Source organism: Gracilinanus agilis, chromosome 4 (genome assembly GCF_016433145.1).
Source record: "Gracilinanus agilis isolate LMUSP501 chromosome 4, AgileGrace, whole genome shotgun sequence".
In the NCBI taxonomy this organism is placed as follows: Eukaryota; Metazoa; Chordata; class Mammalia; order Didelphimorphia; family Didelphidae; genus Gracilinanus; species Gracilinanus agilis.
Window position 1 is genome coordinate 227,132,040 of NC_058133.1, and position 71,698 is coordinate 227,203,737.

Sequence of the window (71,698 nt, forward strand, 5' to 3'; positions counted from 1 at the left end):
CACAACTTATTAGCAGAGTATAGAAACATTTTTTTTTCTTTCTCTTTGAATCACTAGTAGCCAATATAGTGCTTAGCACATGGTAGGCACTTAATAAATGCTTGATAGGAACCTGGACTTCACCATCTTATTTAACCTCAGTTTACTCATTTGCAAATCCTTTCTTTACTAACCTCCTAGGTTTAGGAGGAAAGCAGTTGCCAGTGCCTGGGTTCTCACCTAGCTGTACTAGCTATCTGTACAATGCTGGGCAGTTCACTTCGCTCTCTGGGCCTGTTTCATCTGTAGAATGAGCATAGACTAGATGATACCCAAGATTCCGTCCAGTGCCAAATCTATGATCTTTCTCCATTGCCTCATTGTGGCAGTGAGGTGTCAAGAGAGTGGAAGGTTGCTCTGGGCAGGTCCACCCTGGCCAGAAAAACTTCAAATACAGGCCAGTGATGTTCCTGTTCTTGCTAAGTTGGGAAAAGCTTATTACCAGGTGATCAACAGGCTACCAGCTGACAAATTTTGGTCAATTCTTGATAAAGTCCTTTAAGAAGTAGTCAGAATTTGTATAATTAGAGGGAATGAACCATACTAACAAAATGATCAATTCTTGTACTATATTAGTCAGTGATTCTTTCTTATTCCATCAAAGAAAGCCTCATTTGTGCAGTACTTGACTAAAATTCTTTTAGTGATAAGGAATTCCCAGGTAAGGAAACTCTTTACATCCAGGCAAACTAGTGCCTACTTTGCAACAGAGCTTGCCCAGTCACAGACTTTGTGTCGTCACAGCTTATTCTCTATCAGTCATGTCAATCATAAAACTAGTCCATATCAGATCTAGAAGGAACCCTAAGAAATCATCCCACCCTTGTTCTAGAAATGAGAAGACTGAAAACCAGGAAGAAGTGGCTGGTTCTACTTTGTTCTATCCAGCCGATTTATTCAAACACTGAACTAAAAGCTCCACAAACTTTCACATCAACAAAGATAGAGTGAGGAAGTAAAATATACAAAAATCAACTTTTTATTTGGCTAAACCAGCTGCCCAACATCATTGCCCATTTATATCCTGGGAAACTCCTGAGAAAGAAGAGCTCTTCCCATTGCTTTTCTCTAGGATGCCAAATACCCTTTGGTTCCACAATGAAGTCATCAGTTAAAGATTTTAGGAGGCAAAGGACAATATAAGGAATGAACAATAGCTTACCTAGGTGGTATTGATAAATAGGTTTTGTTTCCATGAATGCATAGGAGAACCTGACAAGACTTAGAAAATTAAAAACTGAAAATTTTGAAAAAGACAGAGGGAAAAAAAATGCCTAGATAAAATCATTAAACCAGATAACTTCAATGAACAAATGTGTATAGATTATAAAAAACAATCACAGAATAGATGTCTAGGAGAAAGTAACAAGGATATGAGTTGGAAACAATTCTTATAGTATGTGTGTATATATATGTGTAAACTTATACACATCCTATATACAGTACACCATACCACATACATACTCTATATACACACACACCGTATTAGCCCGAATATAATGACCCCCCCCCAAGTATTTTAAAGGGTAACTCAGAAAGAGAAAACTCATTTTATTTTCTCCTTTTAATTACAACTTTCTCTTTTGCTGTGGTCAAATAACTAGGTAGATCCCCCTATGCGCATTTCAGCAATTTTCTTCACATTTTCAGTCATATGATCCTTGAACAAGCTGAGTATGAGCATTCTGCACCTGGACACCTACCCCAGACCAATCATCCATCTCCTTTCTTGCACACAAAAGAGCACTCCTGATGGTGACTTTTTCTTGGGTAATGTTTTATGCCTTAAAATTAGGTAAGGAGTCAGTTTTCACCTGTCAGCTGTGACTGCAAGCATCATGGTCATTCTAGTTTTCTCATTTATTTCCAGTAGTTTTAATCAACACAGATTTGGTGCCTTTAATATTAATAGTGTTGTCTGACGAAATATCAAAATAAACAGACATTTGTCCAGTATTTCCATCTGCCCCAGGAGATAGCCATGCTTTTTATGGATGCTGAGGTGCACAATACACAACTTATGGTTTCAAAGCTGGAAGTGCTCAAATATAATGCGAATGCCACTTTCAAAGGTGCATATTGGGGGAAAAAAGGTCACACTTTTTCAGGCTAATATGGTATACACATAACCTCTGTGTACTCATACTAGCATTGAAGTATCTGCACACCTATTGCCAATATGAAGAGTATAAATGATTAAGTTCAGAGAGAAGATAGGCATGATCCCATGATCAGACACTTTCAAAATGTCTCAAGGAGGATGGAGGCTCTCAAAAAATAATGAAACTTCAGTAATCACAAATCGGGGTAAGATCTAGGTAAAGGTAAGATTTAAGAACATCTAGTAAAGTCAAAGAGACTATTTCTAAGAACAAACATAGAAGCCTGGCATTGTAAAAATAATGTCAATAAGGCTAAGGCTCAGAATAAACTGAAGCTTACCTAAAAAATGACTGTCAGAAATATGAAGTAGGCACTATTTTAAATAGATGTTTCAAATAAGTGTTTCAGGACCCTATCCTTAGTCTTGTCTTGTTCAATACTTTCCTCACCATTATCATGTAAGTAAAGTAGATGGGGTTAATATTATGGTCTCTCTCAACTTTGTAGAAGGGAATAATTGAGGCTCAGAGGAATTAACTGACACTGACGTCACATATCTAGCTTGGAGTCAGCAAATGAAGCCAAAGTCTCTTAACTCTAACCAATTCCAGATCTTTCCACTGTATCAAGCTTCTTGACATAGTAGGAATGCTTTCTCAGATCTACAAATGAAAAGTGTTGAGAATACCAGTTAATGGAACCAGAAACTAGGACTCAGATTCATTAAGAAATTTCAGTAGGTCTTGAAGTTCAGGGAAAAGAGGAAGTACATGCCTGCTACTCAGTTAGATGTGACCTTAACAGATGGAAAAATGAAAGCAGTTCAATTCACATTTAGGATATTTTCTCTACTAAGTATGTAATGAAAATGAAAAAAATATATATAGAATTCATACCTAAAATGAGTTTAGAGACATAATAAGTGTGCCAGTGGACTGGAGGTCAAATGCCTCGATTAAAAAAAAAAAAAAAAGGCCTGGAATTGAGTCAGTAAAGATATAGGTCAGTGAGCTTGACTTTGATTCCTGTTAAAAATATAGAATATATTTTATAAGGATGGTTAGTGAACACTTAAAAGAGAAGGAAGGCATGAATTAAAGGCTATTCTAGCATGGCATCATCCAAAGCAGGTTTCACCAGACCAGCCTTGTTTCCCTTTTTCAAAATACAGAACAAGGGAATACAATGTGGTTTACTTACATTCTAACAAAGCATTTGACAAACACAATCGCAATCCTTGGAGAAATGATGAATACATGAGATAGGTGATTAAAAAAAACTGGATTAAGAAGTTGAATAACTGGATCCAGAAAGTTCTCATTAATAGTTTGATGTAAACTTGGAAGGTGTCTGAGATCCCTTTGAGATCTATGGCCTTGTGTGATTTAACTTCTATAAAGGCATTTATGCCACACTTATCAAATCTGAAGAGGCCATAACTAGATAAGTCAGGATCCAAGATCTTCAAAGTCTAGAATGTTGAGCCAAATCTAGTAAAAAGAAATTTAATAGGAATAAAATTCACAAGTACAAAGTGGGAAGTCTAGATGGAAAAGATACAAAGGTTTGAATGAAGGGCAATCTCCCTAAATATTGCATGACAGCCAAAAAAGCTAATGTTGTTTCCTACTACATGAAAAGAGCTATCATTGGATGTGGGATGCTTTACTCCCACTCAGGCTGCCTCTGTGGTATTATGTTTAGTCATGGGCACATTTTACGAAGACCGTTAACAAACAAGACAGTCTAGAGGTGGCATATGAGGATCAGCTGCAGGAACTGAGCTGATGTTTAACTTAAATACTAGAAAACATCAAGAGAGATGGATCAGTGGGTAGTGAGTGGGTACAAGAAAACTGATGTTCAAACATCTGAAGGTCTGTCATTTGAAAGAGAAATTAGATTTACTTTGCCTGACCTGAGGGGGAAACTAGAAGTAGAAGGGTTATTAAAGCTGTTAAGATTTAGGTATGATTTAAGGAAAAATCTCGACTATTACATTAACCAAAAGAATGGGTTCCTGTCCAGCATTTAAACAAAAGCTAACCAACCACTTCTTAATATATGGAAGATGGGATTCCTGTTCAGGTTAGAAGTGCCTTTTTAAAACTTAGATTATACATTCACCTGCTTCCAGGGCTAAAAGTAAAAATGGCAAAAGGCAAGTGTCTCATTACTCCATTGCTGGGAACTGAGTTTGGGAAAGGTTGGGATCAGAGCATACAGAGTAGCTTGAGATTTCCATTCAAGTATTGATTTTTATGCTTCTATCTCTGTTCCTAAGGATAAACAGCCCAGGGAATAGGTACCATAGAATAGCTAGCTTCACCACTGTGCTGGGAAGTCATCTTGTAAGGGCACACCTCAGAAAGCAAACAAGAAGACTCTGGGTGTGGTCAGAAAACCCCAGCCTAGCTAGGCAAATCATTAACTCTTCAGTAACTACAGAGATGGAATCAGGAGGAAAAGACTGGGCAAGGCCCCAGATATAAGGCCCTGAGAATGGAAGGTATAGATGATATGCATTCTCTCTTCTGAAGACTCCACTCCAGGTGATTTCCTAATTCCTGCAGTACTTGTCGGCTGCACTTCCCAGACTGTCTTGCAAGGTGTATGCCCCAGTTTTTAAAGCCAGGCAGCAGTGGCCTATTCTGGATTAAAATTACTATGGCACAAACAGATCCTAGTCCCTTCTGAGCTTACAGAATCCCTATATAGGAGCTTATCTCTAGTTAAGTAGTTATAAAACTTTGCTTAGTTTCCAAGGGCAAGACTAACTTTATTAGCTTCCAAATGTCACATCTACTTCCATTCCCTCAAATTGTGTCATTTGTGGGCGAATTAAAAGCCCAAACTCCTTAGCCTGGAATTCAAGGCCTGCCCAGCCAATCTAATCTACTTACTTTTTCCTAAACAGATCTAGAGCACTTTTGCACCTATGCTTACTCTTTCCACTTGAAATATCTTTCCTTCCTCCATTTATTTAAGTTCAACCCTTCCTTCAGGGCCTTTTTTTAAAACTTATTTTCTATCTTAGAATACATACTGTATATAAGTTCTAAGGCAGAAGAGCAAGAGCAATAAGGGATAGGCAACTGCTGTTAAGTGACTTGCCCAGGGTCTCATAGCTAGGAAGTGTCTGAGGCCAGATTTGAACCCATGACCTCCCATCTTTGGGCCTGGCTCTCTATTCTCTGAGCTACCTATTCTGCCTTCAGGGTCTTTCTTGAACCATGTCTTTCCCACACAGCCTTCCTAAAGTCTTATAGCATTGTCTGTCCCATTTCCTGTGATACCTTATACTGCTATATATCTATGTGTATGTACTGTTTCTCCAACCAAAATACTAGCTTGCTTGAGAGGATGGACAGTATAATATAACCTATTATAAAGTAAGGTACTGTACTACAGACAACACAGAGAGATGGTGAAAATAACAATGAAGGAAATACCTTTCCTTAAGGCCTTGAGAAATACAGTGTAAAACTGGCATCACAATGAAGAGGACAGGCAAGCAGACTTAGGGCCCAGGCCACCCTAAAGGCCTCCCCCAACATCCACCTTTGATAATTTAAAAAACTACTATGCCAATTCTTGGCTGCTTATCTCTGGTCTTCAGCACACAACTCTAAACAACACTGGAAGCCTGGGCAATGATATATTTTCCTTTTAGACTACTGTTTGAACAAATTTGCTCCCCACTCATGTTTCACAGAGTCCTTTTTCACAGCAGCCTTTTAAAAAAGGGCCTGGGACAGATGGGCCTTCCCTTCCCTCCCAGAATAGAGTCTCCTGAAAAGCTGAGAATGTTCTCACTCATCTACCCACACCGTTTTAAGCACATCTGTTCAGGTCCACAGGCAGCATTCCACATGGGGCCTGAATGGTCAGACTGGACTGGAGTAAGCCCCACTTTGCACAAGTCCTTTAGAACCCCAAACTCCTATTCCAAAATCACAGTGCCTCCGGCTGCTTCCAAAGCCACTTTAATCTTCTCTGCTTCTGATTTGGCAACATTGGCTTTGATTTCCTGAGGCAGGGACTCTACCAGCTTCTTTGCCTGAAATGAAGAAAAGGGGAGGATTAGAACCCTATGAGTCATTAAATTAAGCCTGGTTACTGCCTAAAGGATCAAGTCTGGAGCATCATGGCTCTAGGAGAAAGATGGAGGTGGGTGGAGGAAACAGAGGACAGAGAATCTCTCAACTTGGAAACCATTAAGCAGAAAGAAAGCTGTGTCTTTAGGACAAGAAAGAACTCTGTACCTGGACAAGATTTATGCCCTGGATGTAATTCTTTACTTCCTTGATTAGTTTCACTTTATCCACAGGCTTAGCTTCTGTCAGCCGAACAGTGAAATGTGTTCGTTCCTTCTGCTTGGGTATCTCTTCCTCTTCTGGTGCCTAGAATGAAAAGAGGAAGAGGAAAGATGAAGACAAGACATACCTACCCATTGCCTGATCCCCCTGCCTACTGTCTAACTTTAAATACCAAATTATACTATTATGTATATTATAATATGCAGGAATAAAAAACTCGAAGATTTAGCTATTTTACTTTTCCAATAAGATCAGATGTAAAGCAAAGCTGTCCATTGTCACTACCATTTGAAATAGTTTTAGACATGCTACCTTTGCAATAAGGTAATAAAAAAGAAATTGCATGAATAAGCACAGGAAAAGAAACAATTATCACTATCTGTTTAATAACATAGTTTAGAGAATGTTATAAATTCAAGTAAAATTAAATGAAACAACTTCAACAGAGTAGCAGAATATAAAATAACCAGCCACTGTACTAGCAAAACTCAGAAGAGAAAGAGAAATCCATAATGACAAAATATGAAAATATGCAAATTCACAGGTCTTAAATGAATACAATTTAAATAATTGAACAAATATTAACTATTCATGATTGGTTTGTCATAATATAAACAAATTAAACATTTACAAACAAATGTTTTATAGTAACATGCTATCTAAACAAATTTACAAACCTATGTACAAACTATCAAAGGATTACTTAAATAGGATTATTCTGATTACATTAAATTAAAAAGGTTTGCACAAACAACCAACACTGCCAAGATTAGAAGGAAAACAAGAAAATGGGAAACGATTTTTACTGTAAGTTTTTCTGATAAAAGCCTATTTCTCAAATATATAGGGAACTGAGTCAAATTTATATGAATAAAAATCATTCTCCAATCGAAAAATTGCCAAAGGGCTATGAATAGGCAGTTTTTAGAAGAAGAAATCAAAGCTGTCCAGTCGCATGAAAAAAGCTTTAAATTACTAGTGATTAGAGAAGTACAAATTAAAACACCTATCAGATTGGTTAATATATGACAGAAAAGGAAATCTGGGAGGGGATGTGGGAAAAATAAGGACTATAATGTAGTGTGGGTGAAATTGTGAACCGATCCAACCATTCTGGAGAGTGTAAGAATTAAAATTTAGTTATTATAGCTATATATTAAAATTATGTGGCCGCCAGGAATCAACAATTCAGGTTGATTCCGTAATTAAATCAGACCCAAGTCAGCATGGGGTTGAAGAGTTTATTTACAATCAGGAAGGTAAGTAGGGATAAAGAGAAGAGGGAGGTTAGAAGACTAAATAAATGAAGCTGTAAGCCGCAAGGCCCAACAGCCGGATAGGCAGAGTTTAGAATTGGCCCAGCTAGGCCAAGGAAGCCAGCCTAACTTACCCACGTGACAATACAGAGTATAAGCTGTCTGTGGTCTCAGGAGATGCTTCTTCCTCTAGTTCCAGACGGCAACTGCCCCCACAGGAAGTTCCCTAACTTAATTAAAGGGATAGTGTCTTTCATCACTTCCTGTGGTCCACCTCTAATTCAAATGGACAAATGGCAGTTTCTACATTGATTTGGACTGCCCAAAGGGCAGTCCCTTATTCTTGATTTGTTACTTATTGTCACGTGTGGATAACTCGTCTCCCCTCCCCACTAAGGGAGGTGGGAGTGACATCATTAGCATGCCTGGGTTGAGTAGATTTTTTTGACTATTAAAGGGATCTGGCTAATTCTATTTACACAAGAGCAATTTGGTACTATGCTCAAAAGGCAATAAAACTGCCCAACAATACCACTACTAGGTTTATACCTCCAAAGAAAAAAAAAAAAAGACCTATTTGTACAAAAGTATTTATAGCAATTCTTTTTGTGGTGACAAAGAATTGGAAATTGAGGGGATGCCCATTAATTAGGGAACAGCTGAACAAGTTATGCGTCGAAATGATTGTGATGGAATACTATTGTGCTATAAGAACTGATGAAGATAGTTTCAGAAAAACCTGGAAAGACTTACATAAACTGATGCAAAGTAAAGTGAGCAAAAGCAGAAGAGCAATACTGTATGATTAACTATGAATGACTTAGCTACTCTCAGCAATATAATGATCCAACTCAATTTCTAATAACTTATAATGAACATATATCCACCTCCAGAGAAAGAAATTGAAGCATACTTTTTAAAAATCTATTTTCCTTTTTACAATATGGCCAATCTATATCAAACTGCTTGCCTTTTCAAGGAGAGAAGAGAATTTGGAACTCAAAATTTCAAAAGATGAATGTTAAAATTTTTTCTTTTACATGTAATTAAGAATAAAATAAGAGGGAAACTGCAAAAAAAAAGAAAAGAAAAGAAAAGAAACACAACTTCAGAGCTATGACCAATGTTTGGCAGAAAGGTCTTTCATGTAATTGAGAAAAAAAAACAAAAGGAGAGAAACAAAGGACTTCAGAGCTAAGATCCACATAATGTTGTTGTTTTTTTAATCCTTAACCTTCCACCTTAGAATCAATACTGTGTATTGGTTCCAAGGCAGAAGAGTGGTAAGGGTGGGCAATGGGGGCTAAGTAACTTGCCCAGGGTCACACAGCTAGGAAGTGTCTAGGCCTGGCTCTCAATCCACTGAGCTACCCAGCTGCCCCCAAACATAATGACTTTAATTGCTTGGCATAAAAGTAATGGACTAAAGGTAAAGAATGAAAAATTTTTAGGCATAGCAAAAGTGTTGTCTTGCTCAACTATACTTACTGGTTACAAAGCAGGGCCTCTTATGGAAAGAATAGTAATGTAAAAAAAAGAAGAAAATCAGTATGGCACATATAATCCCCTTTTCTTTGTGTATTGATTCATGTTTTTTAACTGACAACACAAATAAAATTTTAAAAGAGAGGGACAAAATGGATTAATAGGATGCCTAAACTGGAGCCAAAGATCTAGGTTCAGATCCTTCTTCAGACATATAGTATCTATATGACTAGACTATAAGCAAGACCTTTGACCTTGCTGGGTTGCATTTTCTTTTTATCAAATTGTGAAAGCAATTGATTAGTGTAGCTCAAATGAAATCATACATATAAAGTGCCTTATAAACTTTAGTGTATATTAATGTCATTCTTTTTATTTGCACATAGGCCATATTCTCCCTAATGGAATCAGAGTTTAATTTGTAAGAGACCTAACAGTTATCTAGTTCAGAGGTATCAGTCACACAGCCTTCTGGCCCCCTGAAGCCCACACCATTCCCCAGTTCAGCTAGTACCCATATTAAAATGTTATTGGGAAGAGGCAGGTAGGTGACTCAGTGAATTAAAAGCCAGGCCTAGAGACAGAGGGTCCTGGGTTCAAATGTGACTTCTTAGCTGTGTGACCTTGGTCAAGTCATTTAACTACCATTAAGTATCCCTTACCTCTCACTCTTCTTCTGCCTTAGAACCAATACACAGTATTGATTCTAAGATGGAATGTAGGGTATTTTAAAAATTAAAAAATAAAATATACCTATGTGTAAAAATGGGAATTACTAAACAAAATAAAATTAATAGAGATCATATGTTTTAAAACTAAGTTAATAAGCAGTCAGCAGTGATCCTGAAGTATGGCTTAGTGACCCCCATTTCTATTTGAGTTGGATATCATTGGACTAGTTCAACCAACTCATTTTACAGAGTGTTCAGAGAAGACATGGTTGAGAGAGGAAGGGACCACAATAGCCACCAACTCCAACTAATATCCTAAAGGAATCCGCACTAGAACACAACCAATAAGTAGTAGTTATAGGTAATATTTATATATCACGTACTATGTGCCAGGTACTATATGAAGCACATTACAAATTTTCATTTGGTCCTTATAATAAGCCTGTGAGGCACTATTATTATCCCCTTTTATAGATAGAGGTTGTTTTGGTTTTTTTTTTTTTTTACAAGGCAGATTGTAGTTAAGTGATTTGCCCAGGGTCACACAGTACTAAGTGCTTGAGGTTGGATTTTAAACCCAGGTCTTCCTGAATCCTGATCATCCAGCCTTTTCTTGACCTCTAAGGTAGGGACACACTAACACTTCTCAAAGCCCAATCTGCTTGGGGGATGGGGAGGATTGGAAGGAATCTGACTGTTGGGATGTAAAATCTAATATCAAACCTAAATTGGCCTCTTGGCAATGTCTATCTACTACTCCTGGTTCTGTTCTGTCCTTTGGAACAAAACAGAACAATCTATTCAGTCTAAAAATACCCAGTTCCTTCAACCAGTAGTGGTACTACAAGATTAGAGAAAGGTATAGCTAGTGATACTAGCTTGCCATATAGTGTATACTGGATGACAAGATCCAAAAAAATATGGAGACCATAATGGCAAAATTTAAGAGATAATTTTTTTAAATTTAAGGATAATTGGGGCTATTGGAGGAGATGTGTACTGATCCAACCATTCAGGAAAGCAATATGCCCAAAGGCTATAAAATCATGCATATCCTTTGATCCAGCAAGATCACTACTAGGTCTGTTATCTCCAAAAGATCAAAGGAAAAGGACCTATTTGTACCAAAATACTTATAGCAGCTCTTTTTGTAGTGGCAAAGAATTGGAAACTGCAGAATAGCCGAACAATTTATGGTATATGATGTCTAGATGTGTGGGCCAGGTAATCAGGGTAAAAACCCACCATCACAGTCAAAGAGAGTCAGCTTGATTAGGAAGCCAACTTCTCATAGAGAAAGTGAAAGAGAGAGAAAATAGAGATAGAAAGAGCAAATACCTGAATGGCTGGAGAGACCTGATGGGGCAAAACACACAGTACAATGATTTGTAGCTAGGTCTTCCATTTCTTATGACAAAGAGCAAGATTTTTATAGAATATTGAGTTTTAAGTATTACATGATTTAACAGGCATAACTTTCCCACAGAATATTGTTTATGAAAAGACTATCCCCAAAATATTTCTAAGGTTATTCTATAAACCCAAACAATTGAGGAATATTGATGGTAACTTGGGGGTTTACAGGAATCAGGGGAAAAGAGAATCTGGGTCATTTAGTCATGACATTACAAAAGTTTCTTTTGTCATCAAAATAATGAATAACGAGGATTATTATGAAGGAAGCTTTTTAGGAGATGTCTTTATTTGTATTACAGTGAGACAATATTTTTGAGCTGCTATTTTGAGATTCTAGCCATGCCATGAAATTCCAGGCAAGCTCATAAGCATGTCTTTTTATTGCTGCTTTTCCTCAGTGGACCTAATTTGTCTTAGGTTCCTCCATAATGGAATACTATTGTAGTATAAAATAATGATGAGCAGGATGGTTTTAGAAAGACTTGGGAAGACTTATGTGAACTGATACAAAATGAAATGAGCAGAACTGGAAGAACTTCATACACAGTAACTAATATTTTAAAGATGATTAATTGTGAATGACTTAGCTACTCTCAGCAATATAATATAAGACAATTCTGAAGGACTTATGACAAAAAATGCTATACACTTCCAATGAAAGAACTTAGGGAGTCTGAAAGCAGGTCAAAGCAAACTTTTTAATAACCAATATTTCATAATTGCACAAAAGATAAAAACAAAGTGCTAAGTGAGGTCAGACAGGAGAGGAAGAAAGGAAAAGGTTGCTAGTTTGGGAGAGATTAAGAAAAGGTAAAATCATATAGGAGGTAGCCCTTAAGTGGAGCTTTAAAAGATGTTAATTCAACAGGCATATATAGACTTTCTAGGCAAAAGGAAAACAAATGTTTGCAACTATCTTAGGTTCTGTTTTTTTTTTTTTTTCATTTGTCCCACAACCTGAAAATCAATTGGTTCAATATCCCACTCTGCCAATAAGGAAACCAAGGTGACCAAATATCACATAAAATGTTTCTGTGTTGACAGTTTACATGATCTTCCATAGCATTCTATCATTTTAAAAAAAAAAAAAAGCCCTACTGGTTGAGCATTTCATTTGCTTCCCTTTTCAATTACTCTATTACTTTTCTTTCCTTGGGAGTTATGAAATCTTAAAATATATTCTGAAAGGTGGCATTAGCAACCCAAAGGGCATAAAGCTTTGCAGCTTATTAAAGCATTACCATATTTTTCTCTCTCTCTAGAAAAAGTTAAATAATATCTATTGTAATTTCAAAGTTGTAACACTCTCAAATTTTTTTTTTGCTAGTTTATAAAGTGCATAATGGTACCTAACATTGTTTTAATTTTCAATTAAGTACTTAGGAAGGCTATGCCCTTTCCCATGGGATTCTGTTATTTTCCTATTTATCAATCAACTAATATTTATTAAGTTATCTACCACATGCTAGGCACTGTTATTAAGGACACAAAGAATCAGAAAAGACAATCCTTGATCTCAAGCAGCTCAGTCTAATGGGGGAAATAACATGAAAACCACCACGTACAAAAAAGATAGGATAATCTTAAGGATAACATTAAGGAGTAGGAAAAGTTTCTTGCAGGAGGTAAGAGTTTGAGACTTCAAGAAGCTACACACACCAGAGGAAAACTTTTTCTAAAATCTCTATTACAATGGCCATCATCCGTTTTTTACCCAATTTTATAGCATTTTGAAAACTGTCATTTTGAAAAAGACTTTAAAATCTGATAGAATGAACTCGTAATCATTACTTCTAATAAAAAGAAAATTTGGAGGTATTCTTTTCCACTTAGAATTCTTTCATATGGATTCCAGTACAAATCTGCCAAATCCTACAAAACATACCCTGTGAAATTTAATTGCAACAAATCTTTATATTTAGTGAGCATAATAACTTATTACGCTTAAGTCTTCCAGATAGGAAGAAGATAATCCTGCTATCATATTATTTCTATCACAGTACCGAATAGTTCTTTAAAAAATTTCTCATGCCCAAAGGGCTATAAAACTTTGCAAATCCTTTGATCCTATTATACCACTACTGAGTCTCTATACCAAAGAAATCATAAAAAAGGAAAAAGGATCTGCTTGTACAAAAATATTTAGCGGCTCTTTTTGTGGTGGCAAAGAATTAGAAATTGAGGGGATGCTATCATTTGGGAAATGGATAAACAAGCTATAGTATATGTTGGTGATGGAATACTATTGTGCTATAAGAAACAATGAACAGGAAAGATTTCAGAAAAAGTTAGAAAGATCTACATGACCTGATACAGAGTGAAATAATGGGAGAAACTCTGTACAAAGTAACAGCTTTATTATACTGTGATCAACTGTGAAAGATTTAGCTACATTCAGCAAGACAATGATCCAGGACAGTACTGAAGGACTTATGACAAAGAATGCTGTCTACCTACAGAAAAAGAACCATTGGAGTCAGATGTAGACCAAAACATACTATTTTTCACATTAGTTTATTTATGGTTCTATTTTGAGGTTTTGGCTTTATATGCGTATTCTCTTACAGCAATCACCAAAATGGAAGTATATTTTGCATGACAATGCATGTATAGACCAGATCAAATTGCTTATTATCTCCAAGAGGCAGGAGGGAAGGGGAAGAGGAAGACAATTTAGATCTTACGATTCAGAAAACATATGTTGAAAAGTGTTAATACATATAATTGGAAAAAAAATCTTTGAATAAGAATACTGATTGGAATAAATTTCTCACATCCCAAATTCAATTACTACCTAAACACATAATGGTTTGTGGTCACTGTAAATGGGATTTTAAAATTATATTTTCTACTGTCATTAGTATGTACATTAACTTTTGTGAATTTAGATTCTGTTCTTGCAACCTGTTGAACTCATTATGCCATTAATTTTTTAAATTTCTCTTGATCTTTTCAAATATACTATGTCTTTTGCAAAAAGCAACATTTTCCTTCTTCCCCTCTTATACCCCACCAATTCTTATACCCAGAGAATTCTAGGATTTCTAGTATGAAAGATGAATTACTCTTCTGCTTCTCCATTAAGTGTACTATGGATTTTGGAACAGATAGTTATAATTTTAAGTCTTTGGAATAGTAAAAATACTTGAAAAAAATTTTTATTTTACCAGTCACGGTAAAAACAAATCTCCACGTTTTTTGAAGTTATATGACTCAAATTGTCTCCGTTCTGCTCCCGCCCCTTTTAAAGAAAAAAGTCCTAGATTTCTTCCTCCATAGCAGCCTACTATTCTAAGGGAATAGAGGAACCAGTAGGTGTGTTTTGGGCAACTGTCAATCATTAAACCAGCCCTTAAGGAAGAGGAATGACTTAGGAAGTGAGTAAAACCAGATAACACTAAAAGGAAGGAATGACATTTGGGAGTTACTAGTCAGATCAAGCTATGGTAACAAGGCTTGAGTCTTGTCCTGTCAGTTCTTTTGGGGTTTTAAGGAAAGCACAGGAAGATAAGAAAACACAGTTTAATAAGGATAAATTAAGGGAAGGAGATAAGGGGAAAAGCTGTTACTCTTAATAGCCATGGGATAAACCAAAAGGACAGAAGGTCTGGGATCACTACACTAATGCTACAAGGCAAGTCTGGCTGGACTCAAGGAAAAAGGGTTTCTCACAAAGATATCCTTGGTCTGTTGATCAGATAAATCAGATTGTCCCAGGAACACAGGTAAACAGCCAAGTAAATCCAATGGTACAGTCAGGGAGAATTAGATGCCTTATATGTCCACCATACAAGACAGCCTTCTAATCTCAACCTGAACTCTTTGAACTTGCTAGATGATGATCTTGATACTTCCCAAGGCACAGAGATAACCCAAAATCCACAGGCTCTTAAGTCAGTGGCTATATCTCCAACCCCTCCAAAGCCAACTGCCATATAGAGAGTCCACTGAGAGAAGTCCCTTACTGCATTCCAAGTTTGGAATATTCAGCCCTATCAGCCCTTGCCTGCTTTTCTGCTTTCTACCCTTAAAATGCTATTTTCCTATTACACTATATAAACATGAGGGGATAATGCTATAATTTCCAAATCCTTGTTTTCACAGAAAACCAGACCCTAAATCTCACTCTAAGTTCTACCATACAATGTAGTAAGAAATAATGACAACAAAACCCTCTGCAAATATGCAGTGCTCTAGGAAAACTCGGGCAATCTCTGTAACTTTGCTAAATATCCTAAACTACTGTTTTAAGACAGCAATGCTCCCTAGAAGCCTAAGGTCTACTGGGTTTTACTTTAGGATCTCCAGACCAGAAGATGCTAGAAGCTAAGAAATAAAGACTGAAGTAATATTTATGTTGAGGGAAAAACAAAACAAGTTAAGTTTGAAGGTACTAGGGAGAAAGTAGAACTACTGCAAAGACTTATTACCAATACCCACAAGACAAGGATTTTGTACAGTGCTACTAGGCCACAGGACATAATGGGAGGGGAAACATAAAAATGATGGGTAGGGCAGCTGGGTAGCTCAGTGGATTGAGAGCCAGGCCTAGAGACAGGAGGTCCTGGGTTCAAGTCCGGCCTCAGACACTTCCCAGCTGTGTGACCCTGGGCAAGTCACTTGACCCCCATTGCCTACCCTTACCAATCTTCCACCTATAAGTCAATGCACAGAAGTTAAGGGTTTAAAAAAATTAAAAAAAACAAACAAAAAAAGAATGATATGTAAAATATGGTACATGACGATTCAGAAGGGGGAGGGAGAGAGAGAAACAATCTTTTTTAAAGCATCAGAACATACCTCAGGGGCTACCTTTGCAGCACTTGGCACCATACCACCCATGGGCACCAACCCAACATCCTGGATCTTCAGTGTTTTCTGTAGGAACATAAAAAACAATAAAGTTTTAACAACTGGCATTTCATCCTCTAAGTTAATTAACTTATGGGGAAAACTTCCCCAAAACCCAGCATTCTCCCACTCATGTCTTGAGACAGATACTATCTTAACATTTTTTCAACACCCAACTCAACCAACATATGGCTCACTTCATTCTCAAAGCAGAACAGTTAGGTGGCATAGTGAACAGAGTATTGGATTTGAAGTCAGAAAGACCTCTAAATTCAGATCTTGCCTTCAGATCCTCACTAGCTGTGCAGTCCTGAGAAAGTCACATAACTTTTCTTAACCTCAGTTTCTTCATCTGTAAAAAGAGGGTAACCTACCTCACAGGACTACCTCACATTGTAAAATGAAGTAAGATAAGGAAAATGTTTAGCAAACTTTTAAAGCATTATAAAATGATGGCTTTTATTATTACCTTCAGTAATTCGTTGAGATCAGAGATTTCCAGTAGTGTAAGGCCAGCAATGTCCTGTACTAACTGCTGGATCTTTGGAGGGTACTGCTTGGGGGCATTGTCCAGAGTGGCTCCAGCCAAGGTCTCACTTCTTCGATGACAGCTGCTTCTCATTAGCCTTTGAGCTAAAACACCTGAAAATGGCAGCCTACACCCAACCACATTCAAACAAGAGACTGTCATTACCCAGCAAGTGAGCAAGGGGAAGTTGTACACAGGGCTTGAACCTAATAGTTTGCTACAAACATATCTTAAAAGTTGGGAGTCCAAAAGCTTTTTGTGTCATGGATCCTTCTACTAGTCTAGTGAATCCTAAAGTCTCTTTCAGAATGTTTTGAATTCCATATTCAAGGTGGTGCTGGACCTGAGGTGGGGTTCAAATCCAGCTTCAGATACTTCCTAGATGTGTGATCCTGAGAAGTCATTAATCGCTCTCTGCCTCAGTTTCCTCAACTGTAAAAATGGGAATTTTTCTACTTCCAAGAGTTATTTTATGAAGATAAAATGAGATACTTGTAAAGTTCTTTGAAAACCTCAAATTTGTTTTGTAAATGCAAAGTAAAATATAAACATATAAGTAAAAATGCCCCGTAAATAATAGCTTGCTATTATAATTATTACTAAGGCATATAGGATTTCAAAGGAAACCAATTTATGTTGTAATAAAGATGCGATTTCTGCCCTTCCCATCTAAGACTCAAGACCTTCTGAAGTCTTAACTTTCACCCCGATAGTCCAATCTCCTGTAAGCCAGGAGAGAGAAAAATGAGGCACAGAAAATTACAGTAAGTATCAGCATAATACCTTTCACAGAACAGATGCTAAAGTGGTGAAATGGGTAGAGCCTTGAGCCAGGAGTAGTCAAAACCTGAATTCAAATCTAGCCCCAGACATTTTACTGGCAGTCTCTCTGAGCATTAAACCAATGTCTGCCTCAGTATCCTCAACTGTAAAACGAGAATAACAAAACCTACCTCACAGGGTTGTTTTGTAAGGAAGAAAGAGAAAAATTTTCCCTTCAATCTCCCCCCACTCCCTTTAAGGATTGGAGAATAACTGAGGGACCCAAGGTCACATTGGCAAAGACTAGAACCCTGGTCTCCTGTGCAGAAGCCCCTGGGAGGTAATAAGACCCAAGAAGGGGTGGTTATGGGTCAGAGGGTTAAAGGGTCACACACACCCTCCTTTTCCCAAGTGTAGGGAAGAATTGCCCCTCCCTCAATCACCTCCTGGTGCGGGCGGGGCACGAATCCCATAATGGGGAGGGCGTCTAAACTGAGATGGAAGTCCACGGGCGAGGGCAAGAGAAGCCTCCCCCTCCCCGGCAAGGGAAAGAACAGCCCCAGGCCTCGGCTCCTACTTCACCCCGAGTCCTGGGGGCCCAACCCCACCCGGCCGTGCCTTCGGTTCGGGTACCTGGTCTGGAGTACGGCCACTGCCCGGAACCTCAGACAGGAGCCCCGCAGGGGGCAAGCAGCCGCGGATAGCATCCCCGTGGACGCAAGAAGGTCACTCACGCGGATGCACGGGCGGAAGGAGACACTCTAGCCCGCCAAACGGAGGATCTCGCTCTCCCGGAAGCGTCAGGGCGGGGGGGGGGGAGGGGACGCTCTACCACAGGTCAGCCTTCGTCTCGTTGGTTTGGGAGGATTACCCACAATGCCCCTGCCATCAGGGGCGATTCCGAGAAAGTAGATGATTGGGTGCAATATCCTTTGCACGCTACGGTTTTGGGGGTTCTGATTCTCGGGGAGGCCTCGCGGTATCCTTGCTGCTCACCCAAGGGGTCTTGTACTTCTAAATGCTATGTTGAAGGTAAAATGTATGAATAGTTTTGCTCATTATATTTTTTATTTAGCCAACATAATAAAGTAAATGTAGTCAGTGATACTTTGGATCAATATAAAAGCACCTATGTGCTGCACTTTGCTAAGTGCTGAGAACATGGCTCCATACCCTGGCCAAAAACTAGGCCTTGCTCTCACAGAACTCACAGTCTAAAGAGTTAATAACTCATTAGAGAATAACCTCTAATAACATACTTATATATACATCCTATTCCCCCATCAAACTGTAAGATAACATTAAAACTAGTGGAAGTCAGGTCAAAAAGCATTTATTCAGCAAGAACCTGCTAGGTGCTAAGCCTAATGCTAAAAGCTAGGGACACAAAGAAAGCCTTCAAAACAAAACAAAAAAAAACATGGTGTCAGCCCCCAAGGAGCAAGCCTTCTCTTACAGTGACCACCTTCTCCATGAAGTCTTCCTTGATCTATTCAACTAAAAATGATCTCCCTTTCATTTCTTAAAGCTTTTTGTCCAGACCTCTCCTTTGTAGTACATACTTAGGTATACATCCTATTCCCCCATCAAACTAAACTCCTCAAAGGCAGGAACTTCACCTTTGTCATTTTTCATCTTTGTCTCTCTGATGCTTAGCATAATGCCTTTTACACAGCAAACATTAATCAAAGCTGATATGCTTTTAAGTTTGCAAAGTACTTTCTGTCCATTATTTCATCTGATCTTCACAATACTGTGTAATATGGGCTATTATTACCTCCACTTTTACAGATAAGGACACAGACTTAGAAAGAATAACCAATTTACCAAAAGTCAACATAGCTGGGAAACCTCACAGATAGAGAAGGAAGATGTTCCTGACACCAAGTCTAGGGCTCTATTTAATATATACTTCATTCCCTCAGCAAATGTTGTTTTGTTCTTTCTGTAACTTTCTGCAACTCCTATTTCTGCCACAGGATTTATTAAGGAGAAATGGTCTTATAAAACTTCTCCTGGTCTTTGTGTTTATTAAACCTCCAGTCAACATTTCTTTACTGTGTGCTGAATCCGAGGCTGGTAGCTAGTTGAAGTTCTTCATTATAGCTACATGGCTATGGGCCAGAACTCAGCAGAAAAAGCAAATAAAATGTTTGGGGCCAAATTGGCTCAAAGAAATGAACTACTGTTCCCCTTGGAATGTGGAACCATGGACTATGGAAGTCAGTGTCCAGGATCCTAAAGTCCAGCTTGCCTTGAATCTTACCATCTTCTGGTCTATCTTTTTACATTCATGGCAGGGACCAGTAACTAGCACTCCAGTTCTATCTACTCAGGAATAATCACTTCAAAAGAAATAGCAAGAACAAAGTGTAGACATTTTCTTCTCAGTGTCTCAGGGGCATATTCTCCCTCTGCCTCTGGGGAATTAGGCTCAAAATTAGCTGGTTCCTATAGCACTGGTCCCACCAGGTCCAAAGGTGGAATCTCTGCCAGATGAGTCTTTGTATTATTAGCACTGGACTGAGGTCCCAAAGGTCACTTTTTGGGAAATTGATGTTAATACTATATATTTACATAGTGTGCCAGACCCCATGCTAAGTGCTTTACAAATAAGACATTTGATCCTCACAATCACCCTGGGAGGTAGGCACTGTTACCATACCCATTTTACAGTTGGGGAACCTGAAGCAAAATTGTATAAAGTTGGATTTGAACTCAGGTGTTTCTGACTCCAGATCTGGTGCTGTATCTGCTGTATCACCAAGCTGCCCTGCCCTATTACTGGAACCTAGACTCTAGAACAGAGAAACCCTGGTGAGCCCCTATGACCCTTTGAATTCATGAGGTTCATGGATCCAGTCTCCTAAAAGGGAAAATAGCAAAGCCCAAGGACTGAGGTCCTTTCATGAGGCCATGAGAAAGTGGTTGCCCCAGACATTTCTGAATGCCTTTATAGCTAATCAAAGAACCTCCTTGCCCTCACATGAAACCCAAATTTTGAGTCCTGTATTCTCTTTCCCTCTAGTCCCTCCTCAACCCATTGAGAAGGCAAGTAATATTATCAATTATACATGCAAAGTCACACAAAACATGTTTCCATATTAGCCATGTTGCAAAAAAAAAAAAAAAAAGCTGAGAAAGTATGCTTCAATTTGCATTCAGAGTTCATCTGCTCTCTTTCTTGAGGTGGATAGTATGTATCTTCATCATGAGACCTTTGGAATTATCTTGGATTATTGTATTGATTAGAGTAGCTAAGTTTTCCCAGTTGGTCATTGTTATATTGCTATTAACTGTGTATAATGGTCTCCTGGTGCTGCTTACTTCACTTATAGTTCATATAAGTTCATGTTTATCTGAAACCTCCTTGCTTATTTTTTTAAACCTTTACCTTCTGTCTTGGATCAGTTCCATAGCAGAAAAGCAGTAAGGGCTAGACGTTTGGGGTTAAATGACTTGCACAAGATCACACAGAATAGTATCGGAAATCAAATTTGAACCCAGGACCTCCCATCTCCAGGCCTCCACTGAGTCACTTACCTAGCTGCCTTTTGTTCATTATTTTTTATAACACAATGGTACTCCATCACAATCATATACCACAGCTTGTTCTACCATTCCCCAATTGAGGATTTTTTTTAAAACCCTTAACTTCTGTGTATTGGCTCCTAGGTTGAAGAGTGGTAAGGGTGAGCAATGAGGGTGACTTGCCCAGGGTCACACAGCTGTGAAGTATCTGAGGCCAGATTTGAACCTAGGACCTCCCGTCTCTAGGCCTCTCAATCCACTGAGCTACCCAGCTGTCCCCCAATTGATGATTTATTCATAAACCATATACTCTGCCTTAGTTCTCTCCAATTCACACACCATCAGGAAGCCCTCTCTTTACCCCTCAGACAATATCTATGGGTGCTTTAGGGATAGCTAAAGGAAAGTACTGATGCTAAGACTGATACTCTAACTCTTCAGTTAGAGATATGGTCAGGACTGAAATTAGACTGATAAACTCAAATCAAGGGAGTACTTGCCTCTGACCCAGAACTATTATCACCCTGTAGACAAGAGTTGGCAAACCTTTACAAGTTCGAGTGCCCAGAGGGCAAATTCAAGCTGACTGTGAGCTGTTCCCCTGCCTCCCCATTACCAGAGAGAGCAAAAGGGAAGTGCTTGCTTTGGGCAGCTGGATAGAGGGGTAGGGGGTGCAAAAAATGTCCTTGGGCACTTGGAAGAGGGGAAACAGAGCAGCTCCCCCCCACCCCTCCCCAGTGCCAGCTCTGTATGTATGCCATTTCTTCCCCAATGCTGCTCTGGACCAGTGATGGGGAACCTTTTGGAACTTTCTAGGGACCCCTTGCCAGGTTCCCCAACCTTGTGTGCCATGCCCCACCCCGACTGCATGCAGTAGTGTGGCCCCATGTTACTTTAGGATATTAGTATGTACAATTAGAGGAATACATCTTCATTCCTTTCCTGGAGGTGACAGGGTTCCCAGTACAATTTCTACACAGGGAAGGAGTCTTAAAAAGTAAGGGTCAGTGACACAACCCTTAGCAAAGCACTTCTATGGGAAGGGGTCTTGATTAACCCATCCATCCTGAATGAGCATCATCCCTATGTGCCGAGCGTGGGGGTATTCAGTAAAATGGCTGCCCGTAAGAAAGCAGGGGGCCTTCTCTAAGGTATCCCACAGAGGGGTAGCTAGAACCAGAATGGATGGAATTTCCTGGAAGTCTCAGGCATTTGGTAGGCTTTTGAGGCACCTAGAGGCTCCCAGGATTTTCTTTGCTTTGTGGGTGTTTCTTACATACTTAACAGTCTGAGGGACCCGCTTTGGCTACTGCTTCCCCCAAATGAATTAGGGAATTATCTGCCCAGGTAGCTGTGCACATAGCCAAAATAAGCCAGGAGAAGACCTGTTTCTGAGGGGGGATCCATGTATTCTGCCCTTCCAGTTTTATAGGTTGTGGTGGATAGGGTTGACCCCATTGAGGTGTTAGCTGAGATTCCTTTGAAGGATTAGGGAGGATCTGATTAGCATATTCCCTTAAGGCTTGGTGAATGGGGCTCAGTTCCTAGATTTTCTCAGGGGGTTATTTTAATTATGGTCATAGCCATCTGGAGGGCCTGGACCCAATCAATCCTTTGCTTACAAAAGCAGGACTGTTACCTGTTCTATTCACCCAGTAAGGGTCCACAAAGACTAAAAGGACTCTGTACCTTTTGCAGGGTGATAGGTGGGTAGACTCTATTGCCAGTCTGAGGGAAGAGGCCACCACCATTGCTGCTCAGCCCTGGGGAGCCTGGGGAGGGGGTGGAGGGGCAGAGAGCAGCCATACACGAGCCCCTACAACAGTGGAGAGAGGCTAGAATGCCCCACCCCCTGTATTTAGGAGGGCTCTACATGCCATCTTTGGCACACGTGCCATAGGTTTGCCATTAAAGCTCTAGACTGTCAATTTGTGATTCAGAGTTCACAGAGTTCACTGTGTGTCTATTACATAGTGCTTAGTATGTAAGGAAGTGTTGTCAAAAGAACTGGAAGATAGTCCCTCAGTCCTTTAGTAACTTGCCATCTCATGGGAAACCAGCTTATAATCCTGCATTTCATTTTACCCATTTACTCTAGAGCTGACAAAATCTGCAGTTACTCTCTAAAGGATAATAATAGTCCCTGTGTTTGCAAAGTGACCCGAAGAGTTTAGGTAAACTTTGAGAACCTTAGTTCTCTGGCTCTTTGTTCCCATCCGAATGCAATGTGAGAACTTTAGAGTCTGACACTTTCTTGAGGGTAGCCACTATTTCTGGTGCTTAAAAAATGTTTATTGAATGAAATGAAATGAAATGAAAGCCCACCTTCATTTTACTGAGTGAAAAGATGTAAAGTAACTTGCTAAAGGTCACATTTTTAACTTTCTTAAGTTAAGTAGCAGTCAGCTTTGAAACATGGCTGACTTCAAATTCAGTGTTCCTGGTGCTCTGAAACACTGCTTTACTAGTTATGAGTTCATATACTGGCACTGCTGTCTCACTATCTATTATAGCCAAATCTATAAATTAATAGAATAGCTAATGCTGGGATGAACTTATCCTAAAAGGGCAAAAGGTTGAATAAGTTCTAAGTCCTTTGATGAGAGGAACATGTTATTAGATTTAATTAACTTTTGTAAGTTTATTGGCAAGTAAGGTCAAATTGCGTGTTTCCTGGAAACCACTGACCTGAAAACCAGGAACTACTTATGCTCATTTGCTTCTGGTCCTAAGCAGAAGTATGTCATACCAGGAGTCCATCCCACCTGTACTCCAAGAAAAATCCCATAGATAATTCTTTTTTTTTTTTTTTTTGGCATAAAGCAAAATACATTTTAATGCCCTATCACTTTTTTTTTTTTACTTTTTTTGTTTTCAAATTTTTTCCATGGTTACTTGATTCATGTTTTCTCCCTCTCTTCATCCCTCCCCTCTCCCAGAGTTGACAAGCAATTCCACTGAGTTATATGTATAAATATATTATCACTCGAACCCATTCCCACATTATTTGTTTTTGTAAAAGAGCAATCCTTTAAAACCAAAACCCCAAATCACATACCCATATAAACAAGTGATAAATCATATGTTTTCTTCTAGAAATCCCATAGATAATTCAGGCAGCAAGCACAGCCATGGAAGAAGCTACCATTGCTACTTTAGGACACAGTCCAACAATGACACGCACGAAGACTTGAAAAATATATATTCAGATTAAATGGTTCAAATGTCAGAGATGTGGATTTAAAATGCAAATAAGTATACATTTTGCACTCCCTTCTCCGTGCATCTTTGTACTATGCACCTGTCACCTAAAACATGTACCTACAATTTGCCTCCAAATCCAAGGTAGCTCTGGATATGCTGTGGCTGTTTTGAAACCAATCATGACAGCCAAAATTCAATCTTCACAGCCTCTGAGCACAACAGAGACCCAAGCTGAAGATGGAGTGGGCTGGGGATAAGTAAGATGTCTGAAATGCATCCAAGAAGGGCATGTTAAGAGAACCCTCCACAAGTTACCCAGAGTACACCATATTGCTGAGGGCAAACATATCTCTGGGATTGACTATTTATAACCTTAGAAATCAACCCTTTTATACCAGAATGTGATATTGCACTCTCATTGGATTACAGTCACCCTTTAAGAAATAAGGTAAGCCTAGGAAAGTCATTACACCAAAAAGGTGAGGGTGGGGAGGAGGAGAGGATCATTAGATAGCTGGGCTTCCCCTAAGAGGCTTTAACAGTGTACTTGCATAGCAATGAAATGCACATGCCAAGGAATGAATCATGCCAAGTCAGTGACTTTCTATGTACCCTGAAATGGCAAAGTCAAAGGTATCCAGGGACCAGTCTTTTTGATGGAATCTTTGGCAGATTTAGGTTCAAAGGCTTTGCTGGATCCCACTTCTGCTGGCCCAACTCACTCCACTGGAATTCCAAAGCGGAATCGAAGTTGCTCCAAGAAGACAAAGGTTAAAATGGTTTGTGGTATCAGGCGGAGAGCAGCAGGGAACAAACCCTGAAATGAGAGGGGAAAAAGATGAGATGGAGGCAGGAGTGGGTTCAGATATGTGATAGAATCTTGATGCTAATCTAGGGAACCTAGACCCTTCAGCAGCACAAAACAACAAAGCTGATAATAAAAAGACATATACACAGGCATAAATAACAGTATGAGGTGTTATATAATTTAAAAACCTACTAGTTCAGCTTGAAGAGGTGGCAGGGAGTAACATGAACAGCAGTGTTTCAGGAACATTTAATGGATGACATGTCCCTGACTAGGCTTTTTAGGTTGTGCTAGAATTTGGATAGAGGTTAGAGTGGTTGTTGCTTGGTCACTTCAGTTATGTCCAACTCTTTATAACCCCATTGGGGTTTTCTTGGCAACGATACTGGAATGGTTTGCCATTTCCTTCTCCAGATCATTTTATACATGAGAAACTGAGGGTAAGTCTTACTTACCCACTGGGTAAGACTTACCCACTGGGTAAGTCACTTCACTCTCCCTCAGTTTTGCTAGTAAGTGTGTGACTGGTTTTGAACTCAGGAAAAAGAGTCTTCCTGACTCCAGGACAGCATTCTATTCACTACACCACACCACCTATTTGCCCTGTTGGTCATCATAGCAATAGCTTAGTTTCCTGAGAGTGCCTCAGATGGAACAGAATGAAATTAGCAGGCATATAGGAAAAGCATTCATTTTTGACAGATACTTAACGAATGCGTGTGTGTGTGTGTGTGTGTGTGTGTGTGTGTGTGTGTGTGTGTGTGTAACACTATACTCAACTGTACAATCAGTCCACAGCTAGATACAACTAGGAGGTTGAATATGTGCACTATATATATATATATATCTGTGTGTGTATTGGATATATATAGTTCTATATATCTATAGCTGTTGGTAGCTGGGCACATACCTGTGGTTTGGTGCCAATCTGTTCCTTAGCTTCTCCTTGTTCAGTTTAAGAGATTCTTTTGAGTGAATGCTCTTGGCAAACCCAAATCTACTCTACTGGCTAGGCTGGCCTCACATACTCCAGTTTTATCTTCTCCAACAGAACTACCATGCCTGCCTAAGGCTCTTTCTTTCCAGTCTCCTCTGTGACCTCTGACCTTATGCAGAAACCACATCTAAGGTTTCTGGAAGACAGAGTAGCTATTATTTGGAAGATCTGGGTTTGAGCCAGTTCTGCTGTCACTTTTTTCTCTATGCTTACTTTTGTATCTGTAAAAATGGGGTTCCATGCTACGTGCTCAAGAGGCTTTTTGTGAGGGTTAAATGAATTAATATATGGAATGTATCTAACTACTGAATGTCTGTGAAACCTGGACTGTATAGCAACACCATACCAGGAAATTGATTCTCTTCCATTTGAATTGTCTTAGGAAGATTCTAAAGATCACCTGGCAAGATAGGTATTGAATACTGAGGTCCTTTCTCAAGCCAAAATGCCAAGTATTCAGACTCTATTGCAGAGAGCACAACTTCAATGGGCTGGTCACATTGTTCAAATGCCAAACTTGCATTTGCCTAAGAGACTATACAAGAGGGTTCAAAGAAGGAATACAAGAATACTTCCAGGGTCTCTCTGAAGAACTTTAGTATCTACTGGGAGACATGGGAGACAAGGTGTGGACATGCCGTTCAGTTCAAAATAATCCTGTTCCAAAGAAGGTACTGTGCTTTATAAGCAAAGCAGTAGTTCAAAAGAAATATGAAATGTGCAAATTTAGAGACATCTCCATCCCAAATGTTATACAGGTTATTTGTGCCCAACTTATGGTAGAACCTTCTGAGCTCATATTGGTCTGATCAGCCACAGTCACTGTACATTGACCCTATTATGTACTTTTGGTTCTCTCCCAACAACCAACATTGCTATAAAACACTGAGGGGATAGTGTAAAGGAGATTCCTATTCAATTCTGAATTGGGCTGAGATGCTCTGAGATCTTAAATTCTATTATCATCATCAATTTGCTATGTAAGTGTGAGCCATGATTAAATTAAAGTCTGCTCTTTGTTTTAAAGTGAACTATGTAGCAGAGATCTAAGGAGAAAGTTCCTTTGGCTGAAGAAATTAGCCAGAGTAAAACGGGCCTTAAGGTCATTCAGAGGGTTGGGAAATCTGAAAGCATAAATACATGGACCCTAGTATTTTTACTTTCCACAGGATCCCTGGTTTTTTAAATCTCTTCTAGGATGTGGACCTTACCTAACAAAATCTCCAAAGCCTGTGCTTAGTTTACCCAGACTTGTGGACCTCTGATCTTTCTGGGGTGTTTCCCTTTCATTCACTGGTTCATTCAATCAATCATTCAGCATTTTTTTAGGCATCTACTGTGTGCTAGGCACACTAAGGATCAATAAAATAATAGCATAATATAATAATATAATAATCTCAGCTTCCAAGGATCCCATATTCTCTTAAAGGAAATGACAAATCCACCTAGAAGTAAACAAAGTCAACACAGAGTCAGTTGTGGGGTGGACTCTAGTCATGGATAGGGGAATCAAGAAAAGTCTTGTGGAGGAGGTGGCTGAATTTTGAAGGAAAAGCTGGACTCTCAGTGGGGGAGGGGAGTGTTGAGGGGAAGTACATATGCTAAGCAGAGATAGGAGATGGGACTCAAGGGTCAGACCTGAACTTCTGGGCCTCTCTAGTCCAATAAATATTTATTAAGGATCTACTATATGCAAAAGCATTGTATCTCAGCTAGGTGCTGAGATATAAAAATCAAAACTCAAACAGTTCCTACTGTTAAGAAATCTTCATTCTAATGAACTGGAAGAATTCCATGTGAATTAGAACAACCACCAGGAATTGATGCAGAGTGAAAGGAGCAGAACCAGGAAAACATTGTACACAGAGACTGATACACTGTGGCATAATTGAATGTAATGAACTTCTCTACTAGCAGCAATGCTAGACAGCAAATCCAAGACATTTCTGAGGGACCTATGAGAAAGAACACTATCCACATCCAGAGAAAGAACTGTGGGAACAGAAACACAGAAGAAAAACAACTGCTTGATCACATGGGTCGATGGGGATATGATTAGGGATATAGACTCTAAAATGATCACCCCAATGTAAATATTAATAATATGGAAATAGGTCTTGATCAATGACACATGTAAAATCCAGTGGAATTGTGCGTTGGCTATGGGAAAGTGGTGGGAGGAGGGGAGGGAAAGAACATGAATCATGTAACCATGGAAAAATTTTCTTAATCAATTTTTTAAAAAAAGAAATTTTCATTCTACCTGCATGGTGGTGGGGTACAACACATATACAAAACAAAAAATCTGGGTAGAATGAAAATGCCTTAAAACTGCACTAAGATTTTTGGGATGTCCTATACAAGGTAATTTGGGGAGTGTAAAACTACTGACCACTGAGAAACAAGATTTCAATTTGTGGAATGGAGGGATATGATTGCTCCTGGCCCTGAAGGTAAAAGCTATTAATTCATTTTTTTAAATTGATATCTTTTGTTTTTACATCTCCTAAATCACCATTAATTTAAATTCTTCTTAGCAATAAACTTTAATTCAATAAACATTTATTAAATACTAGATATGTCATTTTGCTAAACACTAGGAACATTAAGATAAAAACAAAATCATCTCTGCTCTTTTTCTAAAGTCTACTTGGGGCTAAGAAGATGGTGTGACCATAACTGACAAGTATGGATTGGACAGCTTTTAAAACTTCACAAGCTTTTGAGAGTTTGTATGAAATTGGTAGGGTATTAAGATTTCTTTGTAAAAACACATTTTTTTAAGTGATTCATCAACTCTTCTCTGTCTTTTTCTCAGATTAGGGCCCCTTTCCCTAAAATTCTATTGATGACAAGTCCTTAAGCCTCTTAAAAGAATAAGTAGAGAGTCAGGCCTAGAGATGGGAGGTCCTAGGTTCAAATCCAGCCTCAGACACTTCCCAGCTGTGTGACCCTGGGCAAGTCACTTGACCCCCATTGCCCACCTTTACCACTCTTCCACCAAAGAGCCAATACACAGAAGTTACGGGTTTAAAAAAATAATAATAATAGGTACCTTGTAAAAAGCCAGTGGTCCCAATCTGGCTGTGTCTGTTACACAATAAAAGATACTCTGAAAAACACAATTTCCCAAAGATTCATCAGTATAGTTGTATGTTAGTTATAGTACTCTTCCCTCAACTTTATGATCTATGTTGCAGACAAATCAAGGCAAGTTCTCTCCTTTATTTAAAGAGAAAGTTGAAGGACAGCTGAGTGGTGCAATTGATAGAATGCCAGGTCTGAAATCAGGAAAATTCATCTTTCTGAATTCAGATCTGGTCTCAGACATTTACTAGCAATGGACCCCAAGCAAGTTGCTTAACCTCATTTGCCTCAGTTTCCTCATCTGTAAAATGAAATGGAGAAGGAAATGGCAAACCACTCCAAGATCTTTTCGAGAGAAAACCCCAAATGGAGTTATGAAGAGTCAGATACAAATGAACAACAAAGTTTTAAAAATTAAGTTAAAAAGAGCTCAAAAATGCCCTATGCTAAGTATTTGGGTTCATAATAGCAACGACATTTGGGAGGAAGGCTCTTTGAGAGAAGTGAAATAACTATAAACTTACATAATAATCCTGGCTATTCATCATTCGAGTCTTGAGCACATCCAAGGGCTGGCATAGGAAGGTGGCACATAAACCCTGGGGAGATGGAGAACTATTAAGATTACAGGGGGTTAAAAGAACTCTCCTGCTATCTTCCATGGGTCATTTCTTCTTAGAATTTTCTAGGCATTTTACTCATGAAAGTTTCTCAATGATTTGACAACAAATTGCCTGAGAAATCAACTGGTTTCCCAATAAATGGATATGACTTACAAACTTTCTACCACCATGGTTTCAGAAATTGGTATCATGGTTATTCACCTAAGCTATCAGATTCTTAAATAAAAGCTTCAGGAGAGAGACTGCTTCTGTCCAGGAGCAGGTCTGCCCTTAAAAAATTTGTTTCCTTCCCAATCATTGAATTAAGACTTTTTGGGGGGATTGTAGGGGGTGGGGAGGAGATGCATTATTGTTGATCTGATCTCTTTATTCATAACAGCTCTAAGCCTTAGCTTACTCTTCTTATTCAAGGTATATGGGAATAGGCATCTGGAATGGTAAGTGGGCTGATCCCTACACAATAATGCAGTTGTACCTAACATAAGAAACTATTGTATAGACCTCAAAAACAAAACATTTGATTGGAGTTGGTATTGATAATAGGAGCTAAGAGGGGCAGCCAGGTGGCACAGTGGATAGAGCTCAAAGCTTGGAGTTGAGAGGGCCTGAGCTCAAATGTAGCCTCAGACACTTCCTAGTTTCTGGGTAAGTCATTTAACCCTAATTGCCTAGCCCTGTGGTGATGAACCTATAGAACACATGCTAGAGAGGGCACACAGAACCCTCTCTATAAGCAAGCACACCATCACTGGCCAGAGTTTGTTACTAGAAAGCAAAAAATTTGTTATTCTGGGTGAGCTGCTCCCCTCCTTCTCTCCACCATGCCTGAGGATATGCCTCACTTCACCTGCTCCTCTGACTGGGAGCCCAATAGGAGTGCTTCTTCCCTTTCCTGTCTGGGGTGGGGGTGGGGGGCAGCACTTGGTCTCTAAAAGGTTCACCAGCACTGGCCTAGCCCTTGCCTCTCTTCTGTATTAGCATTGATACTAAGATAGAAAGTAAAGATTTTTTTTTAAAGAAGGTAAGAATACAAGAGAAATTGATACATCATACATGATAAAGAATAAAAAAATCTTGACCTTGTGAAACATATTAAGTGATAAAAGAGTAAAAGCTATAAGTTATAAGAAAATTAGAAGTAGTAACATGAGTTCAGTGGGCATCATACAGCCTAAATGTGCATAAATAAGTCTGTGATTTAAGAATGAGATAGCTATCATGTCATTGGATTGTCGAAATGGAATCTAGAAACCCCCAAACTTGTAGCCTAGTGAGATCTGATGACCCCCTAGTCTAGTTAGCTTGAAAGTGAAAAATTCAGGTTTGACCTTGTCACATGAGAATTTCTCCCTGAGGGAAAGTTCAATTTCACCTGTCTCAGAGTAACAATAGACTTTAAAGTAGTTTAAGTAGAGATGGCTAATCCTATTAGGTGTTAAGTATCTCTTTTTGTCAAAATGGTTTCTCCCCTTACACCAAAGTCCTTAACCCAGGTAGCCTAGCCCTTTAGCTGGATCTTTCCCTTTTGTGTCCACTATAAAGCAGTCAGCCTCTCGTTGTTATTCCAGTCTAGGATTCCTCATTTTCTTCATTACCATTGTAAAGTCAATCAACAATACTTTCCTAGTATAAAGGCTTCCCAATTGTAATAGCTCTTCATGGTGGCCCTCCCAGGAGTTCAGTGACCAGAGTTGGATTTGTATCTCAGCTCTGAGAAGAGGCCTAATTTAGAGCTGAACTCCTCTCCATAATTAAAGAGTGGTTTTCCTGACTTTAATAGTTATGTGGTTTTTTTCAGCTTAACAGTATATAAAGAAATTTTCCAAGTTCGGGTAAGGTACCAGATCAAACTTATTCAAGGTCACATAAAATTCTTAGGAGAGAGAACCTAGAAAAAAGGAGACAGTGCAAAGGAGGAAAAAGGCAGTTGTCAAAAAATACAGATATGATGAAAGGGAACACAAAGGGAGGGAGAGAGGGATAGGAAAGAGATAGGAGAAAAAGATATAATATAGCCCAAACCCAGAATTCTAGATAGTAGATTGCTTTTGATCAACAGAAACAAGAATGTTCCATCTCTGTGGGCCTAGCTCTGCTTCACTGTTGCTTTGCCAGGATAAATGCAAAAGAGCCAAAGACCAAGGTTAAAAACACAGGGTTGGGAAAATTATGCATGTGTTCATACAACACCAGATGAATTCGGCTACTAGATGAATTCGAAGTTATGGCCACATTAAACTACCTTCTTAGAGTAACTCTTACTTTTTACTTTAGTTAATATATAGACTTGATTTTCCAGAGAAATTAAAGAGGATCCAGATTTTCTGGTTACTGGTAGATATTCATAATAAAAGAAGGAATGTAATTCAGGTTCTTCCCCTGGGGCTTTTGTCCTTGCCCTAACTTCATTTGAATGCAAATCAAAGAAGACCTTGGGAGTAACCTTGGGTTTCATTGTCCTAACTTCCATATGTTTCCAGTAGAATTTTTGGAGGGTAGAAGTCTCCAAAATAGGTTTCGAGTATATAGGCTCACAGTCAGAATGGAATACAAGTGATTTCCTAACCCTGAGTCATTTGTTTGGGAATATGAATTTTCAAATAGGCCCGAACACAGTTAAATTAAAAAAAAAAAAACAACCCATACCTGCATTCTGCCAGCTTTTGTTGACCTGGTGAAGTGTGGAGATTCATAACAGTAAACTCTTCATTAAAAGAGCTGTAGCTCTCCCTGGCAAGACTTCCTAGTCAACTCACCCTCCAGACAGTAATAGAGAACATCTCGCTGACCAGGAAATCAGAGGAGATGCACATAGAGCACAGAAGCATGACGCCCAGCAGAAATGACATCAGAGAATAGTGCAATGACATCATGAGATGAGATAGGCAGCTCTGAAGAATCTGAGGGGTGAACTGCCCTAGCCACACATACCCTATTCTCTATGTGGATTCCTGGTCTGTGCCTCTTTATCTACATTCCCTAGTGATGTGTATTCTTTGCAATGTGTACTTTATCCCATTGTTCATATAGTAACCTATAGGAGAATTTACCTCATACATGTTTGGGAAGAGGAGGAAGTGGCAAAATCTTTTTGTCACTTTATTTGCTATGCTATTAATCAAATACCTTTTGTTCTGAACTGAGTTATTTGGCTGACTGATAAAAATAAATAAAAATACACACACTAAGGGCAAAAGGGCAAGCTATGTAGCTCAGTAGATAGAGAACCAGTCCTGGAGACAGGAGGTCCTGGGTTCAGACACTTCCTGGCTGTGTGCCCTTGGTGAGAGTCACTTAACAACCCCCCCTCACCACCACCCACTGCAATGCCTTACCACTCTTCTACTTTGGAACCAATACTTCTAAGACAGAAGGCAAAGGTTTTTAAAAAATACACATATTGGTAGGGGTTTGTAGATTACAGTCTTGAATGAATGTTGACTCAAAAGAGTACCTTGAAATGGATAAATTTTCTGTGGATCTCAAAGCAATAGGAGTGCCAGTGATGCTTACATTAATATTCTGGTAAGATTCCCCATCATGTGCTAAATGCTCTAGAAGTTTCTATTCTAAGACAGCATAATGCCATATTCTACTACCCAGTCAAGGTCATGGAGCTGCACGATTGTCAGTTGGAGCTTTTAAAAGGAACCTACGGCCATGAAACTGACTGTGATGTGGGTGAAGAGACTGTCAGAGAAGAGATTGGAGGTGATCCCAATTTCCTTGGCTTGGTCGTAGCAGGATGCCTACAGAATGAGATTGAAATCGAGAGGAACTATGTCAACCCTTAACTGCAGGAACCTTTAATGCCCATTCCTCTCTATCATCTATCCAGCAGGGACTTTGCATAGAAGCTTAGTATGAACCCAGTAATAATTATATACTCTGGCATAATGGACAGAAATTTGGCCTTGTAGTCAGGAGAGCCAATTTTAGTTCTACCCCTAACATTTGTTGGCTATGTGACTATGGACAAATTGCTTGATTTGAGATTCAGTTTCTTGATCTGAAAAATAAAAATAATATTTCTATTTTTTATGTTGCAGGGTTGTTTTGAAGAGAGTTCTTTATCAATCTTAAAGCACTCTGTAAATGTAAACTGGTTATTATCTCACCAAACCCTTTTCTCTGAATACTTTTTTTTCAAATCTGTGACTATAAGGTATGTGAATAGGATTCAACAGTATTTTTATGACTAGGTGAGGCTTACATTGAAACAGCCTAAAAATCCATGACAATATCATTTCTCATCTTCTGTCCTTCTATGACACTCTCACACCCAATAGATGGGATTAATGTAGATGGCTAGGATCTGGGAGAAGGAACATGTCCTACCTGTCCCACTGTCATCAAAGCCCCTCGACTTGATGCCAGGGAAGCACCAGAGAATAATGTCTTAAACCTCTCTGGAGAAAAGAAGAAGGGTGGGGAAACAGAATGAAATGAAGCAAGTTTGGACTACCTTCCCAAGGGTCTATAGGTCCAATCCCAATGTAGACAAATACCATGAAACCCTGCAAAGTTAATTCACCACTATAACTAATTCTACAAACCTCATTTAATAGTGCATGCAATATTTAAGGGTCCCAAGGTAGGTGCTGGTAACCAGAGAAGAAAAGTGACCCTAGCACTCCATCTTTGAGAATCTTGAGGTTCATTCCATTCAATTTAATTCCAATAACCATTTATTAAGCTCCTTCTAGGTATTGAGCATTATGCTATGCACTGGGCATATAAATATGAACAGTCCCTTACTTTCAAGAGCTTACATTCCCCTTTGTGGGAAGGAGTATACACATTGAAATATAAATACAAGATCTATATATTATATCAGATTGCTTACCATCTCAGTGAGAGGGGTTGGAGAGGAAAAGAATTCAGGCCTCGTGTGACCCTGGGCAAGTCACTTAACTCCCATTGCCACTTTTCTGCCTTGGAACCAATATGCAGTATTGAGTCTAAGGCAGAAGGCAAGGTCTTTAAAAATAAATAAATAAATAAATAGATTAAAAAAAAAAGAATTCAGGCCTCAAAAATTTTTTTAAATGTTAAAAATTGTTTTCATGTGTTATTGGGGAAAATATTTTTAAAAATCAAAATATATATATACAGAAAGCCATGGTACATAGGCCATCCCCTGCAAAAAGCCTTTTCTGATCATCATCATTTATCCTCTTCCCTTCTTCAAATTGTAATATATGTACTTACCTGTTTACATGTTGCAACCCCTCAAAGGAATGTAGGCTATTTGGGAATAGAGATCATTTCATCTTTGTATCCCTGACATGGTTACTTGCCTATTTTATTTTTGGAGTCTAGATCTATAATTACATTGGTATAAATAACGCTGCCTCTAGCAACACAGAACAGCTGCACGCCCCCTCACCACCACCACACCCCCAACTCAGTCTTGGAGAATTGCTTGGAGGCTCTGAGGGTTAAGGTGATTTGTCCAAAATCACAGAGTTAACATGTATGAGAGGCAGATTCTGGGCCCAGATCATCTTGACTTCCAAAACAGCCCTCAATGTTTACTCTCAACCTGAACATAAAAGGTACTTAATAATTACTTGTTAAATCATATGAAACTCTGAACTATGTGCCCTTTATTTAAGAGGTTTAATTTTGATGAGTATCTGGGGCTCACATTGTTCTAATAAATGTGATTCAAAAAATAACAATGGGGCAGCTGGGTAGCTCAGTGGATTGAGAGTCAGGCCTAGAGGAGGGAGGTCCTAGGTTCAAATCCGGCCTCAGACACTTCCCAGCTGTGTGACCCTGGGCAAGTCGCTTGACCCCCATTGCCCACCCTTACCACTCTTCCACCTATGAGACAATACACAGAAGTTAAAGGTTAAAAAACAAATAACAACAGCAAAACAACAATAAACCAGCTTTCTCTGCTTTTATTTTTTTTGGGAAAGCCTACCTTCTCGTATAATACGAATCATCCCATCCAACGCATGGGAATAGCTATAGGACAGAAAATGTTATAGGGATTATAGTTATGTCTCGGTATTTAAGGACTAGTTTAGTTTGTAGATTTTCCATTTTCTGCTTCTCTTTTTCCTTTTTGCAACCAGTGGGGATGGGGGGGGGGGGATTGTTGGGGGAGACTAATGTGGATTTCAGAGATCATCTATGGAATTCATTTATCCAGGCTATTTATATTTCCCTGTAACCTCAAATTATTTCTTCCTAACATTCCTAATCAAAAGCAGCACGTTTCTATAGGGAACCACTTGCTATCTAGTAACAGCAAGACCTACTGCTATTCATTTCAGGGGAATTGTGGAACTTTTTTGCACTTTGTTCCCAGGGGGTGAGATTTTTTTTCTTATATCAATCTGTAAAAGTTTGTGTATTCCTCTAGGCACTTTGCCACAGGGCTCAGTGTCCCTGGGGCTTTAGTGAAATCTAGGAGGAAATAACAAGAAAGTATAATCCTAAAATTGGAACATAGGTCTGTTAGCTCCATCTCTACTCCCAGTCCCACCCCCAAACACAAAGGAATAGCTAGCTCTCTCTGAGTTTCAATGATCTCCTGTTAATTTCAGTTGACCTCTGGCCTTCAGTTTGGTTGATGTTAAGATAAAAAATGATAAAGACTGATATAATAAGAGAAATTAGTAGTTTAATTAAAGCCATGGTCACTTGGTAAAATATATATGACCGCTTCTGGCTAACTTTTAAATTTACCACTGGAGCCCATCTTGTCCCTCCCGTAGGCCAGCCAGCCACCCAGCAAAACCAAGAGCCCTCCTCTAGGCCCTCCTCTGAATTTAAGCTGCCCCCTGTGTGGGGACCTTTGACGTCCCCACGCCCAAAGACCGGAAACCCATTGGAATCATGGGTAATGTAGTCTCAAAGCCCCCACATGTCCATAGGGAGTCTGCTAGACACTTCCAAATAGCACTTCCCTGAATTCAAAACAAACACTGAGGTGATCTCTAAGGTCCCTTCCAGGTAAGAGCTTCAATGAATTATGAACTCAGTCTTCTTTGCAACTTACTTCCTCCTCATGTGCAGTGGCATCTTCACATCATTCTGCATCCTGCTTCCAAATGAGATCCAATGATTAAAAGGGCTGATCACCCTTGTAGGACACAGAGACATGAGAAAGTGCAGAAGAATAGACATGCCAAGGGGTATGTGGTAAAAGGAAGGTTTCCCCAGGTGAAAAGCAGGAAAAAAGAGGAGGGCAACAGGGGATGTGACTGACCTAATATTCACAATGTCTGCTGGGGTTCCTGCAAACCCACCGGCGAAACCTAAAATCAAGAGAAAGGGGCACAAGATTTACAATCTTGCTTCAAACTCCATGAAACTTTAGGAACTGTCTGTTCTCTCAGCAACCAAAGTTTCTTAGTTACAACAGACCTCCCAGGGAAATGACACCCACCCTTTGTTGACTGCAACAACAATCCTTTGGTTCTCAAGCAGTCTGGGCCCTCCTTATCAACCCCAACCTCAACCCCTCTTTACTTACCTCCCATAGCCCCTATAATCACCTTCTGATGGAAGGGTAGGTACTTCTTCCTGCTTTCTGACAAAATTTCCTTCAGAAAGTCATAGATAGAGAAGCGAATCATAGAATAGGTCAGCTAATAAAGAGACAGAAAGTTTCAAAGAGAAGGAAAGGGTGAATAGGAGAAATCTTTAGTAGCAATCCCTAGATCCCATTGCCCAGGGGTGTTAAAAAAACAAACAACCCTCAGAGCTATAACATTAAGTACCTACTATGTGCCAGGCCCTAAGACCTGGGGATACAAAGACAAAAAAGAGCTGTCAAAGAGCTTATATTTTATTGGATGGGAAAAGGTTTGGAGAAATTAATCAACAAATATTTGTTAAATACCTATTATGTGCTATGAAGTGCTAGAGATAAAATGACAAAAAAAATTCATGCCCTCCAAAAGCTTACATTATACAAACACAGATGTTTTTTGTTCTTTCCTCTCCCCCTCCAAGAGGACTAATGATATCATGGGGTGATGTCTTGGCTCACATGCAAATTGGATTTAAGGGAGACAGAGTCGTGCACAAATACATAAATACAGATATATATATGTACGTATATATACACATACATATATACATACATACAATTATCCCTTCCACATCATGACTTTCCCCATTGTGTTTTCAATGTTGGCATAAGAAATTAAAATGGGAAGTTTTGCAGAAGTCATAGCCACAGATTGCACAGAAAAAGTTTAGAAACTCAGAAATGCATAAAATATATGTATAGTATGGTATAATATCAACATGTTATCTTTTGATACCATAAATATACACAATTTTTTAAGGTTACAGTATTACACAGATTAAAATTTTATTTAGATTTTCCAGATTGTGAGAGGTGCTGCATACCTAATCCCTGCAATGTAGAAGGGATACCTCCAAATGTCCTCATTTTTCAAGTTGCCTGACAGTTATACAAGACACTTTAAGGAAAATCTAAATATTTTCCTCTTTACTTAGATGTTATTGAAATAGTATTTGATTCTGATGAGTATATATGTATATATATACAGATATATTTTATATATGTATATATTTGTAATTTTTGTACAATTGTTTTAAAATAAAAGAAAGATATTAGTAAAATACCAAAGTTTTACTGACTCGAAAAAATATAAAAATAAAATACAAGATAATTTCAGCAGGAGGTTTAGCAGTTGGATGAGTCAAGAGGGATCAGGAAAGGCCTAGTGTTTGATTTGAGATTCTAAAAGCCCATGTTAAGGAAGAGTATATTCTGAGTAGGGAGGTGGACTGAGCAAAACCACAGAGGTTTTTATGGGAGCAACAGAAAAAAAGCCAATTTGGCTGGAACAAAAGGAGAGTGGAAAGGCAGGCTGTAGGATTGCAATAAGGTTTATAGAGGAGGGGAGCAACACCTTCAAAGCTGGGCTTTAGAAGAATGGAACTGTGATGCTTTTTAGAGAAAGGAGGAGCTACTACAAACAGTTTAGACCTGTGTTGGCATACATGCGGGAGGGGGCTATTCCTCTCCCTCTCTCCACTGCCCCTGAGGACATTTCTCCCATCACCCACCCCTCTGCCTAGCAGCCCAATGGGAGCGCTTTCTTCCTCCTGTCTGGGGTAAGGGAGCAGCTCACATGGGGTACGAGGTTGCCATTTGGGCACTCGGTCTCTAAAAGGTTCGCCATCACTAGTCTAGATGAAAGGAAAGGAGACCATGAGAGAGAGAGGAGAGGAGAGGGAAGAGACTGCAGAGGTAATGGCTGACAAGCACCAGCAGCTGACTGAACACATGAGATAATGGAGAATGAGCAGTTAAGGATAATGGCCAAGTCTACAGATGTCATCCTAGATTTAGTCAAAAACCCTGTAGTACTGACAGTCAGGATGCCAACTAGGTTGATTGTTTTCTGAACCCAGGAGGGGTGATATCTTGGATCTGAGGGCAAGAGTACTCACCATGGGCCACCTACCTGTCTACAGACTGAGGCAGAGAGCCCATTGTAGAAGGAACTAAAGCCATTGATGGTAATCACTCTCACTGTCATGCCAGCAACACCAAAATTTCTTCCATGCTCTGTCTGAAGAAGGACCTACACCAGGGAGACAAGGATGACCATGTTGGTGCTGATGATGCCATGCACTGCTACATTACGGGTAACTGACAATGTGGAGAGGAGCTGAGCACAAGTTTGAGTGGGTTCTATCCATGTTGGAAAAGCTTTAAGGGCAGATCCAGAAAAGAGGGCCTATCATCTGAGAATTAGTCCAGCTAAGTTTGGAGAGGCACATCACTAAGTTGGCTGGGGTAAATGGGATGAGTATGACCAGCTGTCCATAGGAACTCTGGAAGGCTGCGTCCCAACTTGTAGCAGACTGTAACTTGAGATGGCAGAGGGAGTACCTGGACTGAAACAAATTGTAATAAGCTTGGGCAGCTAGGTGGCACAATGGATAGATCACCAGGTCTGGAGTCTAGAAGACATGGGTTCAAATCTTGCCTCAGATACCTCCTAGCTGTGTGACCTTGGGTGAGTCATTTAGCCCTTCTTGCCTCACTTTCCTCATCTATAAAATGAGCTGGAGAAGAAAATGGCAAACCACTCCAGTGACTTAGCCAAGAAAACCCCAAATGGTGCAAGATACAATTATCCCTTCTTGATTAATTAAACCTTACTGCTCACTGCTTAGAGATACAGCTATAATAGCCCCAAGGAAGTTACACCTCTTTTGTGTGTTTGTGGGAAAGGGAAGAATACAACCTCTTCATTTGATGGATATTATTTGATGGTTTCCATTTATGTCTCAGGGAATAGCTAAAGAGATCATTTTTGTAAAAATGTAGCAGGGCAATTTTAGGAAACACCTGAGCTGATGAGGTCATCATTTAACAGTGTGGGAAGTAGGGGTAGTGTAGGTGAACAAAAAACTTTAAAAATTCAGTTATCCTCATAAGTAAATACCAAGGCAGAAGAAAAAGAATATGGAAATCTGACAGAAGAGTATCTATTTTAGAAGAGGAGAGTCAGACACAATGAAACAATAAAAAGAGCACAAGGTTATTACCATCTTAGAGAAAAAGCAAGTAAAAAAAGAATTCAGAGGGACTTTGGGAAATGTTGATAGCTGGTACACTAAGCTTAATAAATGTGGCCAATAGCTACTGAGCAAATTTTAGTGGCTGCATTGATGTCCAGGTTTTTTGGTCTGGATCTTTTTTTTTTTTTTTTTTTTTAATAAAAACCTTACCTTTTATTGGAATCAATACTGTGTATTGGTTCCAAGGCAGAAGAGTGGTAAGGGCTAGGCAATGGGGGTCAAGTGACTTGCCCAGGGTCACACAGCTAGGAAATATCTGAGGTCCACATTTGAACCCAGAACCTCCTGTCTCTAGGCCTGGTTCTAAACCCATAAGCCACCTAGCTGCCCCCTGGTCTGGATCTTTGATGTCATGAGGGTGGAGCATTCCCTGTGAGGAGGCTGACCAATGCACCTGGTCTGCAAATTCTAGTTTTCTGGCAGCAGTGAGAAGTTCAAGTTATTTGCCCAGTGTCACACAGCAGATATGTGTCAGAGGCAGACTTCCCAAATCCAAGGGCAGCTTCCTATCTGGGAATTGCCTTAAACTGAATAAAACATTTAATTTTCCTTTTTTTTTAATCTAGAAATTTTTTTTTAATTAATTAATTTAGAATATTTTTGCATGGTCACAAGATTCATGTTCTTTCCCTCCTCTTCCACCTCCCCCTCCCATAGTTGACACGCAAGTCCACTAGGTTTTACATATGTCATAGATCAAGACCTATTTCCATATTATTGATATTTGCACTAGGGTGATGGTTTAGAGTCTACATCCCCAAACATATCACCATCAACCCATGTGATCAAGCAGTTGTAAAACATTTAATTTTGATTTTTTGTTTTATTTTAAAGAAGATCTAGAAGAAACAGCATGAGATGAGAGAGGGGAAGAAATGAGGGCTGTTAAGAAACTTTGGTTAAAGAGATGGGGATCTCTTTGTTTATGAGGACGTGGTCAAGAACTTTTCACTTGACATTTTTCTTTTTTTTTTAATTCCTTAGTTTTCCTTAGGCAATGCTTTTTAAAACTCTAGCTATCTTCTTATGTGAATTCAGTGGGAGAAAAGAGCAAATTCCTGGGAGAGTGGTCTTCCAGGAGCAGCTCAGGAAGGGGAAGAGCACACATTCTCTCTAGAGACAATGCTAGAACATGAAGCATGAAGTAAGATCCTGATGTGACTATTGATAATTACGCCCCTTGGCTTTTTCTCTGTAGAGAGAAGAGTTCTTAATCTGGACTCTATGAACTTGAAATTTTTCATATTCTGTTAACTATACTTCAAAATAATTCATTTGTCAACCTTAAGAATTTTATGTGCTTCACAACATTATTCTAAAAAGGGGTCCATTGGCTTCACCAGATTCAGTCAGATCCATTACAAAAAGGTTAAGAATCTCTGCTTTAATCTAATCATCAATGACAATATCTACTCTTGGCATCAAACCATTCTCAGGAGCAGCTCTTTTTGTGGTGGCAAAGATTGTGGAAACCAAGGGCATGCCCCTCAATTATGAAATGGCTGAATGATAATTATGATATACTAATGGGAATACTACTGTATTCTAAGAAATGATAAAACAGCCATCCCTAGAGAAACCTGGGAAGGCTTATATGAATGAAGGCAGTGAAGTGAGAAGAACTGAAGGAACAATTTATATAATAACAATACTGTAAAGAAAAACAACTTTGAAAGGTTTGAGAATTCTAATCAACACAATGAGCAGCCTTAATCTCAGGGGGCCAAAGATGTGAATGAAACATGCTACTCGCCTCCCTGCAGAAAGGTAACTGATTCAAGGTACAGATTGAAACATACCTTTTAGGCATGACCAATGTGAGGATTTCTTTTGCTTAACTAAGAATATTGGCTACAAGGATTTGACTTGTTTTTGTCCTTTAATTGGAAGAGGGTAGCAGAGAGAGAATATGTTCTTCATTGAAAAGATTTAAACAACAAAAAGAGACTGAATGAACCTGGGTGATGGACTACATGTCTGTTGTCTGAGAAACAGCCTAATTAATTTCATAGAGCACCATCATCACTAGGTTGGGGCAGGGTGATGAAACTTCTAGCCATAGCAACCATTATGTAATTAATTAATATATTAGATTGCTATATGTTATATAATTATTATAGTAATATAATATTATGTTTTATTATTTTTATCATATTATATTATTTATGGATTGTGATCTAAATTAGTGAATGAAATACCTCCTCCTAACAAAATTATAGACCCTCAAAGCACAAGGTGTAGACTAATTTACAACTTGGTCACAACTTCTACCTGTGGAGAAGTACCAACACAATCAAACTGCAGTTCCTTTAAGTATATCTTATCTACTACAAGACTATAAATTCTCTCCTAGCATATAACGTAGTATATTGTCTGTTTTTGTTTTCTTCTAGACATGTGAATTTATTGTAGGAGACCAGGTACATATTAATTTTGCTATTATTTTAGGAGCACTCAAAAAGCTGACTCTTAAGACTGGTTTTTGTAACCTTGAATTAAATTGAACCACAACCTTGTCAAATTCCTAGAGATTACACTTGGAAAACTTTAGGCCATATGGATTCCTAATCTAGGCATTAGCTACATCCATTGTTTTATATCTTGAGATGTTTGTATTTCGTGATGATTACCTCATAATGTTAATGTATCACACCACTTGTCTAATTATTATTTTCCCTTCCCCCCTATACAGTTGTAACCCCAATAAAAATAGCAGTATGTCAGCTAAGGGTTAAACTCTTATCCATCAGGGCTTTCTCGCTGTCTGACTACCTTATGTTGGAACTTTCTTTGTCTTTGTGTCTTTATTCTTGCCTTATGCTCTCCTTTCCTTAGACTTTTAACTCGTAACCCATTTTTCTCTCAGTCCCTCATTCCCCTTTCTGAGTGTTTTACCCACTAGGAACTTTTGTGCAGCTGCTGGTCCACTGCATTTATTGTCTTTAGGAAGTCTTTCTCCACCAATGAAGAGGTCAAAAGCTCATCTGAAACTTTAAAAGTCTTAGAGTTGCCCAAGGGGCCCTGAAATAGTTGAATGAATTGCTTGTGGCCACACGTCTAGTAAGTGTCTGAGGCAGTTTTCTTGTTGCTTTATCTTTTATTTTATTAATAACAAATTTCCACATAAGTTTTCCAAAGTTATACAATTCATGTTGTCTCCCTCCCCTCTTCCCTTCCCCCTCCTGGAGCTGACAAGCAATTCAATCTGGTTTTTACATGTATTATCACACAAAATCTGTTTCCATATTATTCATTTTTGTAAGTGAATAAGCTTAAAAAAACAAAACCCAAAATCATATAAACAAATAAACAAGTGATAAATCACATATTTTCACTTGCATTTCTACTCCAACAGTTCTTTCTCTGGAGGGTGATAGCATTATTTGTCATAAGTCTGAGGCAGGACTTTGAACCAATGTCTTTCTGACTTCAAGAAATTTTATCTATGACAGACTACCCTACCTTTCTATGGCTGGCATTCATAAATGATTACTTTAGGAATGCGTACTTAAACCCTTAAGAAAAGACATAATTTTTCACTTATTTTTTGGAATGGAGAGGATGGTACCCACCTTGAGCAGATCCAGTGGGTGAGTCACACAGGCAGCTCCAACAGAAGCCAGGCCTCCAAAGTACCACCGAGACACTGATTTCTGGTGCATGAAGCCGCTTTGAGAGTTTCCCAGTTACAGGGAACTTGCCAGGGGCTCAGTAAAAGTCTTGGTTATCAATATGATTACAGGCCAAGAAAAAATGATCAGAGGTTGCAGCTGCCCCACACTTTTGTTCTCACAGTAGTTGGAAGAGGATGCACCAAATTGTTCAGGGAGTCTGTGTTAACTGATCCATCTGGAAAGGCTACACATCAGGCAATGTCCACAGGGCATTTGCCAGGTCTTGGTTGTTCCATGAGCTCATTTAACTTAAAGAAGACTCTAAGAACCTGAAGGATTCAAAGGTGTAAAAAATTAACAATAGCACATGCTCTTTTCTTTTGGGGGATCCTAACATTAATTGTGGATTTTAAAAAGGGTGAATTTTGATATTAAGTTTGAAGTCACCCTCTGATTGAATCTTAATTCAGATTGCTCCTACCTTCTGATTGAATTAAGGTAGTGGGGGAAGAGAGGAGCAGACATGCATTGTCTAAAGATCCTGATTCCTGGGATTCTGGAGACCCCTGTCTCTTATCCCTTATGACTCCCTGACATCCAGAAGATCTGCCTCTTGCCCAGAGTGAGCTTGGAGTCCTCCAATCGCAGGGATTTGGAAATAAGTATAAATCTGAGGCAAGAAAGAAAGGGAGGACTTTTTTTTTTCTGGGGAATCCAGAGGGAAAAGGTGTGTCTAAGCCCTGTTCTGGGCTCTTGGAGGCAGCTTGTTAATGGAACAGCCAGCCACATGTGGCTAGAGGCCTTTTCTTTCTGTGGCCCACTTCTTATTATTTAAAAAATACTTATAAATTAAGATAGAACACCTAGAGTCTTTTATTCTTAATAAAGGGCATTTTGAGTCAGACAGAGCAAGACTGGGTGCAGGGGAAGGAAAGACAGAAATAGCAGAAACATGTTCTGCTCATCATTTCTTAAAGCACAGTAGTTTTCCAACACCAACATATACCACAGTTTATTCAGCCATTCCCTAATTAATGGACATCCCCTCAATTTCCAGTTCCTTGCCACCTCAAAAAGAGCTGCTATAGATTGGCCAATATGACAGTAAAGGGAAATAATAAATGTTGGAGGGGATGTAGCAAAATTCGGACACTAATGCATTGCTGGTGGAGTTGTGAACTGATCCAACCATTCTGGAAGGCAATTTGGAATTATGCCCAAAGGGCTTTAAAAGAATGCATTTGGGGGGCAGTTGGGTAGCTCTGTGGGTTGAGAACCAGACCTAGAGACAGGAGGTCCTAGGTTCAAATATGGGCAAGTCACTTAACCCCCATTGCCTACACAATACACAGTACTGACTCCAAGACCGAAGGTAAGGGCTTAAAAACAAATAAACAAACAAACAAACAAGCAAACAAATAAATAAAAGAATGCATGTCCTTTGATCTAGCCATACCATTACTGGGTTTGTACCCTCCCAAAGAGACAATAGGGAAAAACATTTGTACAAAAATATTTATACCTGTGCTCTTTGTAGTGGCAAAAAACTGGAAAATGGGGAGGGGGGTGTCCATTGATTGGGGAATGGCTGAACAAATTGTGGTATCTGTTGGTGATGGAATACTATTGTGCTGAAAGGAATAATGAACTGGAGGAATTCCATGTGAACTGGAATGACCTCCAGGAATTGATGCAGAGTGAAAGGAGTAGAACCAGGAGAACATTGTACATAGAGACTATTTGATACAATGTGGCACAATCAATATTAGTAATAGACTTCTCTATCAGCAGCAATGTAATGACCCAGGACAATCCTGAGGGACTTATGAGAAAGAACATTATCCACATCCAGAGAAAGAACTGTGGGAGTAGAAATACAGAAGAAAAACATATGATTGATCACATGACTTGATGGGGATATGATTGACTTTAAGTGATCACTCTGTTGCAAATATGAATAATATGGGAATAGATTTTGAACAATGATACATGTAAAACCCAGCGGAATTGCTCATCAGCTCAAGGAGGGGGAGGGAGGAAGGGAGGAAAAGAACACAAAATCATGTAACCATGTAAAAATATTCTAAATTATTTAATCTAAAAAAAGTTTCAAAAAGAGCAGCTATAATTATTTTTGTACAAATAGGACCTTTCCCCTTTTTTATGATCTCTTTGGTATACAAAAACCCAGTATCAGTATTATTAGACACAGTTTTATGTCCCTTTGGGCATAGTTTCAAATTGCTAAGCAAGTCTTTTAACCATGATTGCCTCAGTTTCCTCATCTGTCAAATGAATGGGAGAAGGAAATGGCAAACCACCCCCAAACTGGAACACTTCCCCAGCTGTTCTAGACTGAGCTCCTAGAGAACAAGGATCATCTTTAGCCTTTTTTTGTACTCTAATTGCTTAGCACAGTGTCTGGTAAATAACAGTCCCTCAATAAATGCTTAGTGGCTAACTGACATTAGAAAGGCATACATAGGGGGCAGCTGGGTAGCTTAGTGGATTGAAAGCTAGGCCTAAAGATGGGGGGTCCTGGGTTCAAATCTGACCTCAGACACTTCCCAGCTGTGTGACCCTGGGCAAGTCACTTGCCCCCATTGCCTAGCCCTTACCACTCTTCTGTCTTGGAGCCAATACACAATATTGGCTCCAAGACAGAAGGTAAGGGTTTAAAAAAAAAAAAAAGGAAGACATATCATACCATTTTGTGAAAGCAGAGGTGATATTCCCCCCATGGGAAATCCTGGGCCTTGAAAGAGAACTGGAGGTTCCCCAGAGATGTCCCACTTAAACTGCCTAATGTTATCTTCTATGTCTTGACTTTGCATGAACTGGACTTAAGTAGTTAAGGCAGTTTCATAAAGTCATCAGCTTTACTCTCTCTTCCAGAGTCATCCAAGTCCAATGAAAAGGCAAAAGTCTGGACAACCATCAATGGTCCATGATGCAGTGGATGATCTTCCACAAAATAGAGATAAGAATGCCTTTAATACCTACCTCAATTGGTTGATATGAGCCTCAAGCAGCTATGTGTGGGTGTGTGTATATATACATAACATATTAACTTGTAATAGGATTATATGGAGTATTCTGGGAAGACTAGCACCTTTCAGGGTTGCTTTCTTCTTTTGGTGTCCACCTGACAATCCCAGCTATCATCTGTGGCTCCAAAAAGCTATAGCTTGCCCAGTGGCCAGACACCAGTAAAACTGTCTGGGCAGAAGGGCTAAACCAGGCTGAAGGTAACCAACAAACCTCAAACCCATTGTGAGTTAGAGGGATGTAGATTCCAAGCAGGTGAAGACTTCCCTGTGGAACAGGTGGAGGAAACCAATTTGTTCCAGTGCTGTGCAACACTCAGAGCTTAGTCAGACATCAAAGATACAAAAATCATCCACCACGTCCTGGGTCACCACCAGTTGTCCTGACCCTTCCCTTGCCATTGGACTGGATGACTCTGGAAGAGAGAGTGAGGCTGTGTGTGACTTTGCCTCACTTAAATCCACTTTATGTACGATTCAAAAGACATCACCAGAGATGTCATTTTGGTCTTCTTCAAGTATAAAGGACAAGAACCACCACCAACCACCTAACCTGTTCCTCTTTTGATATCTCAAGCAGGGCATCTTAACCTTTTTTTTTGTTGTTGTTATTAAATTTTGTTTATTTTTGCCACTAATTACATTTTTTTCTTTTCTCTTTTTAATTCATTTTGAAAAATATTTTTCCATGTTTACATTATTCATTTTCTTTCCCTCCCCTCTTCCCTCCTTCCTTTCAGAGCCAACAAGCAATTCCACTGGGTTATACAAATGTTATCACTTGATGCCTATTTCCATATTATTCATTTTTTGCAGTAGAGCAATCTTCTAAAACCAAAATCCCAAATCAAATGCCCATGTAAACAAGTGATAAATTGTATGTTTTTCTTCTGCATTTCTACTCCCAGTTCTTTCTCTCGATGTAGATAGCATTCTTTCTCATTAGTCCGTTGGGATTGTCCTGGATCATTGCACTGCTACAGGTAGTAAAGTCCATTATGTTGGATCATTCCACAATGTTTCACTTTCTGTGTATAGTGTTCTCTTGGTTCTGTTCATTGCACTCTACATCAGTTCATGGAGGTTCTTCCAGTTCATGTAGAAATTCTTCAGTTCATCATTCCTTAGAGTACAATAGTATTCCAGCACCATCAGATACCACAATTTGTTTAACCATTACCGAATCCCCCTAATTTTCCAATTATTTGCCACCAAAAGAATGCGGCTATGAATATTTTTGCACAACCCTTTTTTATTATCTCTCCGAGGTACAAACCTAGTAGTGGTATTGCTGGACCAAAAGGCAGGTATTCTTTTAAAGCCCTTTGGGCATAATTCCAAATTGCCTTCCAGAATGGTTGGATCAATTCACAACTCTATCAGCAATGTATTAGTGTCCCAATTTTGTCACATCCTCTCCTTCCAATTACATTTTTCAAAGATATTCTCCAATTCTTTTCATCCTCCCCCTAATCTCTCAACCCCCTTGAGATGTTAAACAATCTCATATAGATGTTACATGTGCAATCATGTAAAACATTTTTCATATTAATCCTTTTGTGGAAGAAAATTCAAATAGAAAAAAATTTAAAAGTGAAAAATGTTTACTTTGGTCTGAATTCAGATTTGGTTTTTTTCCTCTGGAAGTAGATGGCATTTTTTATCATGAGTCCTTTGGAACAGTTTTGGATCACTGAGAACTGCTGAGAACAGTTGTTCACAGTTGTTCATTTTAAAGTACAATATTCTCCTGGTTCTGCTCTGGTTCACTCCTGGTTCACTCTGTTTCAGTTCATGTAAATCTTTCCAAGTTTTCCTGAACACCTTCTGCTTGTCATTTCTTACAACACAATATTATTCCATTATAATCATATACAAAAACTAACTTAGCCATTTCCCAATTGATGAGTATCCGCTCACTTTTCAAATTTTTGCTCCCCTAAAAAGAGCTTCTTTAAATATTTTTGTACATACATGTCCTTCCCCCCCCCTTTTTTTAAATCTCTTTGGGAGATAAACCTAATAATGATATTACTAGTAATAGTATTACTGGGTCAAAGGGTATGTACTATTTTATAGACAGAGGTCCAAAATTGTTCTCCTGAATGACTGAATCAATTTACAACTCTAACAATGCATTCATGTCCCAGCTTTCCCATATATCCTCCAAGTTTTGTAATTTTGTTTTTCTGTCATAGTAGCCAATCTGATAGGTGTTACATTTCTCCAAACAGTGATTTAGAACATTTTTCTATGACTATAGAGAACTTTAATTACTTTGTCTGAGAACTACCTATTCTTCTTCTTTGACAATTTATGAATTAGGGAATGACTTGTATTCTTATACATTCAACTCATTTCTCTCTTTTTTTAAAAAAATTTTTTAAACTCATAACTTTTGTGTATTGGCTCCTAGGTGGAAGAGTGGTAAGGGTGGGAAATGGGGGTCAAGTGACTTGCCGAGGGTCACACAGCTGGGAAGTGTCTGAGGCTGGCTTTGAACCTAGGACCTCCTGTCTCTAGGCCTGACTCTCAATCCACTGAGCTACCCAGCTGCCCCTTCAACTCATTTCTCTAGGAGAAATGAGGCCTTTATTAGAGACTTGTAAAAAATTTTTGTACCATTATGATTACTGTGTATTACTTTCCATTCTATTTATCTTTTTTAATTTATGACTTCCATCTCCCCAATTTGCCGTTTTTTCTATCAACCCCACCCCACCTTCTTTTCTCCTTCCCCTCCTAATTTCCTGTAGGGTAAGATAGCATTCTATACCCAATTGATTGTTTTTTTTTTTGTTTTTAATTTTAAACCCTTAACTTCTGTGTATTGATTTATAGGTGGAAGATTGGTAAGGGTAGGCAATGGGGGTCAAGTGACTTGCCCAGGGTCACACAGCTGGGAAGTGTCTGAGGCCAGATTTGAACCTAGGACCTCCTGTTATACCCAATTGATTATGTATGTTTTTCCTTCATTTAGCCAGTTCTGATGAGATTGAGGTTCACATTTCTCCTCCCCACCTCTGCTATCTTCCTCTCCACTGTGAACACTCATGCCTCTTTTATGCGCAAATAATTTACCCCATTCTGTTTTTCCCTTCTCCCTCCTCCCAATATATTCCTCTTTCCCAGGCCTTAATTTTATTTTTTCTATCATCAATATGTATATTCCTTCTAACAGCACTAATAAGGCCCAAAATAATGACAATAATGTAACCTTGGCATTATAAGAATTACTCCCCATGTAGGAATTACACAGTTCAACCTTATTTTGATTTTTCTTTCCTGTTTGCCTTTTTATGCTTCTCTTGAGTCTTTTATTTGAGAGTCAGATTTTCCATTCAGCTCTGGTCTTTTCATCAGTAATGTTTGAAAATTCTCTATTTTGTTGAATATCCATTTTTTTCCCCTGATGATCTATGCTCAGTTTTGCTGGGTAAGTGATTCTTGGTTGAAGTCCTAGCTCTTTTGCCTCTGGAATATCATTCAAGGCTCTCTGATCCTTTAATGTAAAAGCTGCCAAGTCTTGTGTTATCCTGACTGTGGTTCCACGATAGTTGAATTGTTTCTTTCTGGCTGCTTACAATATTTTCTCCTTTAGTTGGGAGTTTTGGAATTTGGCTATAATATTCCTGAGAGTTATCCATTTTGGTTCTCTTTCAAGAGGTAATTGGTAGATTCTTTCAATTTCTTTTTTGCCCTCTGGTTCTAAAGTATCAGAGAAGTTTTACTTGATTTCTTGAAAGATGATATCTTATTTTCACTAAATTTATTTTCCTGGTCAATTGTTTTTTCAATGAAATATTCAACATTTTATTTATTTTTTTTCTGTTTGACTTTGATTGTTTCTGGATGTCTCACGGAGTCATTAGCTTCTACATGCTCAATTCTAAAATTTTAAGACATGATTTTCTTGAGTAAAATTTTGTACCTCTTTTTTCATTTGGCCAATTCTACTTTGTAAAAGAGGTCTTTTCCTCAGTGAATTTGTGTACTGCTTCTTTCATAAGGCCAATTCTGTATTTTGAGAAGTTCTTTTCTTCAGTGAATTTTTGTATATCTTTTCCCATTTGGCCAATTCTGCTTTTAAGAAGTTCTCTTTGGATTTTTGTGTCTCTTTTCCCAGCTGATCTGTTATTTAAGATATTCATTTCTTCAGTATTTTTTGTATTGCCTTTACCAAGCTATTGACTCTTTTCATGATTTTCCTATATCACTCTCATTCCTTTTCCCAATTTTTCTTCTACCTCCCTTATTTGGTTTTTTAAATCCTTTTTGAGATTCCCCATAATTCTTTTTGGGCTTGATTGCAATTCATATTTTTCTTGGAGGCTTGGAGCAGAATTGATTTTGTTGCCTTTTTCTGAATTTGCCTCTACTCTGTCACCAAAATACCTCTCTATGTTGAGTATCTTTTTTGTTGTTTGCTCATTTTACTGCTTTTTTTCTTTTCTTTTAGTTTGGGATTGATAACTGTGGTGAAGGAAACACTGTTCCAAGCTACAAGATCTTTGTGCAGTTTCCTTCAGAGCTGGCACTGGAGATCTATCTGCTTTCAGTTCTTTCAACCTGGTATGATTGTAAGGAGAGGTATGCTTAATACTCTCTGGGCCTGTGCTGTAGTCTGTAACTCCAAGCACTTTACAAAGGTAAAAACCTTTGGGTCTCCTACTCCCCTGTGGCTGCAAGTGCTGGTGGATGCTGGTGCTCCTCCTAAGCCCAGGTCTATGCCCCAGGTCTATGACCTGGTTTTGCATATGGACAATTTGATGAGTCTTGTACCCAGAGCCAGCAAAGGGACCTCTGTAATCTCCTTCTGAACAATTGTCTGACACCCCTCCCCCACACACACACACCTACCATCTGTGGCTGAGAGTTCCAGAAGCCTTGGGTACCCCTTTAGTTTGTGAAGATGGGATTAACTCTCCTCTTGCCTACTTAAAAAAAAATTTTTTTAACACTTAACTTCTGTATATTGGCTCCTAGGTGGAAGAGTGGTAAGGGTGGGCAATGGGGGGGGTCAAGTGACTTGCCTAGGGTCACACAGCTGAGAAGTGTCTGAGGCCAGATTTGAACCTAGGACCTCCTGTCTCTAGGCCTGACTCTCAATCCACTGAGCTACCCAGCTGCCTCCTACTTTTAAATTTAATCAACAAAAGGGAATATACCCTTACTTAACGCTAAAGTAGGGGAAGTCCACAAACTCCTTACTTGTTGAGAGCCATAGGATGTTGAGAGCCATTGGAGAAACAGGGTCAAAATTAGGGCCTGTTATCCGGATTCCCTACATCACCAATCCAGGCTGAGGCAGTCTTTGTGTTTGGTCCTGGTCACCTGAGCCCTGAAAAGCTCTGGTACCAGCAGGTAGGTTAATCCAAAAACAACTTGACCCCTCCAAGAGGCTATGAGTCATTTAGAGAAACAGAGTCTGTAAAAGATGTTTTATCTGGATCCCATTACAAAATCATCGGCAAGTAAAACTGTGTGTATGATTTTTTCTGCACTGCATGTCAGATGCAGATAGAATGGGCCATCTAAGGTAAAAATCTGAGGCTCCTCTTTTGACTCATTTTTAGATCCCCACATTTTCTCAATATTCTTATTGGAAAGCTTTGAGTCCTTAACCAGACCAGCAGCTACTGAGTTAACAATTCCTCTCCTTGACAATTTCTCTCCTTGATAATTAAGAAGCCTGAACCCTAAAAAATATATTACTTAGATAAAGACTGGAGCCAGACAATTTAGTCCAGACTATCTGACCAGGTGCAGATCTGTAAATCAAAGCAGACCACAATTAGTAAACATCTCCATGAAATTTATTACTGCTTTCAGAATTATCCCCTACTAATTGGTGGTTGGAATTTGGCCCTTGTCCTTGTACCCATATCTCTATTCTTTAGACTTTAATGGATTGTGTATGATTTGTAACCCCCTCACAGCTGTGACTCTTTGTGTTCTTTGTTTGAAATCAGTATAAAATAAAGTCCAAAATCCCATAGCGTTGGATCAGCATGGGCTAACTGCTAGTTCGGCTGTTCTCAGTTTCTTTTTCCTGTCTTAGCAAACTGATGCCGTAAAACACCACTCAGAACCCTTACCATATAGAGCTGGTCCTCTATACTTACTAAAGGGGTTTGTAACTCCAGAAGCAACTGACTGCCCCTTGGGCAGTCCTAAGCAAATTTAAAGACTACAATTGGTCCCCTAAAGTGGAGGAAGGAACAGGAAGTGACGTAAAGAAGGGTCTTTAAAAGTGGCCAAAACTACCTGTTACAAGGTCTTCATGCTCTTTTGAGGCTTTGGAGGCTGGTGGAAGATTTTCTTCAGTGTGCCTGGGGCTCTAGCATTTGGTAAGACTGCTCTTAGACTACAACGTGGGTGAGTGAAAAGCTGACTCCTTTCCTGGCTTCTGGAGAGATTAGTTTCTGGAGGAGGCCAAATGGTTATTTACCACTGGGTCCTCTGGCTAAATGGCCCTCTGGCTGAGGGTCCTCCAGTGGAGGGTTAACGAGCCTTGCCCGAGTTGAGCCAGGCACTGGAGAAATATTTAGTGTATTAGGTTAGATATCTTACTCTACCCTCTTTCACATTTCCCTACTTTTACTCTTCTTCTCTTTTTTAAATTTTTTAAACATTTATTAATATTCATTTTTAACATGATTACATGATTCATGCTCCTACTTTCCCCTTCACCCCCCGCACTCCCCCCACCCATGGCCGATGCACATTTCCACTGGTTTTAACATGTGTCATTGATCAAGACCTATTTCCAAATTGTTGATAGTTGCATTGGTGTGGTATCTTCTTCTCTTTTTGTAAATAAAGTTGCTAAAGAGTCATTTTGACTTGAGCTGTATTAATTATTTTTTAAATTGGTGACCACATTCTCCTATATTTAGTCCAACCAAAAATTTAATCCCCACAGGTTATACCCAAGGCCTGTTGCCCTGGTGTGCTGTGTTCTACCTCCATCCTGATGCACTAGATCCCTTGTACAGAACTTCTATGTTGTTTTGGGCTGAAAAATTACTTCACTTTGTCTTTTTGTGGGTTATGCTGCTCCAGAATTCATTATGAGACATTATATCATTGCTTCTTGAAGGCTAATTTGTAGAAATCAGATAGCTCCCTGTACCTTTTCCACCATCTTGGTTCCACCCTGAATTTTAACTTTTTTTGTGTTGTGTCCAGCAGTCTGCTGGCACCTGTGAACCTTCCTCAAAGAATAAAATAAAATATATAGTATTACAAAGGAAACTAATTATATTGAAATAGTTATTTTTTTTTTTCATTCAGGTCTCCAGGTTGAGAATCTCTGCCCTAAAGGTTGCTAATTTAGTCTGAATCAACATTATATGCACTATCGTCAAAGGCAGACTTTGACTCTATATTGTGCTGGGTTTTGGTGAGGGTTCATACTTTGTTCCTTAATGGATCATATAATACATACAGTAACAGCCTCTATAAAGCTTTCCTTGACATCCTCTTCTCCTGAGTCCTTCTTCCCCTAGAGAAAGGAGATTTCTTCCACTTCAACTTTCTCAAAGTTCTTTGCCTGGCACTTAACATATTCTTCCATGAATCATGGTTACTCACATACAAATATTTCCCCTCACTCCCATCATTAGATGCTAAGTTCCTCAGAAGTCATCTGCATATCTCCATATACTAATATAGTAGCTTTCCTTGTGCATAGTGTGTGCTAATAAATGTTGTCAAATTGAACTGAATTAACAGGTGGAACTGTTTCACAACAGAATGTGTGGTGTTAAGTGTCCTTTATTTTGTTGTTCAGTTATCATCAACTTTTCCTGACCCTGTGGGGTTTTCTTAGCAAAGATACTGGAGTGGTTTGCTATTTCCTTTTCCAGCTCATTTAACAGATGAGCAAACTGAGGCAAACAGGGTGAAGTGACTTTCTCAGGCCATCTAGGTGTGTGAGGCTGGACATGAATTCAGGAAGCTCAGGACCAGCATTCTATCCATTGCCCTTCCTGTCACTAGAGATGTTGGAGAATACTAGATAGATGGATGGTCAGTGGGTAGGGGTGCCTTAAGAGAGATTTCTATACTAAGTGGGAGGCTGGAATTTCCAACCCTAAGATTCTTCCATTCTCTCACTCTCTGAGCCCATCAAAAGCCAAGAATGGCACTTGCATTCCCCTCTAGCAATATACAGACTCATAGTACTTGCCTTTAATTTTCACATTTAGGCTGGAATATTTGCTCCAGGTTGTTGCTCTGTGTGTGGAAGTAAGGACTTCATTGGGAAGGTGGAAATTGTGAGGTACAGTTGAGTTGGAATCAGGAGTACTCAAATCCTTCTTCTCTACCAACAATGGACTGAAGACAATAGTGGGGGTGATAATTTGGAATGGAGATAGCAACATCTTATTTTGGAACTTAGAGTTTCAATTTATATAACTGCCCCCAAACAAGAGATGATGGCAGAAAAGAGTCTTGTTTACCACAGAGCAGATCAAGTCACATTTTGCTGCTAAAGGTGGCATTTGAGAATTTACTTGAAATGATGCAATTGGAGGATGATCCTAAAGAAAGCTAGGGAAAACGAGAGATGCTCGAGTAAAGCATTTTGGAAAGCAAAACCTACTGAACCTACCTTTTGGCCCAGCAATATCATACTAAATCTGTAACCCAAAGAGATCAAAGAGAGAGGAAAAGGACTGGTGCATATGCAAATATGTATAAGCAACTCTTTTTGTGGTAGCAAAGAATTGAAAACTAAGGGAGAGAAATGGCTGAACAAGTTATGGCATATGGCAGTGATGGAATGCTATTGTGTCATAAGAAACGAAAAGGATGGTTTTGGAAAAACTTGGGGAGAATTTGGTGGAACTGATGCAAAGTGAAGTAAACAGAATGAGAACAATTTATACAGTTAAAAGCAATATTATAAAAATAATCAACTTTAAAAGACTTAGTAACTGATCAACACAATGACCAACCACAGTCCAAAGGATTCATAATGAAACAGGCTGTCCCCCTCCAGAGAGAGGATAAATCCAAAGTCAAATGAAAGCATCTTTCTCTTTCTTTTCCTTCCTTTCTTTTCTCCCTCCCTTCTTCCTTCCCAGAAATTCATTTTGCATGCTTACCCATATTTGTAATGCCTTCTCAAATGGGTGTGGGGAGGGTAAGAAAGGAAAAGGGAGGGACTTTGGAATGGGAAATAAAATAAAATTTAATTAAAAAAAAGAAAGAAAAAGAAATCTGGGTAGCAGCTACCCAACCCACAGAAGTCAGGCTGTGTAAAGCCCAAAATACAGAGGAAGCTACTGTATTAGAAACTCTACATCAGATGAAATTTGACATTGGCCTCCTTGCTAGCATTCCATCACCTGCCTCCAAACTTTTTCACTGACTGTTTCCCATGCATTAAATTCTCTGGCCCTTTCACTGTTGATTCCTAGATTCATGAAAGCCCTGTCTTCTGTACAAAGCCTTTCCAGCCCTCCTTAATCTCAGTATCTCTTTAGCCATGGTTATTTACATGTTGTTTTCCCCATTAGACTGTGAGCTCCTTGAGAGGAAGGACTATTTTTTTGTTTCTTTGTATCCCCATAGCACCTAGCATACAGTGGGAGCTTAATAAATGCCAGCTGACAGATGGCTAATAGAAAACAACAATTTATAATTTTTAAATCTGATACATAGTATTTTAAAGTCCACCAAGAGCTGTTACATACATCATTTCATTTGAATCTCACAACTACCATGTAAGTAAGATACATTCTCTGTGTTTTACAAATGAGGAATCTAAGGTTCAAACAAGTTTAAGTTATTCAGGATCACCCAGTTAGTATCAGAGGCCCAACTGGAGCTCTTATGATTATCTCATTGAAGGAATCCAAAAGTCTTTTAACTCAATTAGTAGGGGATGGGGAGTGGGAAATGTTCTTCCGATGATGGGTGGCCTTGGGTAAATCATAACTGGTGCTTCCCTCTTCTAACCATTCTCCCTACCCCATCTTTAGCTCAATGAAATAAAAACAAACAGGGCAGCCCAGAAAAGTGAACTTAAGTCCCAAGTTCCCAGGTAGTGTGTGAAGAGGTGCTACTGTATGGGCTGGTTGAGGCTGGGCAGTTTGTGGCAGGTGATAGATTGGGAGTGGGGCTCCTTCTTTCTCCCAGACCCCCCTCCAGACAGCTACAGGGGCTCCCTAGGGTATAACGCTGGGGCGGATCCTTTATTTTTTTTATTATTTATTTTTCTAAGACCTTTACCTTCCGTCTTAGAATCAGCATTCTGTATTGGTTCTAAGGCATTAGAGTGGTAAGGGTGGGCAATGGGGGTTAAGTGACTTGCCCAGGGTCACACAGCTAGAAGTGTCTGAGGTCATATTTGAATCTAGGATCTCCCGTCTCTAGGCCTGGCTCTCAATCCACTGAGCCACCCAGCTGCCCCCGCGGATCCTTTATTAATGGCCTGATGATTATTTTCCTGGTACACTTCGCAGCATGACATTTATAAGAAACTACTCCAAAATCAGAAAGGGAAAAGACTCCTGGCGCCTTGATGTGCTCACCTGTAAAACGGAGGGGTTCCCTTTAAAGCCCGGGACAAGTTGTAGTGAAAACAAACATGGAAAAGGAAGGTGAAGCATCCGAGTAATTAACTAGGTAGGACGCCTAGGGTATGGCTCCCCCAGCTCCGTCTCCTACGGGGCTCGCGCCGTGCCACTAACGCCCCAGGTAGGAGGGGCGGACCAACCGTCTGGCCCAGACCCTGAGCGCCCCCGCCCCCACACGTGCCCCCGGGCGGAGAGCGTGGAGGGGCGCGCAGGCCAAGGCCGGCGGAGTAGGGTGGCGATGTCGCGTGTCATAGTCACAAGGTTGACAAATCCCATCCTGGGGCGGGTTAGGCTTTTCCCAAGACGGAGGAAGGATGGCGGAAGGGACCTTCCGCACGTAGTAGGCGTTTAATAAATGTCGGACCTAACAAGCGCCAAGAAAACCTTTCATCAATTAAGAGAACGGGCGGAAGGGGCTCAAGTGGTAGTGGCCCTCGAAGCGGGTACAGAAGGGTCACTAGTTTGTCCCGGATACTTCTTTGGGGGTGGGGGAGGAGTGCTTTCTTTTGAGTCCCCAGCGTTTTGGGTCACTTGCGCGCAGTAGCTTTACAGGCTTATTGACCAACCAACCTTGAAATCCTAGGAAAACTCAAGTAGGGCTCAGGGCTTAGCAGCCAGCAAGGAACAGGGTTGGGAGGCCCCAGCTGCATTGGGTCTGGGCGCCATTTCTCGGCACAACACTACTTTCTGCCCAGAGGGTGAAGGCTTCTATTCATCCAGTGTTCAATCAGAAAGCCAGATTCTACTAGGAAAAACCTGCCCCTCCTCCAGCTATCAGAACAATGTCCCACTCATTCACACTTTTAAAATGCATTTTATTGTTTCCAGTCAGTTTATTAAAGACACTAAAAATGAGAAATGAGTGCTCAGAAGCAGAGGTGTACAGACCCCAACCTTTGGCCAGGTCCTATGACTCCTTGGAGCTAGCTAGCCTCTCTGAGAAGGGAGCCAGCTTTGGTCTATTCTATATCGTTCTATACATGTTCCCTTATGGCCTCCACAGCAGCTGGGGATCCACTCAACAAACACAAAGTAAAAGAGAATTCAGGCTGCATCTGAAGGTGGAGAAGAAACTACTTTCCAACCCAGTCCCCTGAAAAGCTCAAATGAAGCTCTTTTTATCTCTCCTGGGGGATTATCAGGGCCAGAATTCCCTTGGAAGGTGCTTCTAACCTCCTAACCCCCACCCTTCTTCTTTCACATGGGCCAGGCCTGGGAAAAGGAGTCAATTTCCAGAAATGGCACCAATGAGATGAATGATGGTGATGGGGACCTGGGAAATGAAGAAACTGCAGGAAGACAGAGAGGTGGCTTTGGTGAAAGGGAGATGTCCAGAAACCATGACCAAACATGACAATTCCATCTTCATTCTTAAGATTCCCCCTCTCTCAACCTGTACAGAGAAAGGACTACACAGCAACAGGCAGAGAATGAGGTGACAGAATAATGGCTAGTTAAGTACAGAAGTAATTTCTGATGAATCATAGTGTCATACTGGTATGGTGATCCCCCAACCCTACTGCCCCTTCCCCAAAGATCAGTCAAAGGAGATGAGCTGTGCCTCTCCACTGCCTGGGGCTGGCTGGCCCTGGGATGGAAGCTGCGCAGGCACAGGCGGCTGCTGCTGCAACGGGCCTCCTGGAGGTGCCAACTAGAGGGAAGAAAAGCAGACATTAGTTAAGAGTACTTAATTAGTTAATGACAAAGTACTATTTGATCAGTCTTCTTTTGCCCACTAGGACACAGCTCTAAAACCTTCAGGTTCTGGGACATTCACTTATCTGATAAAGAACCTCCACTGAGTGCTTATGTGTGTGCTGCTCAAACCCTATAGCTCATAAAGATTTCAGAGCAGACTGGCTTTGTTGTCACTCTTCTTGTTTGGACCCCCAAATCTAACGAAATTGTATTGAGGCTTTTTTAGAACAGTATTTTTCAAGGTCATACAGTTAATCAACCAACGGTGGGTGATGGAAAAGACTCACCTGTTGGTACATGGGCTGCTGTCCCGAGAGGTAGGGTTGCTGGGGTGGCATGGCTGGATCCTGGCCAGGGAGGGTAGTCATAAGATTCTAGGGATGAACAAAGGAAATACTAACCTTAAGAAATAAGCTGAAAGCCCAATACATCCTCAAGGCCTGGAGGATTGGAAGAACTTCAAGGATGAACATGAGGAAAATGGACTATCACCCTGTCACCTGAGCTCCTCAGGAGGAATGTTTTGGCCACCACACCTCTCCAAGATGGCCTACAAGGTGCTCTCTGAACTATCTCAGTGGAGGGTGGCCACATTAATGAAATAAAATGCCTGATGTTTGAAATATATGATCAGGAAGACTCAAAAGTAGGAAGGGGAAAGTGTTAGATGGGAGGAAAAGAGGGATCAGAAGGAAAAAGACCTTCCACCTGTGCTTAGCTCACCCCAACACCTGTTTCTATAGGAAGAAATGGCCCATGAAGCATAGAGGCACAAACTCCTCTCAGTTACTGCCCCTTCTTACTCCCTCAAAATGTTTTCTGCCTATCAAAGTCTTCATCTCTTACCTGTGGGGTAGCCCTTCCTAAACTATAAACCATGGTCTCACCTGCATGCTGTATGGCTGATATCCCATGGAGACGGACTGGTTCCCCATATAGCCCATTGTACTGGACTGTGGAGGCTGAGAAATGGGTGGGAGGCTCTGTGGGGCCTGGGAAGCGACATTCTGCAAAGGGAAGGTAAAGTAGGATAAGGTAAGGTTCCTGTGTGTCTGTGCCTCTGTAATAAGATAGGGACCCTGACTCTTCTCCCAAGAAAAAGGAGCTAAACTTTCTGCTTGCTCAGTAGGTAGTTATTCTACCTGCTTACCTGATAACCTTGTGTGGGGGTTGGCTGGTAGGAAGAATAGGCTGGATTTGTGGTGGGCACAGGCTGCCCCTGCTGAGTTGCTTGCCCACCACCTGCCCCTGTTTGGTACATATAGGCGCTCACCATATTAGGATCTGTAGCAGAAAAAAAAAAAAGGAGGATGTCCAAATTTAACATGCTTTCCTGTCTATATACCAGTGGCCTGATGACCCTGTGAAACCCATATCCCATTACCTGTTCCAGCCACTGGCATGCTAGGATAGGGTCCACTGCCTGCCTGTGCTGGCTGGTTCATGTATACTGTGTGCATAGGGGAGCCCTCCACTGAGCCTGCTGGGCTAAAGGTACCAGGGAAATTTGTAGGGCCAGAAGGCTGGTATATCACTCCACCTGTTGGGGGCATGGCCTGTAGCTAATAAAAGGAAAAATAAGAGGTTATTAGAGATAGGACGTTTAGAAAAAAATGCCTGATTGAAGATAGAATGAGTAGCATACCTGGGCATAAGGCAAGGAGAAAGCTGGCATCTGTGCTCGCATCTGAATTGTTTGCTTCTGCTGTTCCAGGCGCATCTGCCGCTCTTTTTCCTGCTCCTGTAGGCGCTGAATGGCCAGCTGCCTTTGCATCTCCAGGTATTCCTGGAGAGAAAGCAGGATTGACAAGGCATCCTGTCAGTACCTTCCCTGGAAATCGGGAGTCATAGCATAAACACTGATGACTTGGAAATTACTAACGGAAAGAACATTTAGAATTAAAGATCCAGGTTTAAATTCTGACTCAAGTATTCATAGACTGTGCAATCTTAGACAAGTCATATTAATGTCTCTGAGCTTCAGTTTCCTCATAGATTAAAATGAGGAAAATACCACTCCATTTTATAGTCTTTTTGAGGAAATCATTTTGTAAACCTGGAGGGGCTATACAAATGCAAACTGGAACTCAGAAACCATAAACCTGCATCCTCTTCCCTAGCAACACATGAGGGCTAGAATCATGGAATCCTGAAATTGAAAGGGACCTAAGGCTTTTGACTTCAAGCCTGTCTATACCTGGATGCCTACCTGAAGAGGCACCACTACAACATTAAGGTCATACAACATACCTGCCCTAGGGCAGGGGGAGCTGCACTCTGGAGGGATCCCACCCTGCTTCTGCACACTTGGCCCTCACTATTTCTAGGCTTGAGCTCTTAAGGCAAAGCAGAATAGGTTTACTACTTCTTCCACATGGTGACTAATCCTGCAAGAGGCTCAGTCATTTATGGTAAATTGTCTTTTCTTTAAGCTATACAGTTTTTGAAAAGGACTGGCCCTCTGCACCTAAACATTGCTCCTAGGGAAGCATTCAGGACTTGCTCACCTGCTTCTTCTGCCTCATGATTTCTAGCTTCTGGGCCAGCTGGATCTGGCGCTGACGCTCTGCTTCTTCAGCTGCCTGGCGCAGTTTCTCCCTGTGCTCCTCTCGGAGAGCATTGAGTGCTCCCCGAGCATCTCGGATCTGGGCCAGTTTATCTTGGAGTCCCTCATAATACACTGTGGGGGGAGGGGCAAAAATAGCAAGTTTGAATGCCAAACACGAAACTGAGGCCCGACCAATGGTGCTGCTGGGTCATCACCATCCCGCACACACTAGGACAGTTCCTGCCCCAGCCAACACTTGAGCAGAGCCCTCCCAGGACAAGAACAGGACTGGACTGTCTCCCTCCATATCATCACCAAGATCAAGGTGAAGAGAAGCACAGCCAACACATTCTGCCAAGCCTGTGTGAGGCCTCTGCTAAAGTGTGGGCACCCAATGCAGGAGATCCCCAAAGTCTGAGCTACCTCTAATATGCTCTAATGACCCTCAGGGTATGTGAGGGGACTCATAGGAGGCAATAAGCTCAGGGGGCCAAGTACTGTATGTAGGGCCATTTGGTAGGCATCACAGTGCCTAATAGATGGCTATATGCCTAGAGTGTGCATGTAATAAATATTCGCTGATTGAGTGCCGGGTCTGAAAAATAACTAGTCTCTGAACACGCACATGATGCATAACTTGATATTTTTTTCACCATAACCAAAATTAGTTGTTTTGGGGGAAGAGAGGGCATGGTAACAGTAATCTAGTCTCCCTGGGAGAGGGGGCAATGCAATCCTTGCTTCCAGGGAGGCTGGGAAGGGAAAGGCAGTTCAGACATGACCCTTGGGTTGTGAAGGCTGAACTACCCTTGTTCTCTATTACTATCCTGGAAGCAAAACCCCATTCAACCTGCACTAGTTAAAGGTGACATGGCATCAGGAAACAAAATTTCTTGACTGAACAAGTATAATGGAAAAGACTGTTGGTTCTAACTTCCAACAAGAAAGAATTCCAAATGTTGGATGTGACAGACACTTTGGGTCATACTGGGTAGTAGGGTAAGGTTGGAGTGGAGCTCAAGAGGGCCCAGAAATCACGTACACCTTCGCTCATCCAGCTGGTTGAGCAGCTCCAGCAGCTGAGGGTGCATGTTATTTATAGACTGGAAGAGGGAGAGCACAGCCGAGTCATTGGTAATGCTTCGTCCCCTCATGTGGTTACTCTTCATGCGGTTAACAAAGGTGGTGACAGCATTCTGTAGGGCCTTCAGGAATTGCTCATGGTTCTCCTCAGACTCCCCATTCTGGTACTGCTGCTGGAAACAAAGTGTAGGAGATTGCCAAGCACCACTCACAGCTTCATAAGCTAAGATTTAGTAGCCCCAGACTTTCTAGGGCAGGGAACCAGTCTATCTAATAGGCCTTCAGAGCACTGAAACATTAGAGGGCAGCTAATTACTCAACATTTTATGATAAATCCTTTCTTCTCTCTATGGTGGGAGGTAGAGAGCCTCTTTTAACTCTACAGGGCCCCAGTTCTTACTCTCGTCTAACAAACCCAGAATGCCAGAGGATAACTATTGTGGGACAAACACTGAGGAACTAACATTCTACTTCCCTTGGGATGGCTCCAGGCAAGATCTGAACCCTGGGGCTCATCCTAGGGCAGGCTCAAGCTAATTCTAGGTCTCCAGGCCACAACTGGCATTCTAGACCCATTCTAACCACTAGTTCACTTTCTATAACAAACCCACTTCCCCTCAGGTCCTTAGGGTCAAGATTTCAATCAAGTTAGAAATGTAGGATCCATAAATAAATGACCCAGATCCCATTCCTGGGGCTGGAATCAACACAATCCTGAGCAAAGGGAAGTCACGGTGGATCAGTCAGGACATCCCTTTCACAGTGGCATTTGTCTCCTGCTTGTTTACTTCAAGGCCTTTTTCTGGGGTGCCTGACCCCAGAAGGGAGCAGGCTGGTTGATCCCTTGTAGATTTCTTGCTGAGATGGACAACATTATTAAGCCTATGGGCTGGGCCAAGCAACAGCTTACCTCACTAAAGGGGCCACCGGAGGGAGTTATGGGCTGAGAGTCTGTTTCCGGGAGGGGAGTCTGGAAGAGACCAGAGGTTCAGTGGGGGCCTGTCATCTTAAATCTTTCCCCCAGATCCTCCCCGCAATGGTGGGACACATGGACGAGCAGCTGGGGGCTACCCTGCTACCTCTAGCATGTTTACTGGGGTGGTATGTCCCTCTGTAGGCTGTGGAGCAGAATCTGCCAGTGGAGCAGGGGCTGATGGTGTGGGGCTCTTTTGAACTTCTTCTTGTTTTTTCTCCCAATAGTTCCGGTTGAGGTACCGAGCAAGCTGCAAGAAGGAACAGAGGGGAAAAGTCACATCCTTGAGCCAGGAAAAAGAAGGCAAGACAGTATAGAACAAATAGTCATGCCCCTACCTCAGGATCAATATCCTCAGCCAAGGGGGCGGATGAGTTCTGTGAAATAAAAAGAGGATATTCTGAGAGTCACTCCCTACAAAGAAAACGGTCACTACATCATAATTAAAACACCCACAGTGGACGACAGTTGAGAACATTGCCCATGCAATAGGAGGCACAGAGGACAAGCCCAGGACTAAGTATATGCTACTCCTCCTGCTCCCTCATTCACACCCACAGACCCTTGGGGAGCATTCCTTATAAAAAGCCACAGATTCAAACAGTAAATTACAGATGATTTAGCAAATGCCCAGCTCTTATCTCAACCCCTTTGCTTAAACCCCCCCCCACAGGCTGACACTGAATAAAGCCCCAACTCTCATTATTCAGCATTCGATGGGACAACTTTGCTCCATCCCAGTCTTTTCTCCAGCAAGATTCCTTTAAGCACTCCACATTACAGTCAAATGGAAACATCTGTCATCTTCTGAACACGTTTCTACTTTCCCACCATTCTGCATGTTTATGAATTCCTCTGCCTAGAATACCCTCCTGACCATCTCTGCTTGCTAGAATACTGTGATATCCCCTTCAAGACCCAGCTAAAATAACATTTTCATGAAACTTTCCGAGACTCCCTTTACTTGCCATAGCTAGAAATGATATTTTCTTGCTTTTCAATCATATTTCATCTTATGGTGTTCATCTGACTTGTATTATTTATGTGTATTCTTCCCATCTTCCACTAAACTATGGAAAATAAGGGCAGGAACCATGGCATAGTCTTGCTGCATCTATCCATGAAACTCGACATAATATTCTTCATTGTAGTGCCTTTCAAATTTAAAATCCTGATTCCTTTAAAAAGAGCTATAAGGTTCAGTAAGTATGAGAGTCTGGGCATCCTTGGTGACTTTGAAATGATTATACTCTTTTGGTCAGGTAATAAAATGAAATGTCCTTTTGGAGATAGCTCTTTAAAGGAAGAAGGCAACTTCATCTTGAAAATGTAAAAAAAGAAAAACATACACTGCCCTCCTGACTGAAGAAAAAGCTTCAAGTTGGTCTGGTTGTGCTAGAATTATACAAAAGGGAACTTACCACAGGAGAAGAATACAGGGTGCTAGCAGGGGGTGCAGATGAGGTCACAGGGGTGGGCTCTGCCTTTGGATACATGGTATACGTTGTCTTTTGCCTCTGAAAGAAGAATGGAAAGTAAAGTTTTTCAGAAAAGAGTGATGAAGCGGGACAAGTGGAAAATTCCTTCTTTCCACCTAACACCTCTACAAGTGAATCCTTGGCCCCTTGAACCCATGTCAACAAAGCCAAGTGAAAACTTGAGGACCTTGTTCAGGCAGGGGCTGGATTAACAATGCTTTCTTTGTAATTTAGGGGCCCTCCTACCCCCATGGGCTCACTTACTCACCATCCTCTCCTTTTCCTCAGCCTCTGACTGTGACAAGGCGATGGCCAGCTGCAGCTCTTCTTCCTCCTGCAGAGCTGTCTCATCTCTCTTGGGAGGCAACTAAGCACAGAAAGAGATGTGTAAGAGGCTAATTCAGGGAAGATCAATCATACAAGACCCCTTGGAAAGTGAAAGGAGGAACAGGAGAGCAGGAGGTGGGAACTCTGCTGCTTCCCAAGGCCAAGGGCAGGGAGAGGCTGCTAATGGAGAACCTCTGTACCTGAGACTGCTGGGACAGAGGGCTGGTCAGGTACTCTGGTGGCAGCTCTGTTGTAGAGCTGGCTTTACCTTCAGCCTTCCTACATGAAAAAGAGCACAAAAGGGAGTGAGTGATGGAAAATGCTCTTCGAAGTAGCAATGCCCTAACTTCCCACATGGAGTCACCCCTAAAACCAAATTGACAACTATGTATTTCCTAGGAGTTTTCCAAGTATATTAGATTAGAAAGGAATGAAAAAGACACAAGACACAATTGGTCTCATTACTTTATAGGCAATTAGAAGTAATAATATTTGAATTAATTTATCTTAAAAAATTTGCGGTATCAGTACCAGATCTCAAATTACAAAGCAGTAATCATTAAAACAATTGGGTTCTTAGTAAAAAAAAAAAAAGGCAAAGTTAATGTGTGGAAGAGATAAGCTACCCAACCAAAATAGTAGTATTTTTATTTATTTATGTGGTAGATAAGCTACCAAAGCAGTAGCTTAGTGTTAGATAACCCCAAGACCCAAGGTATTGGGGAAAGATCTTATCAAAACAGCTATTAAAACTGGATCACTGAGGCAGTTAGGTGGCTCTGTGGACAAAGTCAAGCCCGAAGATGGGAAATCCTGGGTTCAGATCTAACCTCAGACACTTCCTAGTTGTGTGAACACCTGGCACGTCACTTAACCCAACTGTCTCACCACACTTCTGCCCTGGAACCAATGCTTATAACAATTATAAGACAGAAAAAGTACAGGTTTAAAAAAACAACTGAATGACATAATTTAGTTTAAAAAAAAAAAAAACGGAAAAAAAAAACTAGATGACAGTATGGCAAAAGCTAAGAAATGCTCCAAATGGAGAGTTAACTTAAATACAAAGTTACATCATAACTTAGAGAAGCATGATTGGTAAGGTAAAAGATAATGATTAAACAAGAAATAGAGAAAATCACACAAGTTAAATGAAAAATATTGATTAAATAAAACTGTTAATTTTTTGCATATACACAAATCTCTCGTGGTAACAATCAAGAAGCAAAGAGGTAACTGTGAAAAACCTTAAAAAAAAAATTATTTATTTATGACCAAACAAGAGATAGAGAACATTTCAAGATGTAAAATGAATAATTTGGATTATATTAAATTAAAAAGGTTTTATATAAACAAAACCAATATAGCCAAGATTAGAAGGGAAGAAACAAACTGGGAAAAAATTTCTATAACAGATTTCTCTGATAAAAGTCTCATTTCTCAAACATATAAAGAATTAAGTCAAATTTATAAAAAAAAATCCTAGTCATTACTAATTGATAAATGGTCAAAGGCTATGAATACACAATTTTCAGATAAAGAAATCAAAGCTATCAATAATCATATGAAAAAACATTCTAAACCCCTCTTGATTAAAGAAATGCAAATTAAAATAATTCTAAGGTACTACCACACACCTATCAGATTGGCCAATATGACAGTAAAGGAAAATGATATACATTGGGGGGAATGTGGCAAAACTGGGACACTAACACACTGCTGGTGGAGTTTTGTACTGACCCAACCGTTCTGGAGGGCAATCTGGAATTATGCCCAAAGGGCTATAAACAATGCATACCCTTTGATCCAGTAATACCACTATTATGTCTGTATCCCAAAGAGATAAAAAAATAAAATGGGAAGAACCTGTTTCTACAAAAATATTTATAGTTGCTCTTTTTGTGGTGGCAAAGAATTGGAAACTAAAGGGATGTTCCTCAATTGGAGAATGGCTGGACAAATTGTGGTAAATGATGGTGATGGAATATTATTATGCTTTAAGGAATGATGAACAGAATGATTTCAGAAAGAGCTGAAAAGACCTACGTGAACTAATACAGAGTGAAATAAGCAGAACCAGGAAAACATTGTACATAGTAACAGTAATTATTGTGTAATGCTCAAATGTGATAGATTTGACTACTATCAGCAAAACAATGATCCAGAACAATTCTGGGAGATGTATGGAAAAAAAAATGCTATCCACCTCCAGAGAAAGAACTGCTGAAGTAGGAATGCAGATCAAAGCATATGATTGATTGATCATTTATTTATTTGGATATATATATGTTTGGGGGTTTTGGTTTTATAAGATTATTCACTTTCAAAAATGAATACTACAGAAATATGTTTTGTGTGATAATACATGCATAAACCAGATTAAATTGCTTGCCAACTCTGGGAGGTAGGAGGGAAGAAGAGAGAGAGACAATTTGGATCATGTAACTTCAGAAAAGTTAGGTGGAAACTTGTAATTAAATTAAAACGAATAAAATAAAATCTAAATAAACAAATAAATAAATCTCTTTGATATTTATCATATTTCATTTCCAAGATATATAAGGCCCTAATTCAAATATATCAGATTAAGAATGATGCTCCAAAGGAAAAATGGTCAATGAATAGGAAAATAAGCAGTTTTCTAAGGAAGAAATCAATAATCATATGAAAAAATTATCTAAATCACTAAAAATGAGAGAAACACAAATTTAAGTAACTTTTGGGTTTCCAGGGACAATAGAGAATGTTGGAGGGTTTGTGAGAACACAGGTATATAATGTGCAGCCATTTTGGAAAGCAATTCTAAACTATGTCCACAAAGTTGCCATAATGTACTGACCTACTCTTTAAACTAGTTATAGCACTATTAGGCCTATACCCTCAAAGAAACCAAGGAAAGAAGAAAAGGATCTAAATATATAAAAATATCTACAATAGCTCTTGTAGTCAACCAAAACATCAAAACTAAGGGACTAAGGGGGCAGCTGGGTAGCTCAGTGGATTGAGAGCCAGGCCTAGAGACAGGAGGTCCTAGGTTCAAATCTGACCTCAGACATTTTCCAGCTGTGTTACCCTGGGCAAGTCACTTGACCCCCATTGCCTACCCTTACTACTCTTCTTCTGCCTTGGAGCCAGTACACACTATTGGCTCCAAGATAGAAGGTAAGGGTTTAAAAAAAAACAAAGAAAAAAAACTAAGGGACTGTCCTATTGGGAAGAATGAGTTGTTATATATGAAGAGGTAATTTGAACAATACCACTACCTGGTTTTAGATACTTTTTTATACTTGTAGAGTATTTTACTCCTGTTCCTAAATAAATTCTGGTACATGAAAGTAATAGATTATTATTGTACCACAAGAAATGAACAATTTCAGAAGGAACTGAGAAGATCTTTATCAAATGATTCAGAGTGAACAGAATTAGAATAATTTATACAATGCGAACAAATCCAATAGAGCTAAAATTGGAAAGGAAATAGTTAACTGGGGAAAAATCTCTGTAGGCCTAGTACTCTATACACTGTGCCACCCTGAAGCAAATCTCTTTGAAAAGGGTCTCATTTCCAGGATATATTAGGAAATGAATTAAATGTTTAAGAATAAAAGTTATTCAAAGAACTGGAAATTGAGGGAATACCCATTAATTGGAACAAGTTATGGTAAATGATTGTGATGGAATACCATTGTGTTATAAGAAATAAGAGTGAAGATAGATATGAACTGAGCAGAACAAGGAGAACATTGTACACAGTAACAGTTATACTGTAAGGATGATCAACAATGATCCAAGGCAATTCCAAAGGACCAATGATGAAAAATGCTATTAACCTTCTGGAGAGAGAACTGATAAATTCTGAGAATTGCTTGAAGCATACTTTTAAAAAAGCTTTCTTTATTTTTCTCGTGTGATGTACATATGTTTTCTCTTGCAACATGACCAATAAGGGACACATGTTTTGCATGACTTTACATTCATAATAGATACCATATTGCTTGCCTTCTCAAGAACTGAGGGGTGAGAGAAAAGAAGAAACTCTGGAACTCAAAATTTTTAAATGAAATGTTAAAAAAAATTTTAGATGTAATTGAGAAATATTTAATAAAAAAATAAAATATATTTTAATAAGAATAAGAGTCATTCCCCAATTGATAAATGGTCTAAGGATATAAAGAGGCAATTCTAAAAGGAAGAAAGTAAGGTTATGTACAGCCATATGAAAAAATGCTCCAAATCAAAAATAGAGAAATGAGAATTAAAGCAATTTAAGTTCCACTTCAGTCAGTCAGTCCATAAACATTTGTCAAGTGCCTACGATGTGCCAGTGCTAATCATTATATCACAATCATTAGATTAGCACTGACAAAAAAGAAAATAATGAAGATCAGAGAGACTACAGGAAAATGGGTATATTGATGCATAATTGGTGGAACTATAAATCAGTTCAGCTGTTTTGGAAAGCAATTTGGAACCATGTACAAAAATGACTAAAGAGTGAATGTCCTTTAACTCGGCTATATTAACACTAAGCCTAAAGAAATCAAAGAAGAAAAAGTGCTGTATTGTATAAAAATATTCTTAGCAGCTGTTTTTGTAGTAGTAAAAAATTCAAAACTGATAAGGTGCCCATCAATTAAGGAACAGTTGAACAAATTGTAATATAGGATGGTAATGGAATACTACTGTGTTGTAAAAAATTAGGAAAAACATGGTATCAAAAAGACATGGAAAAATTTGTGTGAAGTAATACAGAAGTGAGTAGAACAAGAACAATTTGATATTATACTATAACATCAAAAGTACAAAAACAAACAATTTTCAAAGACTTAAGAATGCTTATCACATAAATTACCAATCATGGTTGCAGTTAACTGAGAAAGAATGCATCTCACCTCATGGTAGAACTGATGGCCTAATATATACAAGACAAGAAGTGCATTTTTGGATATGACCAACGTGGGAATTTGTTTGCCACACTAGGCAAAAATGTACTAACGGATTTCATTTTTCTTTTAAAAAAATTTTGCTTAGTTGGGGTGAGGACTTTTGATGGCATGGTCAGATTGATACTTTTTTAAAGTATCTTTAATCTGGAGAATTAAAAAACAATTTGGGGTAAAGAATCGCAAGATCTAGATCTGACCTGAAATCTCAAGTCTAAATTTTGCACATGAGTAGCTAGTACAGGGATTATTGATGAGGAAACAGGTAGAACGAGTAATGTATCCCACTATGATAATTAGATTAAGTCTACACTGCCCATCTTTAGATTTAATCACCAAAGGTGAGAACACTTCTAATTCTGGGAAGTCCATAAACCACATGTACTAGATTGGGTGACAAATCAGAATCAACTAACCACCCCTTAGGCAGTAGTACTATGAGAATCGTCTATTGTGATTGGACATGCAAATTAGGAGGGAGGCACAGGAAGTGATGCATAAGTGACCCCTTTAAAAAGAGGGAGTTGAGTGAATGAGAGGTCTTCAGTGGAAGAGAGCATCTGGTGAAAGACCTTTTCTGGTTCATGGAGGAGTGTTGGAATGCTGAGACCTTGGTGAGAATGCTTTAAATATCTTCTTTGAATTCCACGTGGTGAGTTTAAAGACTGACTGAATCTTCCTGAACTTCTCTTAAGAAATTTCTTTTAGTAGACTCTGTGAATGAAGTTTGTCCTGAGGGACCTCTGGCCCTCTAACTCTTGGCTGAAGGTTAAGAACTACCTGGATTAATTAAAGGATTGTAATAAATTACCTACTGGGATAGATTCTTATTTCCTTATTTTTCTCTCTCTCTTCCTAATTGTAAATAAACTTCCATAAAAGTCAATTTTGACTAGATTATTCTTAATTGAGGATTGATAATAAATAGTTCAATCCTCTGGCGACCATCTTTTAATATATTGAACCCCCCCAAAAAAATCTCTCCCCCCGCCCTTATACCACCCAGGTCATATTAATAGCACTCAGAATCATTAGAGTCAATCATTATACTCCCTATGGGACCTTGCCCAGCCACTAAGATTTCCTTCAATTCATCAGCATCACCACAGTATTGGGATGAAAAC

General features: G+C 39.7%; 3 protein-coding genes across 5 annotated transcripts in view; all 3 read right to left on the reverse strand.

Moving 5' to 3' along the window:
• Window positions 1-5,786: 5,786 nt before the first annotated feature.
• Window positions 5,787-18,155, reverse strand: MRPL12 (mitochondrial ribosomal protein L12). Its single transcript, XM_044672363.1, has 5 exons — window positions 18,065-18,155; window positions 16,610-16,796; window positions 16,090-16,167; window positions 6,408-6,545; window positions 5,787-6,202 (listed from the first exon to the last, which is right to left on the reverse strand). The coding sequence occupies exons 1-5, from the start codon at window positions 18,136-18,138 to the stop codon at window positions 6,086-6,088; spliced, it is 594 nt and encodes a 197-aa protein (XP_044528298.1). The 5' UTR covers window positions 18,139-18,155; the 3' UTR covers window positions 5,787-6,085.
• Window positions 18,156-24,884: 6,729 nt separating this feature from the next.
• LOC123244532 (mitochondrial dicarboxylate carrier-like) lies at window positions 24,885-43,933 on the reverse strand. Its single transcript, XM_044673044.1, has 11 exons — window positions 43,844-43,933; window positions 39,146-39,265; window positions 37,174-37,288; window positions 36,907-36,955; window positions 36,697-36,738; window positions 35,614-35,657; window positions 34,020-34,090; window positions 33,338-33,430; window positions 29,583-29,657; window positions 29,027-29,083; window positions 24,885-24,983 (listed from the first exon to the last, which is right to left on the reverse strand). The coding sequence occupies exons 1-11, from the start codon at window positions 43,931-43,933 to the stop codon at window positions 24,885-24,887; spliced, it is 855 nt and encodes a 284-aa protein (XP_044528979.1).
• Window positions 43,934-58,321: 14,388 nt separating this feature from the next.
• HGS (hepatocyte growth factor-regulated tyrosine kinase substrate) overlaps window positions 58,322-71,698 on the reverse strand; it is a 29,210-nt gene continuing 15,833 nt past the window's right edge. Inside the window, exons 9-22 of one of the 3 annotated variants that reach the window (XM_044672881.1) lie at window positions 65,832-65,910; window positions 65,573-65,671; window positions 65,248-65,343; window positions 64,165-64,203; window positions 63,933-64,076; window positions 63,764-63,823; window positions 62,813-63,023; window positions 61,730-61,902; window positions 60,868-61,008; window positions 60,607-60,784; window positions 60,373-60,506; window positions 60,110-60,229; window positions 59,510-59,596; window positions 58,322-59,175 (exon numbers count right to left, since the gene is read on the reverse strand). In XM_044672881.1, coding sequence (XP_044528816.1) covers window positions 59,062-59,175; window positions 59,510-59,596; window positions 60,110-60,229; window positions 60,373-60,506; window positions 60,607-60,784; window positions 60,868-61,008; window positions 61,730-61,902; window positions 62,813-63,023; window positions 63,764-63,823; window positions 63,933-64,076; window positions 64,165-64,203; window positions 65,248-65,343; window positions 65,573-65,671; window positions 65,832-65,910 — 1,675 coding nt within the window. In that variant the 3' untranslated portion in view covers window positions 58,322-59,061. Of the gene's footprint in view, window positions 59,176-59,509; window positions 59,597-60,109; window positions 60,230-60,372; window positions 60,507-60,606; window positions 60,785-60,867; window positions 61,009-61,729; window positions 61,903-62,812; window positions 63,027-63,763; window positions 63,824-63,932; window positions 64,077-64,164; window positions 64,204-65,247; window positions 65,344-65,572; window positions 65,672-65,831; window positions 65,911-71,698 lie in introns of all 3 variants that reach the window. The other 2 variants (XM_044672879.1, XM_044672882.1) reach the window with 2 other exon arrangements.

Coding starts and splice junctions, on each gene's coding strand:
- MRPL12 (XM_044672363.1), bottom strand. CDS start 18,138: ATGCTATCCGCGGCTGCTTGCCCCCTGCGGGGCTCCTGTCTGAGGTTC. Junction 16,797..18,064: donor GTGGCCGTACTCCAGACCAG/GTACCCGAACCG, acceptor GGTTGGGTGTAG/GCTGCCATTTTCAGGTGTTT. Junction 16,168..16,609: donor ATCTCAACGAATTACTGAAG/GTAATAATAAAA, acceptor ATGTTCCTACAG/AAAACACTGAAGATCCAGGA.
- LOC123244532 (XM_044673044.1), bottom strand. CDS start 43,933: ATGCACCAGAAATCAGTGTCTCGGTGGTACTTTGGAGGCCTGGCTTCT. Junction 39,266..43,843: donor ACCCACTGGATCTGCTCAAG/GTGGGTACCATC, acceptor TCCCTGGTGTAG/GTCCTTCTTCAGACAGAGCA. Junction 34,091..35,613: donor GATTCGTATTATACGAGAAG/GTAGGCTTTCCC, acceptor TCTTTTCTCCAG/AGAGGTTTAAGACATTATTC.